Source organism: Megascapheus bottae, chromosome Y, assembly GCF_031878675.1.
Source record: "Megascapheus bottae isolate mThoBot1 chromosome Y, mThoBot2.hap1, whole genome shotgun sequence".
Taxonomy (NCBI): domain Eukaryota; kingdom Metazoa; phylum Chordata; class Mammalia; order Rodentia; family Geomyidae; genus Megascapheus; species Megascapheus bottae.
Window position 1 is genome coordinate 1,207,756 of NC_143548.1, and position 72,089 is coordinate 1,279,844.

At 38.0% G+C, this 72,089-nt stretch overlaps 2 pseudogenes; one reads left to right on the forward strand and one right to left on the reverse strand.

Annotated features, from left to right (window-relative positions):
- Positions 1–5,636: 5,636 nt before the first annotated feature.
- Positions 5,637–31,708, reverse strand: LOC150040196 (R-spondin-3-like; annotated as a pseudogene).
- Positions 31,709–35,902: 4,194 nt separating this feature from the next.
- Positions 35,903–59,476, forward strand: LOC150040197 (nucleophosmin-like; annotated as a pseudogene).
- Positions 59,477–72,089: the final 12,613 nt, after the last annotated feature.

Below are 72,089 nucleotides of genomic sequence, written 5' to 3' on the forward strand. Positions count from 1 at the left end.
TCTCAGAAACAAATGAAGTAGATTTCTGACATGGCCTTTTCAATTTAAAAATTAGATACTTGTCTTTGGGAGACTTGCAAGAGTGAAGAATAGCACCACTTGTTAGCAAGCTTGGCCTCGCTGAAAGAGTGCTGGTCCACCAGAAAACACCTTGCCTGTGCTCTGCAATATGGAGCTCTATTTCTACACAAGGTGCACTGTAATTCTGTAGGACTCCAGGGCACATGTGGGCTTAAAGTGGTCCTGAAATCACAAAACTGTCTTTCTTTACTCCTTCCACCTGGACATTGACACCATTATTTCCTTCCCAGTGGCTACATGGGATCCTTAAAAGTAGGATTTCACGTGGTGACACCTCTCCATTTTCAAGTGACATTTAACTTTTTGCATTTTACAAGGTGGTATGGGAATCTGCAAGACCTGATCATGTGAGTTTGATCATAGGGGCACTGCAATAACCTTTCAGGATCCACAGATTCACCTGAAAAAGAAAAGGGTTCCAAAACCTGGCTTTGGGAAAAGACAATCCTTTCAATTTGATTACACTTTCAAGGTCTGCATTTTTTTGGGAACCATTATTATGAGATGTATTAAACTGGACCAAGGTTTAACAGTAGAGAAACTCATTTCTGAGATAACTTGTGTACAATCACAAAGTTCATCATTGACTGGTTTAGAAATTTCTGCATTCACACTTACGAAAGGCATCAATCACACAGTTCACTTCCATTCTTCCCTTTCCAAAACCACCTATGAAACTCAAATTCATTACCAAAAGTCTCGATGAGCCCCATTTGAACTAACAGAAGGTGAATCAATGTTCAGCTAACATTCCACAAAAGCATATTTTTCTTGATGAGGTCATGACATTATGCACTGTAAGTTTCAACAGACAGAAATAAGGAAAGAACGAAGGAAAGAAAGAAAGAAAGAAAGAAAGAGAAAGAAAGAAAGAAAGAAAGAAAGAGAAGGCAAGCAAGCAAGCAAGAGTAAAAAGTAAGAAGGGAAACATCTACTGTACAAACCCAGAGTCTATCCAGGAATGAACTAAGGAAGATGTGTACCTTCATCCATTCTGACTGGCAGAGTATTCTCCGCAATCCTGTGGGGAGAAAAAGCATCTCAGCAAAATCAGGACTAATTCCATCAAATTCAAATTTTAAACTTTGTCATTTTAGAAATCCGAAACTCATAGGCAAAGATCTATACGCGTTCTGAAGCTTTATTGACCCTCCTGAGTCAATTCTTTCCGGAGCTGGGCATTGATTTCATTTCTGGGGAATGTTCCTCTAACCCTCTTAGGGTCAATATTGTCCACTTTGAACCAAAACATCGTTTCTGGCTTAGTCTCGGGATATGTTTCCAAACAAAAGCACCCAGAGCTTTGTGCATCCATTGTTACCACTGTGTCTAAAAGAGGCACAGCTGACCCAGCTACACATATCCACCAAGTAATTCCCTTTTCCACTGCATATATTTCACTTTCAAAGTGAATATTACAAGGATAGTAAATCGTATTTCACCAAGCGTATGCAGCTTCAAGAAGGTACAACACTTGCCGGGGCAAATAGCCAAGGCAAGTAGCATAACGTTCAGATGAATTAAAATCTAAGATGTTTAGAAGTAAGAGAGAAACACTCACAAAACGTTCCCATCAAATCTGATATTTATCTCAACACATGCATCTGTGAAAGATGTGCTGAAATACTTGTCATTAGTGGCTTAGGCATAGTTTTTATTTTCAAGCTGCAATCAGTCCAGTTTGTCAAACTCAGTCGGTAGTCCACTAAAGCATAATTTATGTGCCTTTGGAATATGAACTAGAGCCAGAGCCAAGAAGTCCTGTGTTTGCTCTCACCCACTAAATCATGACAGGAAAAGGAAAAGAGGTCCCGTGACAGGGACAGGAAATGGGTTCCAATAACTTTGTGCATGAATCATGGTGCCTATTTAAGGAAACTCTGGGGACTACCTGGTGACACATAGGGAAGAAGGGAGAAAGCTAGTATTTAGAGAGCGATATTCAAGATAATACCCACGTGGCAAGCAGCTAACATACACATGGTGGAGGTGAAAGAAGGACGAAAAGCGAAGAGTCTCATGGGTCTTTGAAAGTTTCCTGGACTCACCAGTGAACTCAGCAGTGTGGGATCCCTTCTTCACTGGGAAGGCAGTAGACCCAGCAGGCAGTTTTCCCTTGGCAACCTTTCTTTCTGTGTGGGGCCGCCGCTGGGAGGGGTGCCAGCTTTGTGACGCAGGTCAGCCTCCTCACTTCCGGGGCGCCCATCCAGGAAGTCCCGCCCACTTCCGCCTACGTCCACGGACACACCCCTTCCCATGCAAAAGAGGACAACTGGCCCTTCTTACACTTCCCATCCATTTCTTGTCTGACATTGGTAGACACAGGCAAGAATTCAGCTGATAAAGGAGAGCTGTGACTCATTTTCACACAAGGTTCTACGAGGGTGCCATACCTCAACTACCCATTATGTCTAATTACTTCTGCCAAGATCTCACTGGTATCTCTGCAGCATAGGTGGTTGGCTCATTCACTGCGTATTCATTTATTACTCACTTGAGCCTTCAAAGAAACATAGCTAGGAAAATTGGAAAATTCAAAACGTAAAGATGTTGGTGTGTGATTTAATTATGCATTAGGAAATTTCTCTGGACCTTGAAAGTGCCTGCTGAACCATAATCTTAATACAAGTCCAAACATCTGTTACCATGACAGATACATTGGATAAGAATGGACTGGGTTTCCAGATGAAGATTGAATATGAAACCTTCAGCAAAACGTTGTTTGGGCTTCCCTGCATATTTCCCGGTTATTTGTTCATATCTTCCTATAAGCTACCTTGAATTCTCCTCATGTAACCTAACAGTAAAGTAGAGGAGGATATCCAAACGAGTCTCACCATGAGGTTTTTATTACAAGAGAAGTTCACACCATGGTGAATCCCGGCCCACATGTATATGTCATAAATCTGTCTGTCTTTCTGTCTATCTCCCTTTTATCCTTTTTTCTATGTTGTAGTTATGTGTGTTTCCTAGGGGTGTATTATGGTTCTCGGGGCTGTGAATGATCTGTGGCTCCATGGTTCCCTCCTATACTGATTCTGGCCTGGGTATAGTTCTTGATTTCTTCAGCTGGGGGAAACACCTTGCCTTTTAGAGAAACAACCATACTTTCTGTTTCTCTACTGATGAAGGAAAATAAGAGTTTCTCTTCTTTCAAAGACTGGGCTGCCTTTGAACTGCTTTACTCAGATCTCATCCCCTTCAGTTGCTTGGATTACAGGCATAAACTCAGTACCAAATACACTGAAAAAGTCAGGAGTGCTGTTGTGTCAGCACTGGTAGGGATCGAGACTTGAGAAACCCGAAGGAGAGTGATCAGGAACTGGACTGAAAGCATCTTTCTAGGATAAGAAGGAAGTATGTACTTTTCCTCCCACATGTATAATTTGAGCATGGAAGAGAGGAATGAGGTGAATACAGTCAAACAAATTAGAGAAACAGAGACACCCATCACACACACACACACACACACACACAACCGCATTGACGAGAGAGACCTCAATGTATGTTAATGATTGGATCCTGCTGAGAAAGAATAAAACAAGTTTCTGACTCCGTGGAGTTTGTTTGAAGTGTCAGGGGTTATAGGAGGGAAACTGGCACAAAGAGGCAATCAAGCTATGGATTCTTTGTGCAAGCAGTGAATTTTTCATTTGACAACCATCACCTAAATTTATGGAAGTGTCATAGGAACATGATGTACTTGAATGGCAATTTGGATTTCCACAAGGGTTTCACAGAGGTTATCCTTTTTTGAACTGATACACAGGAATGCAGACAGGTACAATCTGAAACCCAACACATCTCAATACCCAAGTTAGGTCCAGGTCAGGAATTAGGGAGGGATCTTAGGCCATTAACGACACTGAATTTCACAAGACCAGTGAATTTTTCATTATGCCCAGTGCATACATGTGGGACCAATAAGGGGATTTAACCTACCCTGCAGAAATAGAATTACCAGCAGGCTCTGAGCCTTCGGTACAGCATCAAAGCAACAACAGACTGCCTTCATTCATAGGTTGACAATGGGGTCAGATGTCTGAAACATAACCTGTGTCGAGACATTTCCTGGAACTCATACCTGCTGACAACTGGACTTCCTGAAAAGCAAAGTTATTTGCTCATGAAGAGTGGCCTATGTTCATACAAACATGCCATAATACTATGAACAAGATCTCAAATGTGTAGAATCATGCACAAAATACCGATGCAATTGGAAATGTCTGTGGGAAATTTTAATGGTTTACAGGAAGTGGCAAAGAATAAAAATGTTTTCAAACATCTCTGATTATGTGATTTCTCTTCATTTCTTTTCTCGATGTCTTTGATGTGATAGATATTTACACATAGAGGTCCATATTTATCCTACTCATTAACAATGCTTCTCTTTAGGTCCGCGTTTTCTATTTTCCTTAAATAGTTTTCATAAGTAATTCAAAATCATGAAATAGGGAATGTGCAAAAAGAAATTCCTAGCAATACTTTTTCTCTAGTCTTTATTGAATGCATATATTGACTCAGTGGAAATATTAAGCCTCCAAGAAGATTCTCGGGGAGCATGTACACTAACAAGCAGACAGGAATCTCTCTTGCAGAAGGAACAATTCTCTTCCTACTGTCATAACTCTAGAATCAATTTGGGAATTGAGAAGTACCAGAGGCTCTCAAGGGCAACGTTGTTGAAAGGTACTTGTTGGCATTTCCAGAGTCACTTTAAAAATGTGTTCAATACTTCTCTCCTGAAATCCTAGCAGGACAGCTAAGAGGAAAACCAGGAAGCTCTTCTCTACATTTAAGCTCTATGGAATTGGCAGGGGTCTGTGGTTCGAATGAAACAGCCCTTGACTTCTGCTGAAAAGGGGAGGTACAGGGACCATCTCCAGGCTTGCAGCCACTCAAGACCATCACCACCACCACCACCACCAAGAGTAATTGTATACAATAAATGGATAATGAAAAGATGGAAACTGAGTCGCCAATAACATAGTTGAAGGAATGGATACTGGCCAACCCTTTCCTCAACTCCAACTCAGCAACTGACAACACAAAGGACCTTGGTTTGGCCCAGGATATTCTACTTTGCATTTCTTTCCATAATGCTGTTTCTTCCTAGACATTGTGACTCCACGAACCAATCAGTCTCTGCATGACACTGGGAAAGCCTGAGAATACCAGGGATTTTGAACTGAACTTTTAGGATTAGAGAGGATAGAAAGCTGGATACCCATGAGTCTTGCCAGGTGATTTTACACAGGACAGTGTAATGTGTGTGAGGTGAAGACAGTGAGTCCTTACCTGCTTTTGCTTGAGGAATTCCCTGTGCCCCAAATGAAACTTGGGCTAGGATGTTCCAAGCATTCTACCAAATGAAACCAAGATATTTAGGGGGGGGTTGCATAATAGACTGACTTCCTTTCATAGAAACACACAAGTAATATTCACCACAGGAAGGCACTGACACAACAGTGACACCTAAATGAACACCAAAGGAAAAACCTGAAGTATTCATTGGCATAGTAGATGTGGGTTTGAGACAGGCAGTTTAGTTTGGTTCACACTGCATATCTCCCCATGGCAAGATGAAAATACTTTTCTTGCAATTGTGACACAGCAAAAGGTTTGCCATCAAAGCCGTTTACAGAGTACTTGTGAGTGGAAAGCACAGCATTTACACTCCTGGTATAGTTCACATTTGACGTGGCAGACACAGAACTACAGAAGCAGCTACTTACCTTTATCCCAATCTTCAGCACAAAAGAAATAGCCTTGTGGTTCCCGACCACTCATCATGACTGTCGGTGGGAATGATGTTCACTACATAAAAGAAGACATACCACATCACAACCTTGTGACATTCTTAACTGGCCCACTCGCATTTGAGTCATGAAGTAGAGGTCAGACTCACCCCGGTTGTCTTCAACAGATGGTTTGTCCATACAAGTTGCCATATGGTAACTGTGTTGATCACGGGGAATATGGTGGCGAGCATTAAAGGGACAAGTCGCTAGTTTGGCAGCTATATCAGGATGATTCTGTGGAACCAGGTTGCAAATACAAAATATGACTCCCAGCATCCGTTTTGGGTTGTGGCCATGTTTGCCCCTCCTGTGACTCAAATGTCCACTGATTGTGTACCAGAGCAAAATGGACATTGCACCAAGAGGGAAAAGGTTCCTTAGAAAATGCTCACCAGTCTTTGAGAGACTAGGCAAGAGTGAAGAAGAATAGCACCGCTTGTTAGCAAGCTTGGCCTTGCTGAAGAAGTGCTGGTCCACCAGAAAACACCTTGCCTGTGCTCTGCGATGTGGAGCTCCATTTCCACACAAGGTGCGTTGTAATTCTGTAGGACTCCAGTGCACATGTGGGCTTAACGTGGTCCTGAAATCACAAAACAGTCTTTCTTTGCTCCTTCCACCTGGACATTGACACCATTATTTCCTTCCCAGTGGCTACATGGGATCCTTAAAAGTAGGATTTCATGTGGTGACACCTCTCCATTTTCAGGTGACATTTACCTTTTTGCATTTTACAAGGTGGTATGGGAATCTGTAAGACCTGATCATGTGAGTTTGATCATAGGGGCACTGCAATAACCTTTCAGGATCCACAGATTCACCTGAAAAAGAAAAGGGTTCCAATACCTGGCTTTGGGAAAAGACAATGCTTTCACTTTGATTACCCTTTCAAGGTCTGCATCAATCGCACAGTTCACTTCCATTCTTCCCTTTCCAAAACCACCTATGAAACTCAAATTCATTACCAAAAGATTCGATGTTCAGCTAACATCCCACAAAAGCATATTTTTCTTGATGAGTTCATGACATTATGCACTGTAGTTTTCAACAGATAGAAATAAGAAAAGAATGAATGAGAGAAAGAAAGAAGGAAAGAGAGAGAAAAAAGTAAGAAGGGAAACATCTACTGTACAAACCCAGAGTCTATCCAGGAATGAACTAAGGAATATGTACCTTCTTCCATTCTGACAGGCAGAGTATTCTCCGCAATTCTGTGAGGATAAAAAGCATCTCAGCAAAATTACGACTAATTCCGTCAAAAACAAATTTTGAAACTTTGTAATTTTAGAAATCCCCGAAACTCATATGCAAATGTCTACACGCGCTCTGAAGCTTTATTTACCCTCCTGAGTTACTTATGGTATGGTCTGGGGATTGATTTCCTTTCTGGGGAACGGTGTCCGAGCCCTCTTAGGGTCCCTTTTGTCTTCAGCAAAACGTTGTTTGGGCTATCCTGCATATTTCCTGGTTATTTGTTCATATCTTCCTATAACCTACCGTCAATTCCCCTATTGTAACCCGTAGTAATAAAATAGAGGAGGATATCCAAACGAGTCTCACCATGAGTTTTTTATTACAAGAGAAGTTCACACCATAGTGAATCCGGACCAACATTTATATGTCAAAACTCCTTCTGTCTGTCTATCTCCCTTTTTATCCTTTTTTCTATGTTATAGTAATTTGTATTTCCTAGGGATGTATTATGGTGCTCGGGGCTGTCACTGATCTGTGGGTCCAGTGTTCTCTCTTATACTGATTCTGGCCTGGGTATGGTTCTTGATTTCTTCAACTGGGGGGAACCCCCTTGCCTTTAGAGAAACAACCTCACTTTCTGTTTCTCTAGTGATGAAGGAAAATAAGAGTCTCTCTTCTTTCAATGACTGGGCTGCCTTTGAACTGCTACTCAGATCTCATATCCCTTCAATCGCTTGGATTACAGGCATGAACTCAGTACCAAATACACCGAAAAAGTCAGGAGTGGTGTTGTGTCAGCACTGGTAGGGATCGAGCCTTGAGAAACCCGAAGGAGAGTGATCATGAACTGGTTGAAAGCATCTACCTACGATAAGAAAGTATCTATGGAGTATAAGAAGGAATTATGTTCTTTTGCTCTTCCATTTATAATTTGAGCGTGGAAGAAAGAATGAGGTGAACACTGTCAAACAAATTAGACAAACAGAGAGACACCCAATCACACACACACACACAACAAACAAACACACACACACACACACACACACACACACACACACACACGACCGCATTGACGAGAGAGACCTCAATGTATGTTAATGATTGGATCCTGCTGAGAAAGAAAAAAACAAGTTTCTGACTCCATGGAGTCTGTTTGAAGTGTCAGGGGTTATAAGAGGGAAAGTGGCACATACCTGCAATCAAGCTGTGGATTATTTGTGCAAGCAGTGAATTTTTTATTTGACAATCATCACCTAAATTTATGGAAGTATCATAGGAACATGATGTATTTGAATAGCAATTTGCATTTCCACAAGGGTTTCTCAGAGGATATCCTTTTTTGAACTGATATACAGCAACGCAGACAGGTACAATCTGAAACCCAACACATCTCAATACCCAAGTGAGGTCCAGGTCAGGAATTAGGGAGGGATCTTAGGCCATTAACGACACTGAATTTCACAAGACCAGTGAACTTTTTCACTATGTCCAGTGCATACATGTGGGACCCATAAGGGGATTTGACCTACCCTGCAGAAATAGAATTATCAGCAGGCTCTAAGCTTTCGGTAGAGCATCGAAGCAACTACAGACTGCCTTCATTCATAGGTTGACAATGGGGTCAGATGTCTGAAACATAACCTGTGTCGAGACATTTCCTGGGACTCATACCTGCTGACAACTGGACTTCCTGAAAAGCCAAGATGGAACGTCTCTTCAGGCTCTTGCTCAAAATGTCTTGTATGATGTCCTCTATGTGTTCTAGTACACATACACACATTGCCCAAAGAGATTGTTTCCATCTTCATAATGAACGGGGCATCTGTGCAGATGGTGTTAGTGGTACCACTAATGAAGCTATCTTGCACTTTGAATATTCTTTTCATAGTCCTGCTTATGGTGGTACCAATGAGGTTCTTAGAAATCATACATATCCATGTTTTAATGACAGAAAAGCAGAGTATTTCAAAGATTAATGTACATTTGTACTGACAAGTACCATGTAGCAACTCAGCCCAGACACACTCAGCAAAGGTGGACTGTTCTAAAGTACATCTGTTGGCAGGCTAAAAGCACAGTGGGAAAGAAACTGACCTGCACTAAGTAGAGCCACTATGTATTCAGCAAAATTTACCATGTCCATTGTGCTGAACCAATACTTTCATGAAGGATCTGAAAGTCCATTCCTTCTCAGTTTTGATGAGGAATCCACTTTGATTACACAAAAAAAATTAATGAGAATCTTTCCACTCATATTCATAGCTGTTCTTCATAAAGGAGAGTGCTACAATTCCGCTGAGGATAAGAGTTTCATGAATTCCATGGTGACTTCCTGTTCTCTCAAACTAACACCATGGGTGAATGAGACCTCTAGGTGGCTTCTTTGAATAGGATTCTGGCCACGTGTTCAAAGATATTTGGGAATGAGGAGCTAATTTGTCCCAAATGTTCAAGTTCATTCTCTGGCAGAGGATTGGCTGTTGTTCTCTTGTCTAGGCTGCTGCCAGTATAGAATATGTAGATATTTCCCTGTAGACTACTGGTTCCACACTATTCCATGCCATGGTTGTATCATTATAGAGTTCACACATCGAGCTGCACTTGCTGATCAGACTATCGGGAGGAATCCCAAAAGTACTGCTCATAGTCAAACCCAAGGAATCTTGGTGGCAAAAAAGGGTCATTCCCCGAAGGAATCACATTTTAACCATGAAAATCAGAGACCCAACGAGATCAAATTTTCCTTGGTGAACACTAAACTTCTCAAATGCACTTGTGATGAGTATTTTCCCATCTCTGAACTTCCAAAACCTTATTGTAACTGTGAAGAGTAATCCATGGCACAAAGGAAAGCAAAGGAATACCAGTAGAAGAAGAATGTGGTGCAATTTACACATATGCTACAATGGAAACTAGACTAGTCATGTAAGGCATGATGAGAGAGTCTTGGGTTACCCTGAGTGCACTCTACCTTAAGCCCTTTGTAAAAATACCTGGACATGGTCAAACACAAAAACTTTCCTTTCCCCTTGAGAGCCCTCTACTGGTCAGATTCTCACCACTTAGCTGTAACCTTTCATGGCAGTGCAACTTTTCACTACACTCCATCAATTTTGGATGCCATTTTCTGTCAGGTGTTTCCTTGCAGTTAAGTGTCACAAGCAGTCATACACACAGTGGGGATTATCAATCTCTCATGCAAACTTCAACAGAGTTATGCATGACAAATATTAGGCAAGAAATGTTTCTCAGACTGTTGACAACTTTCCAAAGAAAAATTGAGAGGAAATGAGTTGCAACAATGTTCTCATTTAGAAGAATAGGGTTGAAAGTGTCTGTGGATACTCAAATACAAACCTGACTGCACTGGAAAGAATAGAGTGGTTGTCTTCCCTAAGAGAAACCTAGGCACTTCCTTAAGTTCACCATCAGGTTTTCCTTACCTGTATTTTCCTAGTCAAACTAAAAGAGGTAATGTAAAGGCCCCTGGGTTCTGTGATGATTCAGGGCGAGCCAGGTATTTACCAAAGAATTGGTGAGAGTTGACCACGTAAATGAAAATCCATTCATGTCCTGAGAGTCATAATACATAATACAATACATAATACATAATACAATATTTATTGTAACTCACTAAAACTGAAGTAAAACCTGGAACCAATGTGTTTTGCCTGATGAATCATTTCTGAAAGGGAATGAATGAGAATTAGTATTATCTCACATTCTTATGGAAAAGAAGCTTGAATATATCTCTCTGGACAGCCTAAAAGCAACAAGCAACTGCCGGGGATATGGCAGTGATAAATTAGCACATTGGGAACTACTGTGAGACTAGCTGGCTTTCTCAAACTTACTATCCATAGAACATGATAAACATATGGACATCTTCTGAGAATTAGACTGGGTGTCTTCTGATTATATATTCTAAAGTGAGTGATCATGTGAAAATTGACCCTAGGAAAATCCATTCTGCAATTTTTTTAACTTTATTTTGCTTTTGGCCAGTCTTGGCCCTTGATCTCAGGGCCTTGGCATGACTCGTAGGGTTTATCCAACTAGAGCTTTGCCACTTGGTCCAAAGCACGAGTTCTGTGTACCTGTAGAATCAAACCCAAGGCTTAATGCATGCTAAGCAAGCATCTTCTTCTGTGAAAATCTCCCAGTTGGCTTGATATCTTCCTATAAGCTACCTTGAATTCTCCTCATGTAACGTAATACTAAAGTAGATAAGGATATCCAAACGAGTCTCACCATGAGGGTTTTATTACAAGAGAAGTTTACACCATGGTGAATCCCGACCCACATGTCAAAACTCTGTCTGTCTGTCTGTCTCCCTTTTTATCGCTTTTCTATGTTGTAGTTATGTGAGTTTCCTACGGGTGTATTATGGTTCTCGGGGGGCTGTCACTGATCTGTGGCTCCAGAGTTCTCTCCTATACTGTTTCTGGCCTGTGTATTGTTCTTGATTTCTTCAGCTGGGTGAACCACCTTGCCTTTATAGAAACAATCCCACCTTCTGTTTCTCTACTGATTAAGGAAAGTAAGAGTGTCTCTGCTTTCCATGACAGGGCTGCCTTTGAACTGCTTTACTGAGATCTCAGCCCCTTCAGTCGCTTGGATTACAGGCATGAACTCAGTACCAAATACACCGAAAAAGTCAGGAGTGGTGTTGTGTCAGCACTGGTAGGGATCGCCCCTTGAGAAATCCAAAGGAGAGTGATAACAAACTGGGATGAAAGCCATGGCTGGCTAATAAATTAACATAAAGGAATATGAAAATATGAATCAAAGGTATTTCCAGTGCCAAGCAGCGCTAATGTGAGACTTTTCCCTCTGTGAAAACTATTCAGGGAATCTGCATTTTTCCCAAAGCATTTCATTCTTTTTGTGTTTGTTCTGGTGGATGAGGGTCTAACTGCAATTTCCAACGGGTGGATAACCTATAGACCCACAGTCACATGTTTATAGGCTCTTTTTCTTTCTTTCTTTCAGTGTGTGTCTATCCTTCCCAAGGGTTACTTTTTCCTAGGTCTGAGGGTTCTTGTCTGGATTTTCACTGTGGTTTCATTTGTCTGCTATTCTAAACCAATGGTCTGCACCCATTGGTCCAATGTCTAGAAGAGAAGGAATATAAATTCTGGTGAGCTACATACAGTGCCTTGTCTCTTTGGAATACTGTATCTTGACATCAGTAACTTCAGGAGGTTATATGATGGTGTCCCTCATGACCTTTCTTGCCAGGACTATCAAAACAAAACACAAATATTCACACGCACAGCTCTCATGCACACACAGACCACTTTCATGGAATAAAGATATTCATAGAAGTTCTGAAGGTTATATTAGTGGCAATGATGAAATCCTTTCCATGTTCCCACTTAACACATTATAACATGGGGACGTCTTCTAGCAATCTCTGTGCTAAGGATTTGGCTTATCATAGAGTGCTTGTCTAGGACACACCAAGGCATCGGTACAATGGTGCATTCCCATATACATACAAAAACTGACATGTGTTGCTGTTTCTCATGTGGAAGAATAGTATGCTAACATATCTCATGTTGCCTGCTTCATCAAATTTCCAGTATTGTTATCTCTTTCCAGTTATTTCCCATAGATGTAAGGACTTCACAGCATTACAGAAGACATCACTCACACATACTGGTGAACACTGTACATGCTATCCTCAATGTAGATCCCCAAACTGTTCACACCAAGTTGAACCCACATGTAGATATCAAAGTCTGTCTGTTTGTCTGTCTGTCTTTCTCTTTGTTGGTGTGTGTGTGTATGTGTCTCTCTCTCTCTTTATTCTTTTTTATGATGTAGTTATGTGTGTTTCCTAGGGCTGGACTCTGGTCTCAGGGCTGTCACTGATCTGTGGCTCCAGAGTTCTGTCCTATACTTTCTGACCTGTGTATTGTTGTTGATTTTTCCAACTAGGGATACCACCTAGCCTTTAGAGAAACAACCCTACTTTCTGTTTCTCTACAGATGAAGGAAAATAAGAGTCTCTCTGCTTTCAATGACTGGGCTGCCTTTGAACTGCTTTACTTAGGTCTCATCCCCTATAGTCGCTTGGATTACAGGCATGAACTAACAGTCCTAAATTGATAAGAGGTCTCATATTGTTCTGTGGCTGAGTATTTTATGGATGAATGGGATTGTGGTGGGGCCTAGGAGAAAAGCTATTTAGAAATTACAGAGCATTTGTTGAACTGGGTAAGAAAGAAGTGAACAATACCAAATACTTGTTCAGAATAATTTACAACCATGAAACAATTGCGTAGAAATATATAAGAGAATTGCCATGTAAATTCATTTTTCTAGTTCTAATTATGTTTTCTAACTCAATAATTTATCAAATCATATCAACTGCTGAATATCTTCACAATCATTCCTTCACACAAGGATATTTGTGGACTACCAATATACACATATTTTCCTTGTTTCTCGGGTTCTCCTGCTTTCAAATTTCTACATTGAAACATTTCCTGTATGCACAACAACTTGAAAAAAATGACAAGAACATACAAAAGTAAGCTTAGCTTTGTTTCTAATAGTCCAAAAATAGGTTTTGCATCAGAATGAAAATGAAAGCAAATCCAATTCAATGACTGAAAAGGTACATGAACACATGGGTACAAAACACCAGCATTGCTATACCCTTCTCTATAATCTAAATGAGAGTATAGAAAGAGTACAAAGCACATGAAGATCTATTCCATTTAATGGTACAGAAATGGAAAGACAGAGCCAGGATTTGGTCCATTTGTAGAGTGTTTGCTCAGCATACACGACGCCCAGGTTCGATTATTCCTTACTACATCTGTAGAGAAAAGCCAGAAGTGTTGCTGAGGCTCAGGTGGTAGAGCTCTAGTGTGGAGAAAGTCCAAGGACATATCTCAAGCCTTGGACTCTTGCCCAGGCCTGGAATACAGAAAGAAATGGAAAGAAAGATAAACTCACTGGTTCCTTGACAGCTAGAAATGAAAATATACTGACATCGATGAATGAATAGATAGATAGATAGATCAATAGAGTTGCTCATAAGAATGAAAGTGAATTTAACACTAAATCACCTTGGCACTTAATGCAGTTTACAAGGAAGAAACCACAGCAAAATGGCAGTGTAAGGAACACTTCTCCTCACTTGGTTTGCTCAGAATAAACATTATGAATTCCATAGGAGGGAAAATGCTATGGAAGTGAAGTCTGAGATCCTATAAACTCGAAGATATCCATGGACACATACCTCTGGAAAGGAGGCAAATCATGGAGCTAATGTTCCTTTTGGACTGGCTTGAATGACCTCAATAGGATTCTTTCCCCATCTTTACATTTCCTTAGAAATGGCACAATGCCTTCCTTTGGACTGACAGTACAGAACACTATTGTGTATTTATTCCTCATTTTCTGCATCCAAACAGACCTTGCACTTAAACTGGGTCCATAGCTTAGCTATGATAAATAAGTCTACAATGATCATGGTTGTGCCAGTATATTGAGTGTGACTTTTTGGGCAAAAACTGGGGTATATGTCCAGCGGTTGTTTTCCTGGGTTTAGTCTTGGGAGGAAACTCTGTTCTGCTTTCCATGTGCGTTCCTTCCCGCCAACATTGCAATACAGTGAATTTTTCTGGTGATATCCCCACCAGCATCTGTTCATATTGGATTTGTTGACAATGGCCGTTCAAATTGCAGGGTGCTGGAAATTCATAGTTGTTTCCATGTGCATTTCTTTGATGGCCAATGAAATGGAGAATTCCTTCAGGTGTCTGTTGGCTGTAGGTTGTTCCACTTCAGAGTGTTTCCTCTAAGTTCCCAGTGTAGCTGTACATGGGATGGTTGTGTCTTGGGGATTTGTTTCTGAAAGATTAAATTGTTGAGCTGTGATATTTATGAGATACGAGGCCCTCTCTTTCTGGTACATCTACAGAAAATGTGCTCATCCTCTGTGGGTTTTCTGTTTCTCTAGTGAATGAGAATATATTCTGGGTAAAATTTAATGTGCACATAATAGGCTCATGAAGGTGATCAGCCTCTTTCATGTGGTACAGTAAATAAAATGCTCCTACAATTAGGGTAGAGATACAAAGGCAAACTTTTCAATTTCCACTGTTTAGAACCTTTTACATGTGAAGAAATCTTGTGTTTCTATGATATCCATCCATCCATTATAAGAATTATTATGTACTTTTCATGTTACATGTGTAATTTGAGAATACAAGAGAAGAATAAGATGAACACAGTCAAAGAACACATAATGGAAATATAGAGATCCCCAATCACACACTCACACGTCAATATATTTTAAAGATTGGATCCTACTGAGAGAAAATCAAGTTTCTGAGACCATGGGGTTTGTTTGGAGTTTGAGGGCTTATATGTGGGAAATCGTCACAAAGAGAAAATCAAGCTATGGATTATTTTTTCAAGGAGTGAATTTTTTATTTGACACCCCTCACATAACTTTATGGAAGTGTCATAGGAACATGATGTATTTGAATGGAAATTTGACTTTCAATAAGGGTTTCCCAGAAGTGGCTCTTTATTCGATATTTATATTGTAATTAATAGAAGGGTAATATTATTTTTGCCAGATAGAAGCTGCATTAATTCCAATCCATTGATACCCTTTCTCATGTCTTGGTCCCCATTTTCTTCCCCCCTACCCCCCCATCATCTTGTTCCCCCCTCTATCCTATTTCAAATAAGCAAATACAAATATGTCTGATATAGCAGATAACAAAGTGAGATACTGTAACAACACGAGATAACCAATGGAAAGCAAAAGAGATGAGAGATAACTTGAACTAATATGTAGGAATCTGATATTTAAAATCCAATACGCTACATATCGTAAATCCTTGTCCTCATAAGGAATTAGGGAGTGGTCTTAGGCCATTAACCAAAACGAATTTCCTAATGCCTATGAATTTTTCATTATGCACAATGAATACTTCCCTGACTTGTAAGTGGATTTAATCTACCATGAAGAAATAGAATTAATAGTATGTTCTAACTAAGCCTTCAGTAGAGCAACTAGGCAACAACAGAGAGCCTTCATTGATATGTTGACAATGGGGTTAGATATCTGAAACATAAACTGTGTCGAGACATTGAATGGAACTCATATCTGTTGAAAATTGGACTTCCTCAAAAGTCAAGATTGAACTTCTCTCAGACTCTTTCTCTAAATGTCTTGTAATGTATCCTGATTGTATTCTGGTACAGATACACAAATTATCCAAAGTTATTGTTTCCATCTTCATAATGAATGTGGCATCTTTACAGATGAAGTTGTGATACCACTAATGAACATATGGTTGCACATTGTATATTCTTTTCATTGTTTTGCTTATGGTGGAACCAATAAGTGTCTTAGAAATTACACATGATCATGTTTCTAATGACACCCAAAATAGAGAAATTCAAAGATCAATATACATTTGTACTGACAATTATTGTGTTTCATGTCAGGCCAGACACACAAAGCAAGTGCAGATTGTTCTAAAGCACATCTGTTGTCAGGCTAAAAGCACAAAGGGAAAGAAAGTGACCTTCACTAAGTAGAGCCTCTATGTATTTGGCAAAATTTACCATCTCCATTGTGCTGAACAAACACTTTCATGAAGCCTCTGAGAGTCTATTCCTTCTTGATTGTGGGGAGGATTCAACTTTAATTACACAAAAAATTAATGGGAATCTTTCCACTCATATTCATAGCAGTTCCACATAAAAGAGGGTCCCACATTCTGCTGAGGATAACCATTTCATTAATAACATGGTGACTTCCAATTCCCTCCCAAACTAACATCTTAGGGAACAACATGGGTGAATGAAATATATACAAGTCTTATTTGAATATAATTCTGCCAAACTTGGCAAAAAAAAATTGTGAGTGAGGAAGTCAATTGTCCCAAATGTCCCACTTCATTCTATGGCTATTGTTCTGTGGCATAGGTTGGTACTAATACAGAACATGTAGATATTTCCTTTATAGAATACTGGTTGCATGCCATTCCAAGAGAGGGTTGCTTCATGATACAGTTCAACATTTGATCCGCTCTTGCTGATCAGACATTCAGAGGAATCCCACAACACTGCTCATAGTCAATCTGAAGAAATCTTGTAGGCAAAAAATGGTCATATACAGAAGGAATCACATTTGCCGGGAGTTTGGGCTAGTGGTTAAAGTGCTTGCCTAGCATGCATGAAGACCCGGGTTTGATTCCTCGGTACCATATACGTAGAAAAAAGCTGGAAGTGGTGCTGAGGCTCAAGTGGTAGAGCTCTAGCATTGAGAAAAGTCCAAGCACAGTGCTCAGGCCCTGAGCTCAAGCCCAGGACTGGCAAAAAAGAGAAGGAATCACATTTTAACAATGATAATCAGACAATGAACAAAGAACAATTTTTGGTAAACATTAAGAACTTTGCAAATTCAGTTGTGATGAGTATTTTTATATCTCTGAACTTCCTAAACTTTATTCAATGTCTGTTGACTATAATGACTAAACCGTTTCACCAAAGGAATGCAAAAGGGATAGGTGTAGAGGATGTGGTGCAATTTACACATATGTTACAATGGAAAATAGAGTGAGCATGTAAGGCATGCCACTGGATACTTAAAGAAACACGTGACTGAACTGAAAAGAACACAGTGGTTGTCTTCCCTCGGAGAAACCTAGGCAGTCCTTTAAGTTCACCATAAGGTCGTCCTTACTGGTATTTTCCCAGTCAAACGAATAGGGGTAATCTAAAGGTTCTGTGATAAGGATTCAGGGCAAACAAGGTATTTTTCCAATGAATGAGGTAAGAGTTGACAAAGTAAATGAAAATCTATTCAACTCCTAAGAGTCATAAAATATTTAACATTTTAACTCATAAAAACTGAATTAAAACCTGGAACCCATGTGTTTTGCCTGATGAATCATTTCTGAAAGGGAATGAATGAGAATTATCATTAGCACACACCCCTGGGGAAAGGAAGCTTGTATATATCTCCCTGGACAGCCGAAGAGCAACAAGCAACTGCCGGGAATGTGACAGTGATAAATTATCATATTGGCAATTACTGTGAAAATAGCTTGTGTTACTAAACTTAATATCCATAGAAACATGATAAACATATGGATAGCTTCTAAGGAATTAGACTTGGTCACTTCTGGGTATATATTGAAAATTGCATGAACATGTGAAAATTGACACTACTCATAATCCTTTCTGTTATTTTTTAATTTTTAATTTTCATTTTCATTTTTTTCCAATTCTGGGTCCTTGAACTCAGGGCTTTGGCACTTCTCTTTGTCTTTATCCAGGCTAGAGCTCTACCAGTTGACCCACAGCACAAGTTCTGTGGTCCTGTGATATAAAAAAACAAGCCTTAGTGCATACTAAGCAACACACGACACCTATTAGAATCTCCCAACTGAGAATCCTTTCTTTTAATAGGTGGTGCTAAATTCTTCTTGGAGCCTTTGGCTCTGCCTTACTTTACCTAACATGATTTGTTTCAATACCCTTCCAATTGTTTTCAGATGTGGGTGACGTCATCAGTTTTGATGGTATCGGGGAGTACCACTGTGTATCAATACTATATTGCCTAAATATCTACTTAGGGTTTTTTTCAGTTGGTTCCATACATTAGGAACATTAAATAATGCTGCTTTGAACATCATTGTGCTAGTAGCGTCGGCATGGCCTCCTTTCTGGACATTTTGGGAAATGCCCATTAGTTGGATTGCAGAGTCAAATGGAACCTCCATATTTACATTTTCATCATGTGTAACAAGTAGTACACACTTTGGATTTGCCACAGTGGATCATAGAAACTCAACAGATATTCACATGAGACCATATGGAGGAGACTAAGCATATTCAACAATCGGACATGGAAACAAGAAGTCTTTCTGAGAATTTTTGTTCTTAATGAACTATGCAAATTAATTTGTTTTTTCTTCTTTCCCCTTTTAGTTTCTCTCAACAGGTTACTGTATTTGACATTGTTACCTGACACATTTTATACAAATTTATTCATTTATTTAACATAGGGAAGGAAAGATAAATACAAGAAGTACTGAGTCGATGCATGAGAGGAGAATTACTTGTGGTGGCATACTCTAGATATAATGAAACCACTAGCTGACAAATGGGTTAGCCTTCTATACCTTACCAAAAAAGGAAACAGGTTTTCCAAAAAGTACAAGAAATTATTCAAAGTGTACTCAAATGAATTTGGTCATTCTCAAGTTCATAATGGACCATTTTCTAATGAATCTGTATTACTTAATTAGTAGTGATGTACAATTCATCACCCAGAAAGTGAAAAAAATAATCTGATACTTCAGAATCAATATAGAAAATGCAATCAGCAGGACTGCAGAAAGGAGGGGGAGAATTCTTCTCTAATTCTAATGAATAAAAATATACATAAAAAGATGGATGATCAAACAAGATGTTTCCTACACATGCTTATAAAGCAAAATGTAAAAGGCATATGAAATTGAAAGGGACAGAATACAATGCCTTCTGGTAGAAACCAGGAATTTGTTACAATTCTGAGGCACAACATATCAAAATCAAAATAACACAAAAGAAGATCATGAAAATAACCTAAGAAAATAAATTGCAACACCTAGAGGAGCAAGTAAAAGTTAAGTCTAATACAAATAGATGGACAGAATAACAAAAATAACATTAGTAATATCAGATATTAAAGTAAGATCCAGTATATACAAAATTAATAAATCAAAAAATTGGATCTTTGAAAGAGTCAACAAAATAGTCTCCTGGCTTGCCAAAGAAAGGAGTGGAGACTCAAATAAACAAGATTAATGACCCCATGGGAACAATCTCAATTGATATCGAAGAAAATCAGCCCATTATGAATAAGTACTACCAGAGCCTATATTCAAAGAAATATGAAAATCTTGTAGAAATGGATGATTTCTTAAATAAATAAAGGTTGCCCACCTTAACAATGAAGAGGTAAACAAATTGAACAGTACAATTTTATGCAATCAAAACGAGGAAGCAATCAAGGAAATGCAAACAATAAGAGCCCAGGTCCAGATGGTTTCACTGCGGAATTCTACAAGACATTTAAAGATGAAGTAACACATACACTCTTGAAAATCTTGTAAGAAATAGAAGCAGCAGGAGTAATACCAAACTCCTTTTATGAAGCTAATATTACTCTCCTGCCAAATCAAGCAACGACCCAACAAAAAAAGAATACTACAAGGGCTGGGAGTTTGGCCTAGTGGTAAGAGTGCTTGCCTAGCATGCACGAAGACCAGGGTTCAATTCCTCAGCACTCCACATACATAGAAAAAGCCAGAAGTGGTGCTGTGGCTCAAGTGGTAGACTGCTAGCCTTAAGAAAGCCCAAGGACAGCGCTCAGGCCCTGAGCTCAAGCCACAGGACTGGCAAAAAAAAGAATACTACAGACCTACCTCTCTAATGAACACAGATGAAAACTCCTCAATAAAATACTAGACAAGAGTATCAGAAACAAATTTAAAAATTTTACACTATGACCAAGTAGGCTTCATTCCACAGATGCAAGGCTGGTTTAACATTAGCAATCAATCAATGTAATAGATTACATCAACAGAGCTAAGGATAAGAATCATATGACAACTTCTCTGGATACGGAGAAGGCATTTGACAAAATACAACATCCACTCCTTTTGAAAGCACTACAAAAAGTAGGAATAAGAGATACATTTCATAAAATAACTAAAGCCATATATGACAAACCTACAGCCAGTATTATACTAAGTGGTGAAAGACTGGAACCATTTACCTTAAAATAAGGAAATAAACAATTCTCTTCAATGTAGTTTTGGAACCCTAAGCCAAAGAAATAAGGCAAGAAAAGGACATTAAAGGGATCCATTTAGGGAAAGAAAAAATTAAACTACCTCTATTCACAGATGACATGATCTTTTACTTGAGTGACCCATTAAGCTCCACTCCCAAACTCCTTGAATAAAAAAACCACTTTAGCAAAGTGGCAGGATACAAAATTAACCTTCAGAGGTCAGTAGCCTTCTTGTACACCAACAATACACAAACAGAACCCAAATCAAGAAAATAATTCAATTTGCCATAGCCCCCAAAGGAATAAAATACTTAGGAATTAACTTAACCAAAGATGTAAAGGAATTTTTTAATGAAAACTATAAAAGCCTAATAATACAAATTAAAGAGGATATGAGGAAATGGAAAGACATCCCATGCTCGTGGTTATGGAAAACCAACATAGTGAAAATGGCTATACTACCAAAATTGATACACAAATTCAATGCAATCCCGGTCAAAATCCCCCCAAAACATTCTTTACTGAAATGGAAGATACAATGCAAAGGATCATATGGAACAAGAAAAGACCTAGAATAGCTAAAAGAATTATATCCAAAAAGAGCAATGCAAGTGGTATTACAATACTGACTTCACACACTACTACAGATCCGTAATAACCAAACAGACCAAAGACAGACCAAAAACACACCAGAAGATCAATGGAAATGAATAGAAAATCCAGACAAAGAACCACATACCTATAGTCACCTTGTAATCAGAAAGGAGCCAAATATATGAATTGGAACAAACAAGGTCTATTCAATTATTGGTGCTGGCAAAACTGGGCAGCCCTATGCAGAAGAGTTAAAATTTACCCTAGCTTTTCGCCATGAACAAGCATTAAGTCAAAGTGGATGAAAGACTTCAATGTCAGACCAGAAACCATGAAATTGCTACATGATAGAATAGGAGAGACACTGGAACTTATAGGCACAGGCAAAATATTCCTGAACAGAATCTCAGGGTCACAACAGATTGGAGAGAGTCTTGATAAAAAGGACTATCTAAAAATAAATGTTTCTGCACAGATAACAACATAGCCACTAAAGTAGAGAGACAGCACCCAACTGGGAAATCTGACAAATGCTTAATATCCATTTTCTACAGGGAAGTCAAGAAACAAATCCACCTCCCCAAACCGAACAAACCACATACTAAATGCGCAAAGGAACTAAAGCGAGACTTATCAAAAGAAGAGAATAAAATGGCAGAAAAGCATATGAGAAAATGTTCATCATTCATGGTCATAAAAATGCAAATAAGAGCAACTGTAAGAGACCACCTTACCCCAACAAGAATGGCCAAGATTTTGAACTCAGACAATGACAGATGCTGGCAGGTTTATGAAAAAAAGGAACACCACTACACTGCTTGTGGGATTGTAAACTAGTTTAACCACTCTGGAAAGCAGTGGGGAGGTTTGAACTTGAAATTTACCTTCCCATAATCCCACCATACCATTTCTGGGCATCTACCCTGAACATCATAACCCAAGATATGACAAGGATACCTGCTCAGCTATGTTTATCTCTGAACTGTTCACAATAGCCAGGCAAGAGAAACAATTCAGATGCCCTACTGAAGATGAATGGATACAGAAAATGTGATACCTGTGTATCTATGTATCTATGTATCTAACTATCTATATACATACAATGGAATTCTACATAGCCAACAGACAAGATAAAATAATGGCATTTGCAGGGTAGTGGATGAATCTGGAGTGAATCATATTCAGTGAGACAAGTTTAGACCAAAGAACAAAAAGTTCATGGTATCCTTAATATGTGCTTCTTAGATCCTAACAGTGCAAGAGTGAGGACTCAATATTTGCATACCCTATTATATGGACATAGTACGGGAAATATAAACACAACAACATAGACAAAAACATTTATGATACTATAGACATAATGTTTTATTACATTGATTAATACATATCTGTGATATACAACCCTTAACCTAATTTTGATTATGTTCTAAAAATTAAGAGTCTGTGATTTTATATAGACATTCTCTTCTTGAATACTTCTTTGTTAAACATGTTAATTGAAATATGATGTAAAAATCAATGTTAATAAATCTTTAATAAATAAATGTCCTTCCAAATTTAAGAGCATTTTCTATGTTAATGCTTATTATAATAAAGGATCTTTAGGTTTGGAATATTCATTGAATGAAGACCATCATCATAGGTATTCATTGTACAATATAGTAAGTATATAGTGTATTTGAAAGTACATTTTTGGTTAAGCACAAAAAATGTATTACTAAATAATTGAATTCTTAATGTTTCACAATGAGTAATATCACCATACATTATGAATGAGCACAACTTTTATTTGAACATAAAAATGAAGTATTCATGTTCTCCTTTGAAAGCCAATTTCATACAATGAGAAAGCAGAAGCAATCTGAAACATGCAAACTAAGAAAGCCCAGGCCCAGATGGTTTCTTTGCATTATCTATAAAACTTATAAAGATGAGTTAATACTTATACTGTTGAAAGTCTTTTTATGAGGCCAATGCTCATCCCCAAGCCAGGGAATGAACCATCTTTCTGATGAACACAGATACCAATTTTCTCAGTAAATACTAACCAAATCAATAAATACTAGACAGAGTCAAATGAAGAATACTACCCAGTATCAAAGACTAGCCAGAGTCAAATGAAGAAGATGAGATACTATGATCAAGTAGGCTTCATCCCACAGATACAAGGCTGATTTAACATTCACAAACAATTAATGTAATAATCATATTATTAGAGCTAGGGTTAAGAATCATAAGATAATTTCTCTGGATTTTGAGAATGTATTTGAGAAACTGAACATCCATTCATATTGAGATCACTAGAGAAAACAGGAATAGGATGTACCTTCTTTATAATATTTAATGCCAATAGATCAGTGGAAGATGGCGGCAGTTCAGTGTGTTTTTCTGAGCTCTCACCAAGATACCAGTTCTATCATCGTAGGGGTAAATTCATACCCAACTATCTATGGTAAGTAAGCTTTAGCACCACAATCAGAGAGGAAAAAGGCAGAAAACTGTCACAAGAAGACATCGTGGAACAGTGCCAGCTGCTCAGAGTAACTGTGGAGACAAAACTTCCCTCCCGAACTGAGCACACGGTACTTTTTAGCAACCACACACTAGCCTGCTACAGACAGAGCATAATAGATCCTGTGCAAACTCAGAGCCATCAGCCGGCCGTGGCGTGGACCTGCCAGATTCTGGGAACCAGAAAACCTAGCAATTTCTGAGTACTTCTGTAGATAAGTTTCCATTTCTGCTCCCGGAATGGCATTGGGAAGTAATCCCTCTCCCATCAGCCTAGAGAAGCACCATCTTGACTGCTGGCAAAGACACAGCCAAACCACCTGGACCTGAGAACTGGTGCTGGCAGCGCCATCATTCAAAAGAGCAAAGGATTTCGCAGAGGCAGCACAGCCAGACATCTGCCCTGCCCTCGGTGCTAGTGGAAGTTCCTCCCCCTGCACGTGGCCACAGTCCTGGTAATCAAAGCCACTTCTGACCCTACTGGTTATTTTTTCTGCCAATCAAGAAAACTGATCCAAAAGACCACAAAGCCAAATTGCAAGAGAAAAAGATTTTTAAAGGATTTGAATCCCAAATTAGTGGAGATACAAGTTTCGTATCCTGTCCCCCACCCCCCCAAAAAACTGAAGAATACCTTTTTCTTTTCCCTTTTTTCTACCCTTTTCCATTTGCACTTTTAAAATGTTCTTCATTTTTGTTTTTGTTATTTTACCTCCATTGTTTTAAAAATGTTAGGATTTTCCCCTTTTCTCCCTCCAGCTTTCCTTCTGTCATGTGGTTGTTCCTACAAACATAGTGACAGCACTGGGTACAAACTCAATACAAATGATATTTATATTAATACAGTCACCTGCTTTTAGATCTGTTGGTTCTTAATCCTAGTATTTCTTGTCTAAGACCTCACAATTGTATGGAATCTCACCCCATCTTTTTCCTTGTTTTTCTTTTTTTGTTGCTCATTTTTACTTTTTAAAATATTTATCATTGAACTCTCCTATATATATCTTCCGCTTTTCTCTATATATTCTTATTACTCTTTGTATTTTCATAAGATTTATCCTATCTTTTCTAAATTTTGTAATCAACTATTTTACCTTTCTGTCACCTTAGGTCAGGTATCCATATGTTATCCCTTTTCTTTATTACTATATTAATCTTACACTACTACATTACTCTTTTCTTACCTCCCCTCTTATCTTTCAAACTATTCTTCTACCTCTGGTTCACTGTTCATCCTTCAACTTTTATAACAAATGTTTCTACTCTTGATGGTTGTTGAGCAATATTGTATATCAATATTAAGGTAGGTCCAGAGGACTTCAATACAAGGGAGTTTGGATTGAGGGTTTTATATTTTTGGTCAGAAAATGGTGATTGGTGGTTGTATTAGATTTATCTGTAAGTGCACAAAGAGAGAGAGTGATAACAATATAAAATTGTGAACATATGTTGTCTGGCCAGCTAAAAAATCTCTAGCTTAGTTATACCTTGAAAATTGTAATCTTGGCAGTATCAATCTTGCTCCCATTTTCAAATGGACAGAACAAGAAACTCAAGAAAAATAGCAAATCAAGGAATAGCATCTTCCACCCAATATAAGCAGGCAATGGATCAGTCAATAGCAAAACATGATTAAGGAAAAGTTTGAAAAATACTGAAAGAGGTACTTGAGGAAGCCATATCTAAATGAGATGAAACCATAAACAAGGTGATATGTGAACAAGAGGAAGCCACAAGGAGGCCATAATAAATGATCTATAAAGAAAAATGGATGGTCTCATAAAATCCACAAAAAAAGCTAACCGAATTCCATCAAATGTCCAATGAGAGTAAAGCTGCTGAGCTAACCAGTCAAATGGAAATAAAGGAGTTAAAGAAGTCCATACATGATGTAAAACAAGAGATGCAGGGCAACAAAAAGGACCAATTAGAAGCAAGGCGGTTGAAGAATAAAGTAGAAAGTTTTGATAGTACTTTAGACAATGAAGAAGAGAGAATTTCTGTGGTTGAAGACAATCTAGTTGTTATAGAGAAAGTAAAGAAAATGATTCCAAACAAATATATAAAATATAAGAGAACACTTCAGGAAGTCCAAGATAAAATTAGGAAGACTAATTTAAGGCTAATTGGTATTTAGGAGTGCCTGGAGAAAGAGGTCAATGGTATTGGAAATATACTTTGGGGAATCATCTCAGAGAACTTCCCAAATATCCAAAAGGGCAGGCCCATCCATATACAAGAAGCTTTTAGAACTCCAAACAGACTGACCAGAAAAGCATATTCCACTCCCATAATATAATCCATACAGGATCACAGAGACCAAAGTAAGGATACTAAAAGCAGCCAGGGAGAATACAACAATTCACTACGAATAAAATTCAATAAGAATAACCCCAGATTTCTCAGCAGAGACCATGCAAGCAAGAAGAGATTGGAGGGATATATTTCATGCCCTGAAGTCAAATAACTACCAACCAAGATTACTGTACCCAGCTATGCTCACAATCATAACTGAGGAAACAATAAAAATATTCCATTCCAAGGAAAAGTTGAAGCATTTTGTACCAACCAAACCAGAATTACAAAAATTTCTCAAAGATGTTCTACACATTGAAAACCAACACAAAAGTGATACTGACAAAGAAATGGCATCTAAAAATTATACCAGCTAAATACCGCAAAAAATGTCAAGCCACAGGCCCTAATGAACGTTTATAAAAATGGAAGAACTAGTAAATATTTTTCAATCCTAACACAATATCAATGGACATAACTCTCAAATTAAATGGCATGGACTCTCTAGTTGGATCAAAAACAAGATCCATCATTTAGCTGTCTTCAAGAGACACATCTTGCCCCCCAAAAAATATTTTTTGAAAGTGAGAGGTTGGAATAAAGTTTATCAAGCTAATGACTCTAATAAAAAGGCTGGAGTTGCCAGCCTCATGTCAGATAAAATAGACTTCAAACTAAAATTAGTAAGAAAAGACAAAGAAGGTTATTACATACTAATGAAGGGATTTCTCATCTAGGAGGACATAACCATCCTAAATATCTACACACCTAATCCCAGAGCACCGAACTTCATCAAGCAAACTTTTCTTTCACTAAAACCACACATAGATCAAAACACAGTGATTGTTAGTGAGTTTAACACACTACTTTCATCTATGCATAGGCAAAAACTCAAAAGTGAAAACTCAGAATTGAACAACTGTCTGCACATTATTTCTCCTAGCAACATCACAACATACATTTATTTCATCAGCACATAGAACATTTCTAAAATAGACCACGCTGTAGGGCATAAAACACACGTGTGCAAGTTTAGAAACACAAAATATTCCACGCATTCTTTCAGACTATAAGGGCATCAAATTGGAACTGAACACCAATCTCCACCAACGAAAACCCTGTAACAACATATTGAATTGCAAATGGGTCATTGAGGAGATCAGACAAGGAAATTCAACAGTTTATTAAATTTAACAAAAAGGAGCACACAGAATACCAGCTTTTGTGGGACACAGCAAAGGCACCAATTAGGGGAAAATTTATAGCTCTGAGTGCTTACATTAACAAATTGGAAAAATTGCAAACCAACAATTTAATGTCGCACCTTAAGCTCTTGGAAAAAAAACAACAAACCAATGCAAATCCCAGTAGAAGGAAGCAAATTATTAAAATCAAAGCAGAATTAAATGAATGGAGCCAAAAAAACTGTAGGAAGAATCAACAAAACAAGGAGTTGGTTCTTTGAAATAATTAACTAAATTGACAGACCCTTAGCAAATCTTACCCAAAAAAAGATGGGACTTCACCCCCAAAAAAATTACACATGAGAATGGTAATATCAGACAGAAATTACCAAGATCCAGAGCATCATGTGGAAATACTTTTCAAAACTTTATGCCCAAAAATCTGAGACTCTAGAAGAAATGGATGAATTTCTACCCAATATTAACATACACACACTGAACCAAGAAGAACTAATCCAACTAATCAGACCTATTTCAAGCACTGAAAAAAAATGGAAATAAGAGACCTAAAAAAATCCCAGGGCCAGATGGATTCACAGCTGAATTTTATAAGGTCTTCAAAGCAGAGCTCACACCAATACTCCTCAAGCTCTTCAATGAAATTGAAAGCAAAGGCTCTTTGCCAAACTTACTCTGTGAAACCACTACAACCCTCATCACAAAACCAGAGATTCATCAAAGAAAGAGGACTATAGACCAAAATATTTGATGAACATTGATGCAAAACTTGTCAACAAAATACTAAGCAACCACCTTCGGTAACTCATCATAAAATTATGCATGATGATCAAATGGTATTCATCACAGTGATGCAAAGGTGGTTCAACATATGCAAATTAATAATCCAACACATCAACAGGAGCAAGGACAAAAATCACATGATTGTCTCTATACATGCAAGAAAGGCATTTGACAAGATCCAACACCCCTTTATGCTAAAAGTTCTGGAGGAACTAGGAATCCATGGAACATTTCTGAGTATAATAAAGGTTGTGTATGACAAACCCACAGCTAGCATTATACATAATGGCAAAAAGCTAAAGCTATTCCCTCTAAAATCAGGAACGATTAACGTAGTATTAGAATTCCTAACCAGAGCAATAAGAAAGAAGCAAGCATAAAGTGGATCTAAATAGGGAAAGAGGAAGTGAAATACTTTCCCGCTTTGCAGATGACATGATTCTGTATATAAAGAATCCTATAGACTGCAATCCCAAGCTGCTTGAGCTGAATCAATCTTTGGCAAGGTAGCAGGATATAAAACTAACCTTAAAAATCAACTGCCTTACTGTATGCCAACAATGAGAGAAATAAAGCAATAAACAGGAAAGCATCTCCTTTTCCAATAGCCTCTTAGAAAATAAAGTCCCTAGGAATTAATTTAATTATGAATGTAAAGGATCTTTTTGATGCAAATTTTAAAACCCTTAAAATTGAAATTAGAGCAGAACTGAGGAAATGGAAAAACCTCTTCTGGTCCTGCCTTGCAAGAAATAACATTGTGAAAAAGGCAATCTTGCCAAGCTATTTACAAATTCAACCCATCAATATTCCATGTCCTTCCTTAGTGAAATAGAAGAGGTAATCCAAAATTTCAAGTGGAATAATGAAAGACCCAGTATAACGAAAATAAATTCTTAGCAGAAAGAGCAGTGCAAGAGGAATTTCAATACCAAATTTTAACTGTTATTACAGAACTATAGTAACCAAAACAGCTTTGTAGTGGCAAAAGAACAAGCCTGAAGACCAATGGAATAGAACTGAGGACCCCAATATTAACCCACAGATGCATGGCCACCTAATCTTAGATAAGGGAGCCAAAAAATTAGAACGGAAGAAAGACAGCCTCTTCAACAAATGGTGCTGGCAGAACTGGTTAAGCACATGCAGACATCTAAAGTTGGATCCTTCTTTGTCAACCTGCAGCAGGATTAACATTAAATGAATCAAAGACCTCAAGGGAAGAGCTGATACTCTGAAACTTTACAAGAAAGAATAGAAGATATATTAGGTCTACTTAACACAGGTCAAAATTTTCTTAATGAGGACCAAGAAAAACAACATATCAGAGAAAGTCTGGGTAAGTGGGACTGCATTAATCTGCAGAGCTTCTGTGTGGCAAAGGACATAGCTAGCAAATTAAATAGAAAGACTACAGAGTGGTAGAAGATCTTCACTAACCCTACAATGGACAAAGGAGTCATATCTAAAATATATCAACAGCTAAAAAAATTGAATCACTGCCCCTATATAACATTTCTTTGGAATGAATTATACTTGATTCTCCCTCAAATGTAAATTCTAGTTTTGCTCGATATATAAATCTGAGGTGGCAGTTGTTGGTCTTTAGGCAACAAATACCAGAAAGATTTTATTACATTTAGATGTTGTGTGTAGAGGTCTGCAGTATATGCGGGCTTGTGTTTGAATGAGCTAGTTTGCCTCCCTACTGCTGGGAGCCTATGGCAAACCAGCACTACAGGGCCCACCCCACTGAGACAGAAAAAGATGCACAGCCAAAAATGGCCCTGTGTTTTTAGTAGAAATCAGGGGTACACCCTGCTCTAGTAGAAAAAAATAGAAAGAGCAGTGATAGCAAGCCTGAAACAGCAGGGAGCTGTATGAATGTGTATTTGGTTATTTGAAGTTGGACAAGCAAGAAAGTACAGGATGAGGGGTCAGGTTGGGGGGAGAGAAATACCAAGACATCAGAAAATGTATCAATGTATATGAATTAATGCACCTTCTATCTGGTGAATATAATGTAACCCTTCTATTAAGTTAAATGAAAAATATATGAAAACAATTTAAAAAGAAAAGAAAAGAGATGGATCCAATAGGTTTTACAATCTAGTATCAAAAGGTAGTATAAGTTTGGAGATAGAATGTCATTATTTGCTGTGTCATATTCATAAAATATGGACTTATTAATTAACACAAGTATGATCAAAACTAAAAGTAAATGTTTAGCTCCAAAACTTTAAACTAATTGTATGATGCTGATTTGTAGGCATTGTGGAAGGTGTAAGTGGATGGTGATGTTTTGTTGTCATAGTTTTATACCAGATAATATTAGACCTTATGTTTATGAGATCTCCCACACATTTTCTTGGCACTAGAAATGTGGATGGATCATAGCTAAGATAACAACTGAAAGCTTATAGCGCAGTTTTGTGCAGCATCATTCAAATGTCATATTTCTATCACTATGGTATTGAGTACAGAAAGGAAATTCCATTTAAAAAGTTATCACATCTATAAAACTGTAATTTAGGGATAATATAATGATAATGCCAAATGTTCCCTAGGAAACAAAGTGAAATATAGATCTGATTATAAGTATAAAGCAAGCACATATTGGTAGTATCATACCTCACTCTCCATTTTTACACTTCTTTCTTTGCATTGTAAACTTTGTGTCTCTCTTGAAGGATGACACAGGTTACTCTTTGCTGAAGGATGCTATATTATTTCTCAAACCCAGGTTTCAGTCCCTCTATTTTTTGCCAGTCCTGAACTTGAGCTCATGGCCTAAGCACTGTCTTGGATTTCCTCAAGGCTAGAGCGCTAGCATTTGAGCTTCTACTTCTGCCTTTTTTTTCTATGTATGTGGTATTGAGGAATTGAACCTAGGTGTTTGTGCATGCCAGGCAAGCACTCTACCGCTAGGCCAAACTCCCGGCCTTCAGTCTCTCTTTTGATGGCACGAGTTTTCCCTTTTTATGTGCACTGGCTCAAAGGACTCCATTCACTGGTCTCACAGTGCACCATCTTGACACACTCCATGGTGTGGTTGTTAGCTTCCAGTCTTTCTGGGAAATTGTCAAGGCACTTTCTAAGGTGGAAGTAAAATCTACTTTTACACACTGTGCAAAAATTTTTTGTTTAAACTACTATCAGTCAGCTTTGTATTTTTTATACTTATTTATTTATATCTGGATATTGAATTCCACAATATCAACTTGGACATGAAGAAAGACACTCTCCTATCTACTTGATGCCAATTCTTTCCAGAAGAAAATATATTCTGGGCTTACACGACAAATATTTATTTAATCTGAACATGCTGCACAGCCACCTTGGCAGGCTTGGCTGACACTGGGATGCATTCTTCACTGGTGCCTTCCTCATGAGGCATTTTGGCTGCCAATGTAGTCCATAAAGTTCAAAAAGATTAAAAAAAGAAATCAGTCATCAGTGCACAATAACCCAGTTCATTTTCCCTTCTTTTGTCTTTCCACCCGCCGACTCGGTGAATGCAATGGACCTTGTAGGGGTTCAGCATGTGGCCCGCATCAAGGCAGCTCCATTCATTTTCGCGAGGCGCCCACCATTGGCCAGTGACTTGGGGTGGTGCACAGGGGAACCAAAAATGACAACATTCAAGTGGGCTGAACCTGGACTGGTCGCGGGAGTGGCTGTCATACCGGCAATCATGGCTTGGACGAGAGGCAGCAGGAAGCACCTTCGGAAGGTTGGGAGGTTCCAGTTGAATGGCCATGATGGCCTTGACAGAGGTTTCCCTCCCATACCACCATTTCCTTGGAGCTCAGAGGCTGCAGCGGCTGAGGCCTTGGCAGACACCCAGGAATGCCAGAGAGCAGGTGAGGCCGGCACCTCGGCCATGGCCAAGGGATCATAGAGAGACCCTGATCTGCTTCTTAGATTGCAATTCTTGACATTTCTTCTTTTCTCATTGAGTACAATCATTTTACCACCTATTTTCTTACTAATTACTATGCAATTTATTTTTTGATTTTCCTTGAAGAGCAGCACATTCAATAATAATGACTGGGATGGAATCATCTAAACAAGAAATAGTGAGTAGTGTTTCAGATTAGATATTTGCTTCTGAATTGTAATGGAGTTCTTTGTACAACGAATGGCACACAGATGAAATTTGAATGTGTTTTATTGAGATTCCATAATAATGAGAATCCCATGCTCATTAAACTTATTACATCCAGGTTATTGTAACTATCACAATACAGGACACTATGGCCTTATAGTTCAGATTCTGTACCCTGCTGTATACACTAATACCAGTCGTAAACGTAAGGCATTATATCATTAAATCATAAAGGAAATTAAGAGAATTAGAACACTCGGCTCTAGTGCAACCAAAAGCCACTTGTTATATTACCATGACATTTTTGCATTAACTTTTTATTTTTGAGTACTAAAGAGGAATTTTGTCAGCAATGTATATGGGTAGAAAAGTTCACTAACCCCCTAAAATGTAATGAATATAAGCCATGTATAACATGAAAAATTGAAAAGAATGGTTTATTGCTTTTTTAATTTGAAAACTGATTACTAGTGTTACATTTCAGGAAAAGTCAAAGGACCAAGTTGTAAATTATTCTCCACATGTAAGACTGCTTTATCTAAACTGGCTGCTTATTGAAATAATTAGAAGAAATAGGTGTTTGGAATGTTATTGAGCAAAAAGCAACTGCATAAGCATTCCCCATAAACCTTATTGTGAACCACAGAGTACACTTAAGAGAAATTATAGTAAGAAAACTTGCAGGATCAGCAGAAGATGGCAGCACTCTGAAGTTACTTGAGCTGATTTGAAACTTGGGAAGGTAGCATTACATGATATATGGATATATTTGTATTTGGTTATTTGAAATTGGATAGAGAAAGGGGGAAAACAAGATGATGGGTGGGAGTGGGGGGAGAGAAATGGGGATCAAGAATGTGAAAGGGTATCAATGTATGTGAATTAATGCACCTCCCATCTGGCAAATATCATGTAACTACCTTCTATTGATTACAATAAAAATATGAAAAGAGTATTCAAGAAATATTTGTTGATAATAAAAAAGTAACTCAAAAAAATCAACTGCCTTCTTTTATGCCAAAAATGAGAGGATTGTGGCATCAATCAGGAAAGCAACCCCTTTAGCAATAGTTCAAAAAATAAAGAACCTAGGAATTAAAGAAGAATATAGAATTCTTTATGATGAAAACTTTAAAATACTGAAAAAGAAAATTAAAGCAGACCTGAGGAAATGGAAAATCCTCCCATGCTTCTGCATTGCAATAATTGACATTGTGAAAATGGCAATCTTGCCTTGGCTATCCATAAATTCAATGCAATACCCATCAATATTCCAATGTCTGTCCTTAAGGAAAAAGAAGCAGCAATTCAAAATTTCATATGGAGTAGTGAAAGACTCCATATAGCAAAAAAATTCTTAGCAGAAAGAACAAGGCAAGAGGAATTTCAATACCAAACTTTAGACACTATGACAGAGCTATAGTAAACAAAATAGCTTGGTTGTGGCACAAGAACAGGCCTGAAGACAAATGGAATAGTACTGAAGATCGAGAAATCAACTCATAGACCTATGGCCACCTAATCTTTGCCGAGGGAGCAAAAAATAGAATGGAAGAAAGACAGCCTCTTCAACAAATATTGTTGGCAGAACTGGTTAAGCAATTGCAGAAAAGTAAAGTTAGATCCTTCTTTGTCACCCTGCACCAGTATTAATTACAAATGGATCAAAAGACCTCAAGGTAAAAGAAGATACACTGAAACTTTGACAAGAAGGAATAGGAGACACACTAGGTCTCCTTGGAACAGGTCAAAATTTTCTTAATAAAGACTCAGAAACACAACATATCAAACACAATTTGCGTAAGTGGGAGTGCATTAAACTGCAGAGCTTCTGAATGGCATAGGACATAGCTAGCAAGCTAAATAGACTGCCCACAAAGTGGGAGAAGATCTTCATTAACCATACAACAGACAAAAGCCTCATATTAAAATATACCAACTGCTAAAAAATTGAATCACTCCAAAACTAATCTCCAAATAACAACCTTCCCATTACAAGATGGGGAAAAGACTTAGGGTCTTCTCTAAAGAAGAAATAAGAACGGCCTACAGACACAAAAAGAAATGCTCAACATCTCTGGCCATAATAGAAAGGCAAATCAAAACAACTCTGAGATTCCACCGCATTCTAGTTAGAATGGCCATGATCAAGAAATCTAATAACAACAGATGTGGAGGGGATATGGACAGGAGGGATCACTGCTATACTGCTGGTGGAAGTGTAAACTCATTCAAACACTATGGAAAGCAGTATGGTGTTTCCTCAAGAGAGTAAACATAGTGCTTCCCTTTTGACCTAGCAATTCCACTACTTGGCATTTACCCACTCATCCAGAAACAAGAACATACTGTAGCCAGTAGCACAATGATATTCACTGAAGCATTATTTACCATAGCAAAGATATGGAACCAACCCAGATATTCCTCAGTTGATGAGTAGATCAACAAGATGTTGTATTTATACACAATGGAATTCTATCTGCTGTCAGAAATAATGACATTGCCCCATTTGTTAGGAAATGGAAAGACTTAGAAAAAAATCATATTAAGTGAAGTAAGCCAGACTCAAAGGAATATAGCCTCAATGGTGTCCCTCATATGTCATAATCAGTAGAAACTTTTAACTCTCCAAGCAGAGGTTTACAATAGGGCAATCAAAACCTACATACATAAGGCCATACAGTATGACACTAAATGAAAGGACTTCCAGGATATGGAAACAAGGTCATATAATGTGTGATTGTTGTTCTTAATGTACTATATTATTATTCATCTCTTTTGTTGTGCCTAGGTTATCTCATAATGTTACAATATCTTACCTCATTATTTGATATATTGCATATATGTTTACTTGTTTATTTGAAATAGGATAGGGAAAGAGGAAAACAAGATGTGAGGAGGGTTTGGAGGAGGGAATTGGGGTCAAAAACATGTGAAAGCATAGCAGTATTTGTGAAGTAATGCACCTTCTATCTGGTGAATATAATGTAACCCTTCTATTCATTACAATAAAATATATTTAGAAAACATTGGCAATTAAAGAAATGTAGGATAATTCAAAAGGTATATTTGCCTACACCCAATAGCTTGTGCAGATAGAGCAGACCTAGAGTGTATCAACTTGGTAAAACGTCTACTTCAAGAGCATGGCATGGTGGCTCACATTTGTAATCCTAGCTACTCAGGAGGCTGATATCCAAGGATGAAGTTTCAAAGCCAGCCCCAGGCAGAAAAGGACTTGAGACATTTATCTCGAATTCACTTCTAGGACATGGGAAGTGGGGCTTGACTCAAGAGTAGGGCTGTAGCCTTGATCTAAAATGCTGAAGAGCTCACCGACAGCACCACTCCAAGTTCAAGCACCATGATCCCTACTCCCCTCCAAACAAATCCACCCCCAAAATACCTGAAGTACTTGGTATGATGCTGTCTGTGTCTCTGCTTGTCCAGGGAGCTATACTCCAATATCCGCCCTCACTGTGCACTGCCCAGGGAGGACTTGATGGACATGAGCATGAGCCTACAGTGGCTCCAGAACTATCTTTTTGTTTGTGACTGAAGGCTGACAAAGATTATCATTCTGAGGTGGATAATGATGAAATGAGAACCAGTTATCACTAAGAATGGTTAGTTTAATGGCTGGTGCAAAAATAAGTTACATATCGTGGAAGCAGAAGTAATGAATTATAAGGGAAGTCCTATTAAATTTAAACTGGTAATGTTAAAAATGTCTTAAAGTCAACGGTTTCCCTGGGTCTTTGAAATAACACCACCTGTGGTGCTGAGGCTGAAGTGTGGCTCAGGAGCTGTGCACATCAGTGCACAGCACTTAGTTGCTGTGGAGGAGGAAGCAAATGTAGAAGAGGAAGAGGAAGAGGATGTGAAACTCCTGAGTGTGTCTGGAAAGCGGTCTGCCCCTGGAGGTAGCAGCAAGGTTCCACAGAACCAAGTAAAACTTGCCGAGGAAGATGAGGAGGAGGATGAAGAAGGTGAGGATGATGATGATGGGTTTGATTATGTGGAAGAAGAAAAATTTCCAGTGAAAAAATCCATTTGAGATTCTCTAGCTAAAAATACATGAAAATCAAACCAGAATGGAAAAGAATCAAAACCAGCAACACCAGGATCAGAAGGTCAAAAATCCTACAAAAAACAGGAAAAAACTCGTAAAACACCAAAAGGACCTAGTTCACTAGAAGAAATTAAAACAAAAATACAAGCAACTATAGGAAAAGGTGGTTCTCTCACCAAACTGGAAGCCAAGTTCATCAACTACATGAAGAATTGTTTCCATATGACTGACCAGGAGGCTACTCAAGGTCTCAGGTGATGGAGAAAGGCTCTTTTAAGAAAGCATTTTGAAAAAGTTGTTGAAAATTTCATCTTATTTCCCTTCTATAAGTCTTGATATGTGGCTGTCACTTTTTTCATATTTTTAGTAATTAATAGAAGGGTTACATTATATTTGCCAGATAAAAGGCGCATTAATTCACATACATTGATACCTTTTCTCATGTCTTGTTCCCCATTTCCCATCCCCCCACCCGCATCCCTCATCTTGTTTTCCCCCCTTCACTATCCAATTTCAATTAACCAACTACAAATATATCGAATATATCAGATAACAAAATGAGATAAGATAAAAATATGAGATAACCAGGGGATGAGAGATAACATACTACATTAAGGACAACAATCATTCATTATATGGATTTGTTTCTATATCCTAGAGGTCCTTCCATTTAGCGTGATACTGCATGGCCTTATATATCTAGATTTTGCTCTCTTACAACCTCTGCTAGGAGAGCCTAAGGTTTCTATTGATTATGACAAATGAGGGAGACCATTGAGCCTGTGTACTTTGAGCATGGCTTACTTATTATGATTTTTTTCTAAGTCTTTCCATTTCCTAACAAATGGGGTGATATCATTCTTTCTGACAAAAGCATAGAATTCTTTTTGTACAAATACCACTTCTTGTTCATCCACTCATCAACTGAGGAATATCTGGGTTGGTTCCATATCTTTGCTATGGTAAATCGTGCTGCAATGAACATCATTGGGCAAGTGGATTTAGAATGTTCTTGTTTCTGGAAAATAGGGTAAATGCCAAGTAGTAGAATTGCTGGGTCATAGAGGAGCTCTATGTTTGGTCTTTTGAGGAACTACCACACTGCTTTCCATAGTGGTTGTATGAGTTTGCATTCCCATCAGCAGTGTAGTAGTGATCCCTCCTGTCCACGTCAACTCCAGCATCAGTTGTTATTAGTTTTCTTGATCCTGGCCATTCTAACTGGGGTGAGGTGGAATCTTAGAATTGTTTCGATTTGCATTTCTTTTATGACCAGTGATGTTGAGCATTTCTTCATGTGTCTATAGGCCATTTTTACTTCTTCAGAGAAGACTCTCTAAGTCTTTGTCCCATCTTTTAATGGGATAGTTGTTTGTTTGGAGATTACTTTTGGAGTAATTTTTTGAGCTGCTGATATATTTTAGATATTTTGTCTGTTGTATGTTTAGTGACGATCTTCTCCTATTCTGTAGGCTTCCTAATTAATTTATTAGCTACATCCTTTGCCACACAGAAGCTCTGCAGTTTAATGTAGTCCCACTTATCCAGCCTTTCTCTGAATTGTGATTCTTGGTCCTTATTAACAAAGTTTTGACCTGTGCCAAGGAGGCCTAGTGTATCTCCTTTTCCTTCTTGTAAAGTTTTCAGTTTGTTGGCTTTTATCTCGAGGTCATTGATCCATTTGGAGTTAATTCTATTGTAGGGTGATAAAGAAGGATCCAACTTTAGTCTTCCGCAGTTGCTTAACCAGTTCTGCAAACACTACTTGTTGAAGAGGCTATCTTTCTTCTTTTTTGGCTCCCTTGTCAAAGATTAGGTGGCCATAGGTCTGTGGTTTAATATCTGGGTCCTCAGTTCTATTCCATTGGTCTTCAGGCCTGTTCTTGTGCCAGTACAGGCTGTATTGCTTATTACAGTTCAGTTATGTCATCGAGTTTAAAGTTTGGTATTGAAATTCCTCCTGTGCTGTTCTTCCTGCTAAGAAGAGTTTTTGATCTATGGCATGTTTTATTATTCCATATGAAATTTTCGATTGCCTCTTCCATTTCTTTAAAGAATGATACTGGGATATTGATGGGTATTGTGTTGAAGTTGTAGATAGCCCTTGGCAAGATTGACATTTTCAAGATATTGATTCTTAAAATCCAGAAACATGGGAGGTTTTTCCATTTCCTCAGTTCTGCTTTAATTTCCTTTCTCAGGGTTTTAAAGATTTCATCAAAAATGTCTTTTACATTCTTAGTTAAGCTAATTCTTAAGTACTCTATTTTCTTTGAGGCTATTGCAAAAGGAGTTGTTTTCCTCATTGTTGCCTCATTCTTCTCACTGTTGGCATAGAAGAAGGCAGTTGATTTTTGAGGGTTAATTTTATACCCTGCTATGTTTCCAAAGTTTTGAATCAGCTCAAGGTGCTTGGGAGTAGAGTCTATAGGATTCTTTAAATATGGAGTCATGTCATCTGCAAAGAGGGAAAGTTTTAATTTCTCTTTTCCTGTTTGTATCCCCTTTAGGCTTGCTTCTTGCCTTACTGCTTTTGCTAGAAATTCTAATACTATGTTATGATGCAAGTACAATATCATGTTTTTATTCCAGTGTTTCTATGCCTCCATAAAATATTAATTTTTAAGTTCTGATATGTAAAGTGGACCAATAGCATGGAGAGAGACCTTACAGAATTTCTGGAGTAACAGTCTATAACATGTGAATTTCAGAAAGATGTGTATGCCATTGTTTACATATGAAAGCTTGTAGAAAAATACAAGCATAGCGAAATGATTGTACTCTGTGTAAAACTGAATGTTCAAATCAGTCTCACAATCCTTTTCATATAACACACCAATTTTGATCAAATCCAGATTTCATACAGAAATTACTGTTCATAATATTCACATAATTGGAAATTCTAGTTTCCAAATTAAATCAAATAAGAACAAATGAATCCAAAAAACTGTACTAAAATTGTGCCTTGGTGCTTATGGTCAGACCTAAGTTCTTCAACAATCACAATTGTAATTATGTTGAGTACTGATTCTTGATGTCATAATTTCAAAAATAGACATATATTTTATTTCTTGACCTATCTCCTTTTCTCAATGAGAGCAATTCTTTTGTACTGCATATCTGTTTCTCACTAGGTACTATGCAATTTTCTTGTTTTGTGCCTAGAAAGTAGAGCCTGATATTTTAAATTATTACACTACTATACATACCAGTATCATCAATAAGCCTAAATCATTATATCATATCATAAATGTAATTAGGAGTATAATAGTAGTAGGCTTTCCTGTTTCCAAATACCACTATATACTTTATCTTGTCATTTTTTCAGTAACTTTTCATTTTCAAGAACTGCAGAGGAAGTTTCATAGGAAATTAGATGGATAGAATACAATTTCTTGACACAAAGTAATTTCAGAAAAATAATTGGTTTACAACCAGTGCAATGGAAACTGATGTTTTATGTATCTGAACCTGTTTCTCATTTGATATTTAACAATTAAAATAAAAGTTCAGGAAAGGGCAAATAATCAAGTTGTAAGTTATTCTCCACATGTAATACTACTTTATCTACATTGTATCCTTTTTGTAAGAATTAGAGAACATGGATTTTAGGAATGTGTGTTAAAGACCACCTTCGTAAGAACTCAAAATAAGCCCTAATATGAAATACACAGTGCATAAAACCAAAGAAAAAAATTATTACTAAAGAATTGATAATCTCGAAGTATCCTCAATGATTCATATTACCTTACATTATAAAGGAAGAAAACAAATTTTATTTGAATGTCAAAGTACACTATTCATATACTTGCTTTGATTAGAAATCTTGCCAGTTATATTGCTGTTAAATTCAATAACATACTACATAAAACAAGGAAGCAAATATTGTGCACCATTAGGAAATTAGCGTTTTTAAATTCAATTTTGTTTTGGGAATATTACAGATAGGTACTACAATTTCAGTCATGCTATATATTTTTTCAAAGGGTTTGGTGAGGGAAAAAAGAACATGAAATGATGTAGTAGAGGGATCTTCTGCAAATTTATACCAACTTACTTGCCTGTTCTGAACAATGTGAATAAATATTAACAGCTTTGTGCTGTAAAGAATTGATCAGAAAAGGGGCCAGGATTTTGGCCTAGTGGTTAAAGTGCTTGCCTAGCATGCACGAAGACCTGGGTTCGATTCCTTGGTACCACATACATAGACAGAAGCCGGAAATGGTGCTGAGGCTCAAGTGGTAGAGTGCTAGCCTTGAGAAAGTCCAAGGACAGGGCTCAGGCCCTGATCTCAAGCCCAGGACTGGCAAAAAAAAAGTCTCACAGGGGGGAATGAAGATGGCACCAAGACAGTAGGGACGCTGCCTAGCTCTCTCTGACAAAAAGAGAGAACCAGGGAGTCCGACAAGCCAACTACCTAAAGAAATCCACAACAACAAACTCAAAAAGCAATGGAGAAGGACTCAAAATGGAAAAGAAATCCAGATAAAGCTCACATCCAACTTTCTTAAAGAATTCGGAATGCGAAGACCGCTCACCCACCTCTCGACCGGATCCAAGCCGCGAAAGCAGCCGAAAGCCGCGAAAAGTGGCAGCTGGCACCGGATCAAGCTGGCTTGAGGGGGTGCCTGCTCCACGCTGGGAAAGCAGCAGCAGGTGCCAGCTCTATTCCACGAAAAGCGGCGGCAGTGGAGGGCACCAGGCTGGGAGCCCAATGGCTGCAGAAACCAGTACAGAACCAGGCCAGCGAACGGCAGAAGCAGCGGAACCCAGACGCAGAACCAGAAAAGCAAGCAGCGGAACCCAGACGCACAACACAGATGGCGGCGGAGATCCGAGGGGAGTGAAAGGCTCCCCACCCCCGTGCAGCACCCGCAGATGTACGCAGAGGCGTGAGTAATACAGCGTGTCCCCAAACACATCGGGAAAGCAGAGCGGCTGCCAAGCAATAGAACTTAATTCAGACCACAACACCCAGCCCGAGAAAGACTGGCAGGAGCAGGGGGGCAAGGAATTTAGAATCCTGTCCCTCCCCTCAACAGCCCCCTCCCTCAGGCCATTGACTGGAGATTGACAGGCGGGCTACCCATAAGACCCAGCACCCCACCAAGGGAAGCAGGGCTGTCCCAACTCCCACCCACCCAAAGGGCTCAACCCCCAGCCCTCTGACTGGAGACTGACAAGCGGGCGGACCCTAAGACTCAGCACTCCACCAGGGGAGGCGGAGCTGTCCCAGCTCACACCTGCCCACCAGGCTCCTCTCCCAGGCCAGTGGATCTGGAGAGTGGAGGGCGTTGGGAACCTGCCTTACAACAATGGGTCGGGGGTGTGGGAAAATAGGAGCCAGCATCTGCCCCCTCTCAATTCTTGAGCGGGGCATCCTCCAGCTGGGAATCCTGAGCAAGACACCACCAAGGGGCTCCCCACAGTCACAGACTCTGACAAAGCATTGGAAACAGCAGGGATCTGAAGGGCCACCAGCAGCCAAGCTCCCCTTCTGAGAACCAGAAAGGCATGGCTCCGCCCTCGGAACCCACGTCCCCAGCTAGGCCCCGCCCCTGGGAACAGAGGGGACTCCTGCTGGTCCTGCTGAGAGCACCTGAAACTCTCAATCCCCAGACGCTTGGCTTGGGGCCTCCCCTGGAAGCAGCACAGGAAAACCACGCTCAGATGGAAGCTCACAGATCCATCCCATGGTCCACTGTGAGGCCACTGGTTGGGCTAAGAGCTACTCGTGCAGCAACACATAAGTTTTATTCTAATACTTTCCAAACTTTGTACTCAAATACGCTACCCTACTTACCCCCTGACCTCTCTCATCCTATTTTTCTATCTCTGGACCTCTGCTCCTCTTTCAACCCTTATACTGCATGGATCTACACTTGATGGCTGTTGAGCAACACTATATATCTAGGTGTTTAATTATTCTCTAGGCTCAGAGGGACTTAAAGACAATAGAGATTGGATTGAGAGGCTTATTGTTTTGGGTATAAATCGCTTATCAGTGGATTATTAGACTGGTCGGTAACTGCACAAAAAGAAAGAGTGATAACACCAATCAAAACTTGTGAACATCTAGAGTCTGGCAGCTACAGAGGTCTAGGTTGGTTATATCTGAAAAACTATAATCGTGTTTAGTATTAATATTGCTCCCATTTTTAAATGGGCAGAACAAGAAACTCAAGAAAAATGTCAAATCAAGAAACAACACCCCCCACCTCCCTCACCCAATGTAAACAGCCAATGGAACAGTCACTGTCAAACCTAGAGGAGAGTCTTCCAAGTGCTGTACAAATGCAATTGATAAACATCATTAATGAAAAATGTGAAAATATAAAGAAAGAGATAAGGGAAGAAGCCATAGCTGAACAAGAGGAAACCATTAACAAGGTGATAAGTGAAAAAGAAGAAGCCATAAAGGAGGCCATAATAAAGGCTGCTCAAAGAAAGATGGATGAATTCATAGAATCCACAAATAAAAAGGTGACCGAACTCCAGCAAATGTTCAAAGAAAATAAAGCTACTGAGCTAACCACTCAAATGGAAATCAAGGAGCTAAAGAAATCCATACATGATCTAAAAGAAGAGATGCAAGGCATCAAAAATGAGCAATTAGAAGCAAGGGAGATGAAAAATAAAGTAGATAGCTTTGATAGCAGGTTAGACATTGCAGAGGAGAGAATTTCCGGGGCTGAAGATAATTTAGTTATTATAGAGAAAGAACAGAAAATGAGTCAATCCAAATCTAGGAAAAATGAGAGAGCGCTTCAGGAGGTCCAAGATACAATTAGGAAGCCCAATTTAAGGCTAATTGGTATTGAGGAGGGTGTGGAGAAAGAGGTCAATGGTATTGGAAATATACTTCAGGGAATCATCTCAGAGAATTTTCCAAATATCCAGAAGGGAAGGCCCATCCAGATACAAGAAGCTTTTAGAACCCCAAACAGACCTGGCCAGAAATGAACATTCCACCACCACATCGTAATCTGAACTGGATCAATAGAAACCAAAAAAAGGATTCTAAGGCAGCCAGGGAAAAGGGTTCAGTAACCTATAAAGGAAAACCAGTCAGAATAACCCCAGACTTCTCACCAGAGACCATGCAAGCAAGAAGTGACTGGAAGCATATATGTCATGCCCTTAAGTCAAATAACTACCAACCAAGAATCCTGTACCCAGGTAAGCTCTCATTCATAACTGAGGGAACAATAAAAACATTCCATTCCAGGGAAAAGCTGCAACAATATGTCGCAACAAAACCAACACTACAGAGAATTCTGAAAGATGTTCTATACATAGAAAACCAAAATAAATGCAATGTAGGGAAATAAATGGCATCTAAACAGCATACCACCTAAGTACCACAAGAACTGTCAAGACACAGGCCCAAATAAAAGCTTTTAAAAATGGTAGGACCTAATAAATATCTCTCAATCCCAATTCTCAATATCAATGTACTTAACTCTCCAATTAAATGGCATAGGCTGTCTAGTTTGATCAAAAATCAAGAGCCATCGTTCTGCTGTCTTCAAGAGACATATCTTACCCAAAAAAACAATCATCTTATGAATGTGAGAGGTTGGAATACAATCTATCAAGCTACCACCCCCATAAACAGGCTGGAGTTGCCATCCTCATATCAGATAAAATAGACTTGAAACTAAAATTAGTAAGAAAAGACGAAGAAGGTTTCTACATACTACTAAAGGGATCTTTCCTCCAGGAAGACATAACGATCCTCAATATTTACACACCCAATCCCAGAGCTCTGAACTTCATCAAGGAAACTTTACTTACACTGAAACCATACATAGATCGAAATACAGTGATTGTCGGTGACTTTAACACACCACTCTCACCTATGGAGAGATCAACAAGGCAAAAACTCAACACAGAAACCTTAGAACTGAACAACTATATAGACCAACTAGATCTAACAGACATCTGCAGAATATTCCACCCAGCAACAACACAATATACGTTTTTCTCAGCAGCACATGGAACATTTTCCAAAATAGATCACATCTTAGGCCATAAAACAAACCTGGACAGAGTCAGAAACACTGAAATTATTCCATGCACACTCTCAGACCACAAAGGTATCAAACTGGAACTGAACACACGTCTCCACCAACGAAAACCTTGTAACTCATGGAGACTGAACAACACATTGTTGAATCAACAATGGGTCATCAAAGAGATCAGAACAGAAATCCAACAGTTTATGAAATTTAACAGTAAGGAGCACACAAACTACCAACTCCTTTGGGACACAGCAAAGGCAGTACTCAGAGGAAAATTTATAGTGCTGAGTGCCTACAACAACAAGTTGGAAAAATGGCAAACCAACAAGTTTATGTCTCATCTTGAGATCCTGGAAAAAGAGCAACAAACCAATCCTAAACCCAGTAGAAGAAAGCAAATTATTAAAACAAAGCAGAATTAAATGATTTGGAATAAAAAAAACTATAGAAAGAATCAACAAAACAAGGAGTTGGTTCTTTGAAAGATTTAACAAAATTGACCAGCCCTTAGCAAATCTTACCAAAAAAAGAAGAGAGCCTATCGAAATAAACAAAATCACAGATGAAAATGGTAATATCACGACAGAAATTACCAAGATCCAGAATATCATGAGGGAATACTTCTCAAACCTTTATGCCAACAAATTTGAGAATCTAGATGGAATGGATGAATTCCTAGCCAATATTAACATACCCACACTGAACCAAGAAGAACTAAGCCAACTCAACAGTCCTATTTCAAGCTCTGAAATAGAAATGGCAATTAGAGAACTTCCACCTAAGAAAAGCCCAGGGCTAGACGGATTCACAGCTGAATTCTATAAGGTCTTCAAAGCAGAACTCACACCAATACTCCTCAAGCTCTTCAACAAAATTGAAAATGAAGGTTCCTTACCAAACTCATACTATGAAGCCAGTATAACCCTCATCCCCAAACCAGACAGAGATTCATCAAAGAAAGAGAACTATAGACCTATATCTTTGATGAACATCGATGCAAAACTTCTCAACAAAATACTGGCCAACTGTCTACAACAACTCATCAAAAAAGTTATACACTATGATCAAACTGGATTCATCACAGGGAGGCAAAGCTGGTTCAACATACGCAAATCAATTAATATAATTCAACACATCAACAGGAGCAAGGACAAAAATCACATGATTGTCTCAATAGACGCGGAAAAGGCATTTGACAAGATCCAACACCCCTTTATGTTAAAAGCTCTGGAGAAACTAGGAATCCATGGAACATTCCTCAATGTAATAAAAGGTGTGTATGAGAAACCCACTGCGAGTATTACACTTAATGGTGAAAATCTAAAGCCATTCCCTCCAAAATCAGGAACGAGACAAGGATGTCCACTCTCTCCACTACTCTTTAACATAGTACTGGAATTCCTAGCCAGTGCAATAAGGCAAGAAGCAAGCATAAAGGGGATCCAAGTAGGGAAAGAGGAAATAAAACTATCCCTCTTTGCAGATGACATGATTCTGTATTTAAAGAATCCTATAGACTCTACTCCCAAGCTCCTTGAGCTGATTCGAAGCTTTGGAAGGGTAGCAGGTTATAAAATCAACCCTCAAAAATCGACTGCCTTCCTTTATGCCAACAGTGAGAGGAACGAGGCAATAATCAGGAAAGAAACTCCTTTCACAATAGCCTCAAAGAATATAAAGTACTTAGGAATTAGCTTAACTAAGAATGTAAAGGACCTTTTTGATGAAAACTTTAAAACCCTAAAAAAGGAAATTAAAGCAGAACTAAGGAAATGGAAAAACCTCCCATGCTCCTGGATTGGAAGAATCAACATTGTGAAAATGACAATCTTGCCGAGAGCTATCTACAAATTCAACATAATACCCATCAATATCCTAATGTCATTCCTTAAAGAAATAGAAGAGGCAATCCAAAATTTCATATGGAATAATAAAAGACCCCGTAGAGCAAAAACACTTCTTAGCAGAAAGAACAGCGCTGGAGGGATTTCAATTCAAAACTTTAGACTCTATTACAGAGCTATAATTCTCAAAACAGCTTGGTACTGGTACAGGAACAGGCCTGAAGACCAATGGAATAGAACTGAGGGCCCAGATATTAAACCACAGACCTATGGCCACCTAATCTTTGACAAGGGAGCCAAAAAAATAGAATGGAAGAAAGACAGCCTCTTCAACAAGTTGTGCTGGCAGAACTGGTTGAGCACCTGCAGAAAACTAAAGTTGGATCCTTCTTTGTCACCTTGCACTAGAATTAACTCCAAATGGATCAAAGACCTGGAGGTAAAAGCTGACACACTTAAAACTTTACAGGAAGGAATAGGAGATACACTAGGCCTCCTTGGCACAGGTCGAAACTTTCTTAATAAAGACCAAGAATCACAACAAATCAGAGAAAGGCTGGATAAGTGGGACTGCATTAAACTGCAGAGCTTTTGTATGGCAAAGGACATAGCTAGTAAATTAATTAGGAAGCCTACAGAGTGGGAGAAGATCTTCACCAACCAAACAACGGAGAAAGGCCTCATATCTAAAATATATCAACAACTCAAAAAATTGAATCACTCCAAAACTAACCTCCAAAGTAACAACCATCCCATTAAAAATGGGCCAAAGACTTAAAGAGAGTCTTTTCTGAAGAAGAAACAAAAATAGCCTATAGACACATGAAGAAATGCTCAACATCTCTGGTCATAAAAGAAATGCAAATCAAAACAACTCTAAGATTCCACCTCACTCCAGTTAGAATGGCCAGGATCAGGAAAACGAATAACAACAGATGCTGGAGGGGATATGGCCAGGAGGGATCACTACTACACTGTTGGTGGGAGTGCAAACTCATTCAACCACTATGGAAAGCAGTGTGGCAGTGCCTCAAAAGGCTAAACATAGAACTCCCCTATGACCCAGCAATTCCACTACTTGGCATTTTCCCAACCATCCAGAAACAAGGATATACTAAATCCACTAGTACAACAATGTTCATTGCAGTACTATTCACCATAGCAAAGATATGGAACCAACCTAGATGTCCCTCAGTTGATGAGTGGATCAACAAGTTTTGGTATTTGTACACAATGGAATTCTACGCTGCTGTCAGAAAGAATGGCATCACCCCATTTGTTAGGAAATTGAAAGACTTGGAAAAAATCATATTAAGTGAAGTAAGCCAGACTCAAAGGAACTTAGGCTCAATGGTTTCCCTCATTCGTCATAATCAGTAGAAACCTTGGGCTCTACTAGCAGAGATCTGCAATAGAGCAAAATCTTGATACATAAGGCCATATAATGGTAAGCTAATTGAAAGGACCTCCAGGATATTGAAACAAAAGCCATCTAATGAATTATTGTTGTCCTTAATGTACTATGTTGTCTCTCATCTCCTTTGCTGTCCCTTGCTTGTCTCATATTGGTATAGTATCTCACTTTGTTTTCTGATATATTGAATTTATTTGTATTTGGATATTTGAAATTTGACATGTGAAAGTTTATCAATGTATGTGAATTAATGCAATTAAAAAAGAATTGATCAGAAAAGCTTTATAGATACTTACAAACAAAATGCCAGGTATGTGATGCAAAGAAAATAAAGTCACAGAATGGCAAGCAAAGTCACCTTCTCACTAGCAGAATGAATGAGGAAAGCATTTTGAGATAACTGTCAAAAATATAGGCAGAATTATTTCAAGCAGATAATCAACAATATGTATGAAGTTGATCTCAAGTCACAGAGGTTTCTTCACAAATGATTTTTGCACAGGTGAATTACTTTATAGTGTAGGTTTAAAGGTAAAACATACCCAATTTGTACAATATTGTCAAAGAGAATCCTGTACTTCTAATGACAATGATTTATCATGATCTAAATTTGCTTTAGTAATAAAGTTTTCTTTGCCACTTACCGTAACAGAGATGCACAGCCACAGTTGTCATCCAGAAGCTGAAAGTATTGCAAATGGGACAAGTTCCCATGCTATGCAATACTGTCCTGGGAGTTTAGAAATTCAGAAAACTGAGAAACTGTATAGCTGTAGCAACTGTGGTAGTTTTGAATCACTTGTAAGTTCAAGATGATATGTGTATTTCAATGCTGATCATCAGTACAGGGAATGGCAGTCCTTCCCTGTTATTGGAAAATTTCCTTTGTTCATAATAGTGAAACCAGAAATGATGTCTAAGAAAGACTATTCAAAGAATTTCACTGCTGAATATCCCAAGCTCACAAATTGTCTCTTTCTCTGAAATGATGTTTCTAAACTTAACATCAAAATTTTAAGTGAAATGGACATGTTTGTTGATCATGTATTGGTCCTACTAGTTTTAATTTCCTATAATCTGCAAAGGCTACACATTGGATGTAGTTTGTGAATGAAGGGGGAGAGAGAAAGTATATTTGGACATACTGATCATTGCCAAATTCAATACATATTCTTGGAAAATATATTCTGAATTGAAGTGAATTTTCATATAGTAGAGTAATGAAGTAAGCAACATTTTTCCGGTCATACTAAAAATAGAGAAAATCTAACATTCGGGGTAGGGTAAGGTAAAGGCTTTTTTTAAAAACTTTGGATCCTTTTTTTCCCCTTTCAAATCCTGGGGCATGAACCCAGGGCCTGAGCACTGTCCTTGGGAAGTCTAATGCTTTTCCACTTGAGCCACAGCACTACTCCTTGATTTTCCTATGGATGTGGTACTGAGGAATCAAAGCCAAGTCTGCACGCATGCCAGGCAAGCACTCTACCACTAGGCAAAACTCCTGATCCCATAAACTTTGGATTCTTTAACATGGAAATAAATCTTGTATGTTTCTGTACAAGCCATCGAAAAATTGAAGTTACTATACACATTTCCTATTAGATTTGTAAGACAGAGGCTGCCTTCTAGACACATAGAGATTGATAGAGATCCCTCTATGTGGGTCTTCTGCATAAATGCTACACAGAGAAAATTAAATCACTAAACTTGAGGTGTTTTATTGTATGACTTGAGGACTAATTGTTTCTCATCATAAAATAAGACTATATTTACATTCAAATATATGAATGCTTTCATTATTAATGTGAACATGGAAGTGTCATTAAGAAATTGTGTATTTTGAATGGAAATGCTAATTTCAGAAAGTGTTATCTAGCTATTTTTAATTTATTGATTTTCAGGAATGCTAATAGTTACAATCTACATTTGAATAATCAATTATAAAGTGAACTTTGGTACTTAACGTTCCTAATTTCTGAACAAAAGGTTAAATTTTAGGTACAATTAGTTAAGTCTTCTCTATCATGAGGAGAGGTAGTCTTTCCATGAAAAAATATTTAACACCAAACTTCTCTGGGACTTCAGAACCACAGAAGAGCAAGAACAGAAAACCTTTATTTACATGTCGAAATTGGGGTTAGATATCTGGAGATAAACTCATTTGCCACCAGATTTATTAAAGGCAGTTCTTCTCTTGTGGATATTCTAGTTCCTAAAAAATGAAAAAAATAATATGTATCTGTAGTTTCTCAGAACGTTTCCTAGTATAGGCTTAATTCATTCTGCTTAAAGTATCATGCACAATACACAAAAGACATTGGTTCCATCTTCATAATGAAAGAGGTTTCTCATCAGATGTTTTAGAAAATCACTAATCAATGCTGGGTTGCATCTTGAATATGTATGTTTTTAATATTCTTGATTAAGAATGAAGCCATTACTAAAGGCAGTCTTAGTTTTTATTGCCACCTGAATCAAAAATTTCAAAGTAAAATGAACTTTGCACTGCCAAGTTTAGGGGAACACATGAGTCCAGACACACTAAGCAAGTACATATTCTTCTAGAGAAAATTAATATCAGGGTGACAGCTCAATGTGAAGGAAACTGAGCTGCATTAAGTAAATTCCAAAATAATTAAAATTGCCTGACAATTTTGTTCTGAAGAAATATTTTCATGAAGGAGTAGAAAGTATATTGCTACTCTACTGTGGAAGGGACTGAACTTCTGTTTCAGAAAAGTGAATTCCACTTCCTCCACTCAAATTTATGTCATTCCACTTTTCTTTTCTTTTACTTTTAACCCATCATGGGGCTTGTACTACACACTGTTATTGGGCTTTTTCAAGACTAGACCTCTACCAATTGATCCACAGCACCACATCTGTTTTATTCTACATATATGGTACCAAGGAATCTAACCCACTTCTTTGTGAATGCTAAGGAAGCACTGTGCCACTAGGCCAAACTCTCAACACAGAATTCAATTTTTAATAATGACTTAATTAATCACATGGAGCATTCCATAGATGTTGGGTAAAATGATTCATATGTGACACATTTGATTGGATATTGATCTATTGGGCAACGAGAGATGTTAAATATAAAGTTTTTAATTTCCCAAAATTTCCACATTGACTGAATATCCAAGGAGTGGTGATGGTATTCCTATAATGAAAGTAAAAGCAGATAATTCCTTTTTCAGGGTACTGTTTCCAAGCCATCATTCAAACATTGGGTTCAAACCCTTAATCTAAAACAGATTTTCAGAGGGATGCTGAGGTGACCAGATAAGATCATACACAGAAACGATGGCATTTTTAACTACAATAATGAATGTAAGCAGGATTCTTGGATATTTGTCTCCCTTATCTGAAACCTGATAATCCACCCATGGAGATTATAGGTGGATTTATCAAATTTATAATTTATCAATATTTGACATCTTTTAACACGTAAACAAATTGAAAAGTTATGCATTTTAGGAGTAAGGATGGAAAAGCCTCCCTCCAGCACTGAAACAGACAGCACTTCTCAGCAGCTCAGATCTGTCGGCTCCAGACAGAGCCAGACAGAGCTTGCCTGAGCCCAGAGTTGTCACCTACATGGTGCAAAGCTGCCACCTTCATGGAACCAGAAAAATCCAGCAATTTGTGAGTAACGCTGTGGAGAAGTTTCCACTTCTGTTTGCAGAATTGCATTGGGAAGGAATCCCCTCCCACACCAGCTGTAAGCAGTGCCATCTTAATTGCTTGCAAAGACCCTGCCAAACCAAGTGGAACCTGAGAAGTGGTGCTGTCAGCGCCATCATTCAAAAGGGCAAAGGTTTTCTCAGAGGCAGCTTAGCCTGAAGTCTACTTATGGTGCTGGTGTAAGTTCCTCCTCCTGGGCAAGGCCAACTTCCTGGTAAACGCAGCTGCGTGCTGCCTCTAGTTATGGGGTTTTTTTTTTCTGCCCAATATGTTAGGATAGCTAATGTGTGTTTTTCCCTGTTGTCGCAGTATGCATGCACGTATGGTTTATAATACACTGACATTTGATTAAATATTCTGTCAAACAGTCCCCAAACTCTAAAATGATGTTGCTGGTAATGTGTACTTCACTTAGATAGAATCATCCAGACACTGTGGCCATACAAGCTATTTGTCCCTTCAATGCTTGCCAGAACCTATATCACAAGTTGTATGGACAATACATCTGTTGAAGGCCATTCAGGTAAGCCTGAATCTAAAACACATTTCATATCACTGTTGTCCAGTTAAGCCCATAACCTGGTTTTAATCTATGTTTTGTTTTCTTTAGTGAATATTACTTGGACCAAAAAACAAGCCAAGTGGTCTGAAGATACAGGAAAAATTTTCTTCTCTGAGGAATACTGGGATAAAGTTAAATGTTTGTTGCTGTTGTTCTTTTTTTTGCCCCACCATATTTCTAATTTTACAAGGATCAAAGCACTATGTTTCTCATGGAAAGTAACTTAACAATTAGTTTGTTTTTTCTTGTTGTTTTTTATTTTATTTTTTTATTCTCAGTAGACTCTATAGAAACTTTAGTTACATTCGCCAGGAGTATGTAAATTACTTCTCGTACATTGATACCAATTCTCATGTTTTTGTTCCTGATTCCCTCATCATGCTTTTCTTCCTCTCCTTCTCTATTTTAAATACATGTATATACAATATACCGGGTAACAAAGTCAGATACAGCAACAGCATGAGATTAATCATAAGGGCATAAAAGAGAAGATAATTAACATAGTACATTATGAACAACAATCATACAAGATACTCCGCCTGTTTCCATATTCTAGAGTTCATTTCATGTCATACTTTATGACATTATATACATGAGTTTTGTCCTATTTTTTGATGAATATGATTTTTCAAGTGTTGTAATATGGATAAAATTATATTCATCCCTACATATGGAAGGAATGACTTTTTTTTTCATTTTTTATTGTAATTAGTAAAAGGGTTACATGATATTTGCCAGATAGAAGGTGCATTAATTCACATACATTGATACCCTTTCACATGTCTTGGTACCCATTTCCCTCCCCCCCACATACCCCCCACCCGTCTTGGTTTTCCCCCCTTCCCTATCAAATTTCAAATATCCAAATACAAATAAATTCAATATTTCAGATAACAAAGTGAGATACTATACCAATATGAGATAACCAAGGGATAGCAAAGGAGATGCGAGACAACATAGTACATTAAGGACAACAATCATTCATTATATGGCTTTTGTTTCAATATCCTGGAGGTGAAGGAATGACTCTTAAATAAACTAAAATACATGTCAAAGATCCAAAATTTTTATCTCAATGCTTGAAAGCATTTCATCTTTTATGTTCAATTTCCCATCAAAGTTTCTTTTAATGTCAGTGCCTTAAGTTAGTGAATATTACATGTCTGTGTTTTTCTTAAATAAACAGATAAAGTTAAAGTCAATGTCTTCTACAAACTCAAGTAATATATATTCCTTTCTTTGGTAGAATGCTTGAAATATCTTATCCCAAATTTCATTTTACTACAACAAAATACTCAAAGAACAACAGGTAAATATCACTGGCTTCTAACACTATTTTCTCCATTAAAAATAAGAGTTAACCCACAGGGCAAATGAACATCAAAACTTCTTTCCTAAACAAGTGTCAAATTTGCACTTGAAATGCTGGGATTTTCTTACTCTCACACTGTGGTTCACTTATGGATTCAAAATATCTACTAAGCAACAACATCATCAAAAGAAGTGAAAAGTAGATTGTACAGGACCCAAAGTCTTTTACTTTCTAACGATCTATTGGATTTGAACAAATTGTTAGATAATGTCCATTCTTCCAGATATACTGATTGTTTTTTTTGTTTTCATCCTTTCATAATCCACTCTTTTCATAGAAATACTTTTTTGTTCATTGTGGTCCATCTTCTTGGGCTAAAAATCTGGGGATGGACAACGTACTTGAGCTCCTCAGCACAAGACTACGGCTGCACTGTTTGAGCCTTCCAGTTGTGTGGGGTGTAAATGGAGATGAGATATTCATGTGCTGGCTTTGATCCTTGAACTTCATATTTCAGTGTCCTGAATAACTAATATATTAGTAGTGAGACAATATGGCCCAGCTCATTGCAGAAGTTTTTAAGTGAAAATGGGAATGCCAAGAATCATGATTAAACAACATGGCCCATTGTAACCCATGGAACCACTCAATTCAGGAAATGACTATTGAAAATATGACAATGTGAACTGAATTGTAAGTTCTTCACTAGTGGATCCTGTCCGTATTTTTATGTAAATTCCTTATGAGAATCCTTGAGATGATTTAGTATTTCCACTGGAAGATCCTTATAAATCAAGTATATACTAGAAAATATTTTACCAGCAATTTTTTACATGCATTTCCTACTTGGTGATATTGAAATAAATATTACATTATATTTAACCTCTTGAACAAATATCTATTTCTTGTTTAGAAAGTTAACAAGTATTGGAAACATCACATAGTTCTGGCACTCTCACTCGACAAAATTCTTAACAGTCCCTAGAATTTGCATATTTAATCGATTCTCATCAAGAACTCTGGAACTGCTTCTGAACATTAGTTGAAGAAAAACAGCAGACATTTTATGTACACTAAATTAGCATCCAAAATTTATACAGTGTGTGGATACTTGAATTCTTGAGAAGGTTTACAGTTATGTACTGAGAATCTGACAGGTGTACAGTACTGATGAGAGAAGGAAAAGTGTGTTTTTTGATAATTTGCAGATATAGTCCTAACTATTTAAGATAGTTTGGATTAACTGTAACTCAGGAATCTTTCATGAATATTATATGTTTACCCTATTTTCCTTGTCTACTTCTTTGTAATTTGCTTCACACACATATAAATATGACTCATCAAAGAAAGACAAGTGTAGATTCATTACTTTAATGAACATGGATGCAAAACTTCTCACCAAAATACAGGGCAATTAACATCTACAAAACATCAAAAATTCACTTTATTATCCAATGTGACTTATTGCTGAAATGCATTGCTGGTTCAATTTGGTTATGTCAATTAATATGATAAATACTTTCACCAGAAGGTAGGACAAGAACCACATGTACTTCTCATTTGATGTGACAGGATTTGATGAAATCCAATCAGCCTTTATGGTATTAGCTCCAGAGAAACCAGGAATCTATGGAACACCACTCAGTACAATAATGACCATATATTTCAAACCTAGAGCTACCATTGGATGTAATGATGAATGTTCAAAGCGTTTTTTCAAAAATCAGGAGTGAAACAAAGATGTCCATTCTCTCCATCCATCTTCAACATAGTATTACAATTCCTAGATAGAGCAATAAAGCTAGAAGCAAATATAAATTGATTGTAAATTTGGAAATGTTCCCTCTTTGTGGAGGACTGGATTTTGTAGTAAAGGAGCCTTACCAGTTCCACTCCCTCATTACTTGAGATGATATAAAATGTTAGTAAAATAATGGGACATAAATTTTTTTCTCAAAAATCAGTATCTTTGGGGCTGGGAGTTTGGCTTAGAGGTAGAGTTCTTGCCTAGTATGCACAGTACCAAATACATAGGAAAAAGCTGGAAGTAGTGCTGAGGCTCAAGTGGTAGAGCTCTAGCCTTGAGAAAGCCTAAGGACAGTGCTCAGGCCCTGACCCAAGCCCAGGTCTGGAAAAAAAATTCAGTATCTTTTACATATGCCAACAAGGAGAAGAGAGAAGGAGAAACCAGGAAAGTAACTACATTTCCAATCCTTAAAAAAATTACAGATGAAGACATGTGAAAGGATATCAATGTATATGAATTAATGCACCTTCTATCTGGCAAATATCATGTAACCCTTTTATTAATTACAATTTAAAAAATAAACTTAAAAATGGTAAAAAAAAAATTACAGATGAAGTAATTTACCCTAGGAAGGGAAGGTCTTCTTTGATGAAAACTAGGAAAATGGAAAAGATTAACAAAGGAAGTGGAAAAACTTCAATGCTCCTTGTTTGGAGGATTAGCAGTATGAAAATAGAAATGTATAAAATCAATGCAATGCCCATACAGAATGCAATGACATTCTTTAATGAAAGAGAGTAATTCATCAAATAGTTCATATGCAGTAATTAAAACAAAACCCCAAACATGTAAAAGAATCCTTAGAAGAAATAGCGCTAGACGAAAATCACTATCAAACTTAAAATGCTACAACAAATCTATACTAATAAATGCCACTTTATATGGGCTCAAGAACAAACCTGAAGAAAATAGAATAAAACAGAAGATTCAGATTCACAGTCTTATGAGGAACTAAACTTTGATAAGAAACCCAACAGTTGCATGTAGAAAGGAGAGATTCTTCAACAAATGTCTCTGGTAGAATTGGTGAACTGCCTGTAGGAAAATAGAGTTGGAAACTTATATGTCACCCTGGTCTCCATTTTGGAGAAAACAAAAGCAAACATCCTGAAAATTTTACTGGAAGGAAGAGTCTCTACCCTAAGGCTCCTTTACCTAGTTATAACTTTCTTTAAAAGGGGACAGAAACAAAACAAATCAAACAAATATTGGACAAATGATACTACATTGAAGAGCTTCTGTATAGCAAGGACATAACATGCAAGATAACGATGAAAGCCCACAGATTATAAGAACATTTTTACTTGTTCCTTTTTTCCCATTTTTTCCTCGATCTTCCTCCTTCCTTTTTTCCCCTGTCATTGTGGTCATTCCTGAAAGCACAGCAACAGAAATTAGTACTTCTTCATTCTGCAAAGACTTGTTTAAAATTGCATTTTTATTGAATCTATCCCTTGCTTTTAAATCTTTCAGTTTTTAACCTTAATATTTTTTCTTTAAGAACTCATAATTTTCAGGTGCCTTTTTTTGCTGGTCATGGAGCTTGAACTCAGGGCCTGAACATTGTCCTGGGGCTTTCCTAAAGGCCTGTTCTGTACCATTTGAGCCTCAGCACTGCTTCTGACTGTTTTTTGGTGTATACAGTATCAAGGAATTCAACCAGACCAACATGCATAATAGGCAAGACTCTACCACTAGGCAAAACTCGCAGCCCTTGAGATGTCTTTTAATTATTGATCTTTTATATATTTTTATCTCTTTTTATATATTCATTTTCTTATACTTTCCTTTTTTAAGTTATTTTTTAATTATTTATTTTTTTCTATCACTTTCAGTCACAGTTATCATCATTCCATTCCTTTCCTTCATTATTGTATTACTATAACTTTCCTATATTACTACTTTCTTTTTCCCCCTTCTTGTCTTACATAAGATCTTCCTATCTCTGGTATGTTTTTCCATCTTAAATTTCAAAATGCATGAAACTACAGTTGTTTGTGATTATATCAAGATGGTACATGTATTGTTTGAGTATACTGTAGGAACAGAATGATTTAAATATCATAGAGATTGGATTGTGAGTTGGTTTTTTTTTGGTCATAAAACTGTTCAGTGGTGGTGTTGGATGTGTAAGCGCACAAAAGTAAAGGAAAAAAGTGAAAATGACAGTCTAAAATTGTGAACTAGTATAGTCTGGACAGACCTATAGCAGTCGCTTCAATATTTTTATAAAACTGTATATTGTGTGTTATTATTCTTGTTCCCATTTTCAAATTGGCAAAAGAAGAAACAAGAAAAATGACAAATCAAAGAAATGCATATGCTACTCAAATTAAACAGGCAACAAAGAAATCAATGAGAAATCTACAGGAGAGTCCTCTAAATGCTCCACAAATGCAACTGGTAAACAACTAGGAGAAAGGGAGAAAAAGTCACACTAGATAGTATTAATAGCAGATTAAACAATGCAAAGGAGAGAATCTCTGAAGTTGAAGATACCTAGAAGTTATAAATGAGTCAAACCAATTCTAAGAAATATGATTGATCCCTTCAAGGGCTCCAAGATAAAATTTAGGAGGACCTGGAGTAGGAGGTCACTGGAATTGAAATATATTTCAAGGAATCATCTCGAAGAACTTCACAAATATTCATAAGGGCAGGCCCATTCATCTGAACCCCACACAGACCTGACAAGAACAAGTCATCATACTGCCACATTAGATTCTGTTTAGGATCAATGGAGACCAAGGAAATGATCCTTAATGGGGCCAGAGAGAAAGGAAAAATCACATACAAGGAAAACCAGTCAGAGTAACCACACATTTCTCAGCACAGACCATACAAGAAAGAAGAGCTTGGAATGATGTATGTCATGCCCTAAAGACAAATAACTACCAACTAAGATTACTGTTTCCACCAAAGCTCTCATTCAGAACTGAGGGAACAACAAATACACTCCACTCCAAAAAAAATGTTGCAACAATATGTAGCGACCAAACCAGCATTACAGAAAATTCTCAAACATGTTCTACACATTGAAAATCAACAGGAACATGTTATCAACAGAGAAATGGCACCTAAAAATTATACCAGCTAATTACCACAGAACTGACAAGCTACAGGCCCTAACAAAATTAAAAAAAAACATTGGCAGAAACTGTAAATATTATCCAATCCTAACTCTCAGGTTCACTGGACTTAACTATTTTAATATCATAGACAAAAAGCAAGAAGCATCTTTCTGCTTCTTTCAAGAAATACATCTTGTACCCCAAACAAACTTATGTTGAGAGTGAGAGGCTGGAATAAAATCTATCAAGCTAACTGCAATAAACAGGCTAATATTACCATCCTGATCAGATAAAATAGACTTCAAACTGAAATTAATGACAAGAGTCAAAGAAGGTTACTACACACTACTAAAGAGATTTCTCCTTCAGGAGGATATAACCATTCTAAATATCTACACACATGATGCTGGAACATCCAACTTCATCAAACAAAGTTTATTTTCACAAAACCACACATAGATCCAAACACAGTGATTGTTGGTGGTTTAAACTCACCACTGTTACCTCTGTATAGATCAACCAGGCAAAAACAAACAAAGAAAGCTCAGAATTGAACAATTGCATAGATCAACTAAACCTAAGAGATATCCACAGATTATCACCAAGCAACACCAGTTATTAGTTTTTTTCAGCAGCACATGGAACATTTTTTTCATATATTTTTATTGTAATTAATAGAAGGGTTACATTATATTCACCAGATAGAAGGTGCATTTCTTACATACATTGATATACCCTTTCTCATGTTTTCATCCCCATTTCCATCCTCCCACTCCCACCCCTATCCGTATTTTCCCCCATTCCCTATCCAATTTCAAATAACCAAATACATATGTATCCCAGTATATCCGATAACAAAGTGAAATTCTGTAACAAGATAACCAAGGTACAGCAAAAGAGATGAGAGATAACATAATACATTAAGGGCACTCATTATATGGCTTTTGTTTCTATATCCTAGAGGTCCTTTCATTTAGCATCATACTGTATCTAGGTTTTGCTCTATTGCAAATCTTCGCTGGAGAGCCCAGGGTTTCTACTGATTATGACAAATGAGGGAAAATATTGAGCCTATGTTCACATGGACCATTTTTTAAAATAGAAAACATTTTAGAGCATAAAGCAAACATGTGCAGATCCTGAAACACTGAATATATTCCCTGTATTTTCTCAGACCACAAGAACATAAAATTGGAACCGAAAGTCAGTGTCCACCATGCAGATTCAACAAAACATTGTTGAATCATCAGTGGGACACTGAGATCAGAATAGAAACTCAAAGTTAATGGATTTTATCAAAAAGGAGCAAACAAAATGACAGCTTCTATAGGACACAGCAAAGGCAAAACACTGAGAAAAATTTATAAATCTGTGTACCTGTGGTAAGAAATTGGAAAAACCTAAACCAAGAGTTCAATGGTGCACCTAACGCTCTTGAATAAAGAGCAACCAGCCAACTCCAATCCCAGTAGAATGAAGAAAATTACTAAAATTAAAACAGAATTAAATAAATTAGAGTCCAACAAACCCATAGAAAGAATCAAGAAAAAACAATTATTTCTTTGAAAACATTAATAAAATAACAAAATTATCAAATTTTATTCCCTCCCAGAAAATGGAGCACACCCATAAACAAAATCACAGATGCAAATGGCAATATCACGACAGAAATTACCAAGATTCCGAGCATCATAAGGGAATATTTTCAAACATTTCTGCCAAAGAATTTGAGAATCTAGAAGACATGGCTTCTAACCAATATTAACATTCCCCAACTTAACCAAGAAAACCTAATCCAAATGTACAGACCTGTTTCTAATATTCAAATAAAAATGGAAATAAGAGATGTCCCAGCCAAGAAAAGCCAAGGGCCTGATGGATTGACAGAGGAATTCTCAAAGGCCTTCAAAGCAACGCTAACAACCAATACTTCTAAGCTTTTCAATGAAACTGACAATGAAGGCTCTTTGCCAAACTCATCCTATGAAGCCAGCATAACACTCATCCCCAAACCAGACAGGGACTAATCAGAGAAAGGGAATTATAGACCCATTTATTTGATGAAGATTGATGCAAATTTCTCAACACAAACTGGAAAATCATCTTACAACTCATCCAAAAAAAATCACTATTGTGGGGACCCATAGCTAGTGGTACAGGAGCCCCGCTGCTTGCCACCTGAGCTTCATCACATACCCACTCAGTGACATAAGCAGCCCAGATCCAAAGGGTGCCTGACCCCTCCCACCTAGAGTAGGAGTTTCGGTATACTACAGATGAGCAGGACGTGTCTCAGGACACCACTGGCTGATGGTCACAATCAAGGACGTCCCTATTTGATGATGTGGTGGCCATCACTCAATCTGTATTTAGCAAGCATTTTTTCTAAAATAAAGTTAGGTCTTCTCCGAGAGTCTGGTCTCTGTGTTCCCAGGATTATTAGTGGGCTCGGTCACCACCGTATCTCCCTCCTAGATGTCTGAGAAGTACCCCAACAACTGTCACCCAGCATGGGGCCTGACCAGTGGGTAAGTGGACTTCTACTTGCAATTATGTGGAAAGGGATCTTGGACAACCAGCACCTTCACTTTTCTGATAGAAAACGTGAGCAATTTTATGAAACTGTTCTGTCTCTTTTCCTGCGGGACATTGAAGGCAGGATAAGGGATGAATGAATCCACAAAGAAAAGGGTAGCCCAGCAGGATCAGAATTTCTTCCCTATCATGGCCGCTATTCTGAGTTGCCTCCAGAGTTCAGCCACCTTGGCTCCTGCACTGGTTGCTGAGACCAGGGCCCCCTGGAAGAATGCTCCTCTGCTCCTGTAAATAAAGGTGTGGGCTCATCTATGATGGCTCTGGCACCCGTAGATAAGGGACCAACCACCGACACTTGCCAACCTGCCCCTGTAGATAAAGGCATGGGCCAGCAAATTTATCCATCTCTGATTGATCTCAAGCTGAAAAATTAAAGCAGAAGTCCCCCACATCCTGGCGGGTCCTTCATGCCCATCGGCCTCCTAAGTTATCCCCTGGATGGGGAACACTTCGCTCAGTAATCCTTTCCCATGCTTCCTTTACTTGAGGCCAAGTTGAACCCTCAATATGGCCTTCTGCAAGCATTCCTGGTAATTCTTATTCCTAGGCCTCCTTTACTCTCAGTCAGACAGCAATCCAACCTGGAGGATCTGGGAACCACACAGCGTAGAACTGCTTCTATATTGGATGTCTTCACAATCTTCCCACAGTAAATTTGCCCATGTTGGCCACCCAACCAGGGTTCCCAAGTCTTTCATCAATTCCCAATAATTTGTATATTTGTGCTATTGAGATAAAGGGTTGCTTTTTTCTGAAAGTAGGTCTTCCTTTACTGCCCAGAAAAGTCACCCAGGTTAAAAGCAAAGGCCTCTGGAGGTTAAGTAGAAGTCAGTCAACCCCCCATATGTCTGTATTTTTCTAGAAAGTGCACTGTGTCCCAAAACAGAAGAAAAGCTTGAACCAGCAAGCTCTCTAAGACCTGGCTGGTCCAGGGACACCTTGACCCACTTCTAGGGTTCCTGTTCATAACAGAGCATGTCTGAGTGGACATGTGGCTTCGAGTCTCACTGGCAAGACATGTCTAAATCTAAATAAGCTGTATGGTGAAAATAGTCATCTACATTCATGTTTTTGTGTTAAGTGTATCTGACCCAGCCCTAATTTCTTGTTGTTTTGTTTTCCCTCTTGCTTGAGAATGGCTTCTGCCAGTCAGCTACCAGGGAATGGAGATCTCCAGAGGTGATATGCCCCGTGAGTTCACGGTTCATGGTCTTTCTCTCACTCTGATAGTTTAAGGCCAGGCATGCCATCAGAAGTTTGGGGGTTATTTAAATGTCTCTGCTTCTTTGTCTTATCCACGTTACATGTTTTTTTTCCTTGGGTATTTTCTCTTGTACAGTTTTGTCTTTGAAATTGGTACCAGCTGTAAATATGCATCCTTGTCGTGTGTGTGTGTGTGTGTGTGTGTGTGTGTGTATGTGTGTGTGTGTGTGCATGCACATCTTTATTTGAATCTTTTGAAAACTTTGGGAAATGTACAGCCAATATTAATCTTGCACACTTTAAAATGTTTCAGTGTTAATGTGTGAGTGATCCTGTTCACAATTATACTTGCATACTAGTATACAACGGATTATTGTATTGTTTTAAAGAGGAACTACTTTAAAATCTAGTTTGTAATGCATGGAGCTGTTTGTATGGTAAATATTGTATTCTGCTTAGCAAAGAGGCATCAGGGAATTTAGAATTTATTTCCTTGAGTTTAAATTTGGAGATAAGTATCAGAAATTTAAATGTGAATTTATCAGTTTCAAAAACCTTTTCTATCTATTTTTTAGAAAGGACAGGGCTTTATCCTGCCTCTCTTTTGCAGACTGACATTGGAAAATAGATGGTAAATGGGATGATGTGATTAGTATTTCTAAACTTGCCCCCTAAAATGTATTAAATTGAGAAAAAAGGGTTTTAAAAGAGTAAAAAAGAAAATAAGAGCTAACAAAATGATTGTTTAATTGCTATTTCAGTTCACCCTTATAAGTTTGTTTGTTACAGTCTCCAGCAATTTGCCCTTGTAAAGTTGTTTGTAACAATTTCCAGGGGGCTCACAGAAAAAAACAGCAGATCCTTATTCATATGTAAATTTGGCCCTTACCAAGTTCCGGGTAAGATCATGCTTAGATAATCATTTGTAAGCATGCCTTGCTAATGCCTGTGTTACTGGGCAGGAACTTGTCAGTATAATAGTGGGTAGTAGTTGAAACCTAAGGTTGTCAAAATTATGGGTAGTTTACAATCCTAATATTGCTGTACACCCTAACTGAGCAGATTTTGGGCTGTCACCAACCACGAATTCAGAAACAAAGCTTGTGAACCTGAGGCTATGTGCCTATCAATCTGTAAAATAGGCTAAGCCTTCTGGGTCCTTGACCAAGTTTAGAGACAATGCCCCTGAGTCAGACTGAAGAAGTTACAGAAGATGGATCTTCACCCAGATTCCACTACTGGCACTTCAGTTAGCCTACCTTGGCCATAGACTCCCCCTTTAAAAACAATTATAAATGGGGGAGATACAGGTACCTAATGCATTAGGCCACAAGATAAGCTTGTTGATGCTTTATTTACATTGAACTTTAAAATTTCAAATCTAAAGATTTTTTCCCTCCTATAAGCATTGGTGCACCATGCTACCTCCCCGCTTGTCCAAACACCTGGTATGAACTGACCCTATTAAATATGGGGTGACGGTTTGACTCATGTGTACTATTATGAGACGTGGACTGTGAACCCTCTGAGGTTGGCCCTGGCCCTCCCTCATCAGGATGTACAGATGTAGACCAGAGAATAGAAGGGTTTCCTTTGTGGACATTAACCATCTCCTCTACTTAAAATCTCCATTTGTGTCTGCCAACCGTACAGACAAATTACCTGAAGAGTTAGGGTGCTAGTCAGTGATGGGAAAGATCCCCAGAGGTGGACATCCTAAGACAGGCACACTCTCCAGTAATGCAAGCACCTACTAATGAAATAAATAAGGGGAGATGCAGAGCACATCACATCAGGGAAACGGAAACCTATGCTGTAAAAGTAGGCCTAACTCATGCCCAGTGCTCACCTCCTGGATTTGGGACTGCCCCTGGCCAAGATGGCACCTGCTGCCCCTGGCAGCAGGGCATGGCTATAGTTTGTGATGTAAAGTAAGGCCACCTCTGGGATAGGCTCCAAATGCTTCAGCCCTCTCTCGGTCAGCACATGATCTCCCTTCTTTGCATAACTGCCAGTTCTTAAGTTTCAGGAGCAGGCAATCTACAAGTTCCTGCTACCCAAGATATGGCCTCTTAGCAACACCACCACCAGCCACAGCCAGCTTACCTGAGTCCTGCCTCCACCTTTGCGACCCCACCAGTATGGCCCAGGACAACAACCTATCCAGAAAAATCACCCTGGATGACTGATCTGCTGGATATGTATGCCACAGACACTTCTTCCACACGCTCTTCAAAAGTACCTCATCATATGTCTACCCCAGCATGGAACCAGAAGAAACATGGAACTGTGGAGGCCTGGAAGAAATAAACTTGACTCCCAAGCAGGGGACTGTTATGTGATTATGAACAATAAAATCAGAGGAACTGCAACATTATTGTCTTCCCTCAAAGCATGCTGGGGAGGATATGGGAGCTATGATTCCCGTTTACCCCAGGCCCATCTGAAACCCACCTAGACCTAGTCTTCTTTGGCCCACCGAGCTCATTTCCACAGCAGCATGACCCATGTTTGCTTTAGCTAAGGTGGTTGAGTTTATTTAGGATTGCCTGAATGCCATCTAACTAATGTCTTTGCACACCATTTTAGCCCCATCCTATGTTTAATTGTAAGTGTCCATAAATAAAGAAAAAGGGTGAAATGTGGAGACTTCTAGCTAGTAGTGCAGGAGCCCCGATGCTTCACCTGTGCTTCAGCACAAACACACTTGGTGATGCAAGCAGTTGAGAGCCAGAGGGCACCTGGTCCCTCCCACCCAGAGTAGGAGTTCCTGAATACTCAAGTCAAGCAGAGCGTGTCTCAGGACACCATTGGCTGACTGTCACATTCAGGGACAACCGTATTTGACGACATGGTGGCCACCTCTTGATTTTTATTTAATGAGCATGTTTTCTAAAATAAAGTGAGATCTACACCGAGAGTATGTTCTCTGCAATCCATGATTATTCGTGGGTTCTGTTGCCACTATATCCCCCTCCTAGATGTCTGACAAGGACCCCAAAACACTTTAATCAAAGAGAATTTATCACAGGATGAAAATGGTTCACAATATGCAAGTCAAAATAATTCATCCTATCAACAAAAGGACAAGAGTCACATGATTATCTAAATAGACAGAGAAAGTATTTGACAAGATATAACACCCTTTTAAGCTAAAAGCTCTGGAGAAACTAGGAATTCATGGAACATTCCACAACATAAAAGGCTAAAGCCATTTCTACAAAAATCATGAGCAAGACAAGGATGTCTACCCTCTCCACTCCTCTTTGTGTATTATAATTCCTAGAGAGAGCAATAAATGTAGATGCAAATGTAAAGGGGATCCAAATAGAGAAAGAGGAAATGAAACTCTCCAACTTTGCAGAAGACAAGATCCTGAATTAAAAAAAAAACAACCCTAAAGACTCCAAATTGCTTTAGCTGTTTGGACTTTGGAAAGGAAGCAAGGTACATTAAATTAATACACAAAAAATTAGTTGCTTACCTGTATAACAACAAAGAAAGGATTGAGGCAAAAATTAGGAAGGCAATTACTTTTGCAATAGCTTCAAAAAATAATTAGGAATTAACTAACAATGTGAAGAACCTCTATGATGTAAACTTGAAAAAACTGAAAAAGATAAAGTAGAACTTAGGAAGTGGAAAAACATCCCATGCTCCTGGATTAGAAGGATTAACAGTGGGAAAAATGGAAATCCTGACAAGTGCTATCTACAAATTCAATGTAATACCCATTTATATTCCAATGTTTTTCAAAAAAAATTGAAAAAGCAATCCAACTTTTCATATGGAATAATAAAAGACTTTGTATAGCAAAAACAATCCTTAGCCACAAGAATAATGCAGGAGGAATATTAATATCAAAGTTAAGACTATTTCACAAAGCTCTAATACAGCTTGGTACTGGCATAAGCACAGGCCTAAGCAACAAAGAAATAGAACTGAAGACCCAGAAATCAATCCACAGTCATCTGGCCACATAATCTTTGGTAAGGATGCCCAGAAAATAGGATGGAAGAAAGACAGGCTATTCAACTATTGGTGCTCACAGCAGAAAAAGTGGGATCCCTCTACGACACCATTCACCGGAATTAATTCTGAATGAATCAAAGACCTTGAGGTAAAATCAGATACCCTGAAAACATTACAAAGAAGGACAGGTGATCCATTAGGTCTCTTTGGTACAGGTTAAAACTTTCTTATTAAAGACCCAGAAACACAACAAATTAAAACAAGTTGGGACTACTGGGACTGCATTAAACTGCACAGCCTCAGCATGTCAAAGGAAATAGCTAGGAATTTAAGTAGCATGCCCAAAGAGTTGGGTCATATGTTCTGTATCCATACAACAGATCAACTCCTCATATCTAAAATATATCCAGAGCTCAAAAATTGATTTTCTATAAAAGAAATCTTCAGAGTAACAACCTACCCAATAAAGTGGGATAGAGACTTAGACCTCTCTGAAGAGGAAAAAGAAGAAATGCTTTACATCTCTAGCCATAAAAGAAATGCAACACAAAAAATATTGATATTCCACCTCACTCGATTAAGAATTAGAATCACCATGATCATGAAATCTAAAACAACAGATGCTGGTAGGATGTGAAGAGGGATTGCTACATTGTTGGTGGGAATCTAACAATTGAACCATTTTGAAAAGCATTATGGTAATTTCTGAGAAGATTAAAGATAGAGCTCCCCAATGACACAGCAATTCCACAGCTTGCATTTACTGAAATCTACAGAAGCAAGGATATATTAAAGCTAGCATAAAAATGTTCATTACAGCACTATATGCCATAGCAAAGATAGGGAACCAATCCAGATGGCCCTCATTAGATGATTGGATCAAGAAGATATGGTTCTTATACAAATGCTGCCATAGAATTGCATAGAAAAATGACATTGCCACGTTTGTAAGGAAATGGAAAGTCTTGGAAAAATCATATTAAGTGAAGTAAGCCAGACCCAAAGGAACATAGGCTCAATGGTTTCCCTCATTTGTAATAATTATTCCACAACTAGGACTCTCCTACCATAGGATTTCAATAGTGCAAATCCTAGGTACATAGGTTATATCGGATGAGACTAAATGAAAGATCTCCGGGTTATGGAAACAAGACCTTTATATTCTGTGATTTTTGTTCATAAGGTACTCCATCATTTCTCTTGTCTCTTTTTGCCCGTTGGATAATCTCCTATTGTTACTATCTGATTTTGTTACCTGGTATATTATATATATATATTCACATGTTTATTTAAAATAGGATATTGAATGTACCAAGGTAAGATTACTGGGAGGGGATGGGGAAAGAGAAATATGGAAAAAAACATGAAAAGGGGTATCAATATTTGAGAAGTGACGCACCACTCCCTGGTAAATGTAACTTTACTCCTATATAATTACTCAGACAATAAAAACAGAGAATAGAGCCAAAAAATGCAAGATGTATTCTAAGGATATGATTTGCTCATAATATCTCCTAATATATGTTTAATGAAGATTGCTTAAGAAATTCTGCACATTACACAAAATACATTCTTGCATCTTAATTATGAAAGCAGCTTCTTATGTGAAGGTCTTAAGAAAGCAATAATCAATACTTTGTTTCTATTCCTATATTGAGGAATAGAAACAGGGTCTTTGTGCAGGCTAGGCAGGCAGTCTACTTCTAGGCCATATTCCCAGCCCTCAACTTTGATTTTATATCATATGGATGGTGATTGCACTCGCCTAAAACAAAAAAGGCAGAAAATTCTTTATTCAGGCTTCTGCTTCCAAGCCACAGTTTAGTCATTTGGTTTCAATCCCTTAATCTGGAACAGGTGATCAGACATTCTGAGGCTTCCCACAATTACTTCTAAATGCAGAACACAAGAAATCTAGGTGACCACATAATATCATTTAGAGAAATAATCACATTGGAAGCAGGACTCACATGTTTGTCTTCCTTTTATGAATTTAATAATTCAACTGTGAAGTTGTTAATGGTAAATTTATCAAATTTAAAAATTATCCATTTTGACAACTTTATATATTCTTAAATCGATTGAAAGATTTTATATTTTATTTATTGGTTTGTTTGTTTGCCAGTCCTAGGCTTGAATCCAGAGCCAAACATTGCCATTGGGCGTTCTCAGTGCTAGAACTCTACCACTTGAGCCACAGCACCATTTGTGGCTTCTATGTATGTGGTACTGAGGAATTCATCCTGGGTCTTCGTTCATGCTAGGCAAGCACTCTACCAATAAACTAAACTCCCGGCCCAAGACTATACATTTTAGAAGTAAGGATGGTGTCTAAAAGGATGCTAAGTATAATATAAATATTTAAGGCAATTTACACACAAGTTGAAAATTCAATTAGACTCAGCATATACAGATTCATGATGTAGACATGAGTTTCAATGAGTCCCTTGGCTTCAACATTATAGAACTATACCTGTAAATGATCAAATAGCACATTTTTCCTTGTCACCTCAATGATGTCATTTAAAAATTTCTCAGCATATAACTGTAACATTATCAGCCAGTTTCCCCACACTGAATAAATTTTGGGTGGCATTTTGTACATATATAAAATGTCTGTTGTTTCTTTGCAACTAATATTCAGAAGCAGTCAAAGTGTTCTTTGGCAGAATCAATTACAGATATAAATCCTCATGACTGGTCAGAATCTTGTAGAGTAAGAAAATTATGTCATAACTATATAGTTTTTAAATATTTCTAATCTTTCCAAGAATTGAACAGATGTGGAATTTGTATGAGTTAATATTTTGTCATGTGCTAGAGGTTGAAAAATCAAAATGCAATTTTATATCCACAGAAAACCTAACTGAAATGAAAACAATAAGATGGTTAGTACTTCACTAATAAATCTATGAAGATTTTGTTTTCCTCACAAAAATTTCTCACTTCTGTTTTCCCATGTGTAACTGCAATGAGTGAATCATTATAAATATACACATTACTGGGTTCAAAAAAAGTGTCAGCAAGTATTTTCCAATGAAATTGATGAGAACTGATAGAGAGAGGAACAGATATCCCACTCATTTCGTTCAGAGTCACAATACACTTAATATTTTAAGTCATAGCAAGAATAGAAAACGTTTAGGTCCATGTGTTTTTCCCCATGAATATTTTCTGCAAGGACATAAGAAATAACACTAATATTCATTTCTATGAAAAGGAAACTAAATTAAGCCACTGTGTATTATGTAATGCTAACAAAAACTTCATTAGATATATAGAAGTAAATTTGAAATACAATATTATAAATTATCATGTGGAAAATTTAATGCTTTCTTAGCATTTCACTCCATGGAAATTTTTAATCGTATCAACAGTTTCTGAAGAATTGTATTTGGACACTCTTTGTCTTGACATCATAAAAATTAGGTGAATATGTGAAATTTGACCCTCGTCAGAAAACCCACTGTTTAGTTTGTGATAATTTCTTCAAAGTATACTCAATTAAAATGTGATAATGCTCACTATAATATTGTTGATATTTTCTAAAATCTGTAAGATACAGAATCATCAGATTGTAAAATACATCACAGAAAAAGTGAAGAAATGAATCTGGTACTCTTTAACAAATATAATAGATATTATCACATGACTGCAGAATGTATTTCTTTTAGTTTGAAACTTCTGTGATCAATTTCATAATCCAATTCAAATTCATGGAAAGTATAAGGAATGCAAAAAATGGGTGATTCATCAAGATTTAGCCTACGAATAGTTATAAAACAATGAAAAAAGGTAGGTGAAATTAGAAGGGATGGATTTACAAAACCTCCATGCTGTGTTGCGCCCCCTTCGGCTGGTAAGGAAGACGCAACAGCAGCAACTTCTTCTCAAGCCGCGTTTATTCAGCGAGCTTACTCTTCTCTCACCGTTCACCTGTGCTTCTCTCTCTGTTCTCCTCTCTCTCCTTTCTACTCCCCTTCCGTTCTCCTCCGTTCTCCTCCCCTTCCGTTCTCCTCCTTCCTGCCTCATAAAGCTCTCTTAACCAATCAGATTAACTTCCTTAAACAACTAAGCCAATCACAGTCTGACACGTACACAACATAGGCAGGCTCCAACATGGCAGCAGGCAGACTTCTGATCATGCAGGAAGCACGTGAACATTGTAACAGATCAACAAGCTAAAAGTAACAAACCAAGCAGCGGAGGCTGGCGCCATCTTGTAATGGCGAATTGCAACTTACTGGCTACCTACATCTCCCCCTTCTTTATTAATTATAAGCACAAGTAAATAGGGAAGGCAAGAGGCCTGCAGAACCTCTCATCATCCACTATTTAGAGGCATAAGTGATGGGAAGGGCAGGAGGCCTGCAGAACCTCCTGTCATCCCCACCATACCTCTTGTGAAGCAAGGGACCATGCCTGTCTTAGTTTGGGAAGATGCCCCTTGATCCTTACCGGTCATGGACACAAGATACTCGAACATCGTGGTCTGTCTTAGGTTGGTATCAAGACCAATCTCCTCTCTTACCCGTCTTTGACAACTGGTCCAGCATGCTCAGCCATACCTGGGGGGATTGCTCTGTAGAGAGCGCCAGTAATGCTTGTTTAATTACAAGTTGATCGCGCTTCCTTTGCCTCAGTATTTGTCTGCGTAATGCAAACACAATCCAACACAAAACTCCTAGACCCACGCTCAACAATAAAATTAAAGATGCACATCCTGCCCATTCCTTAATCCAATTAAAAGAACTGGAAACCCAATTTACAAAATCTTCCACAGTGGCAATATTCACCCGTGTGGTATTAACAATCATAATTTCATAACGTAACTGATTGGTAAGATTTTCAAATTCTAAAGACCAGGATTCCATCAACATTTTCCCTAACCTTCTAGACAAATTGGCTGCATAAGAAAGATTATCATAAGTCAAAGAAGTAATACATAATCCACTACCCGTACCCACACAAGCAAGTTGAGCATAATGATACATAAGGTCCATCTGTTCCTGTAACATGTCCACTCCCTGATTTAATAACATAAGTCCTCGAGCAAGATGATGGTTGACTTGTAATTGAGTGTCCATCGCCTGAGAGACTGCTTCAGATAAAGTATTGATGGCTGTGGCAGTCTGGACTGTGGTAATCAGAGCGGCCGCGCTGGCAGTGGCTGTGGCAATCAGTGACGAAATCAAGACGACCAACGCTGTAACGCCAAGATCACGTCTGGGTCGCTTTAGTTTCACAACTAAGTCCTTTTCTTGCACTCGGACCGGAACAGGAACAAAGGTAGGCATCCTCATAATTACAGCAGAATCATATTCACTAGCATTCCAACATTGGCTCAAATGGCAATGATCATTGGAACAATTTAACAAGGATTTCTCAACACATTGAGAAGAAAAAACCAAAAACATAAAGGGAGGCCAAACAAGCACAGGGCTGGCTGCATACTTTGCTTTAAACTTACAATTTTCTTTTAAAGTCACATTAAATATAGAAGCACCAACAATTTTGCTATTTTCTATATTGTTATATTTTTTAATTAGCATATTAATTTGAATTTTTACTGTACTATTGCAATACCAAACTTCCCCCAATTTTAAGAAAGCTAAAGCATTACTAACAGTGCAAGCATATTGACCACAAATTAGCCATACATTAAATGGATTTTCTGCATTTTCCCTAGGTCCCTGAAAATTATAATCATAATTTTTTTCAACATACGAATTATTTGCAAAAGTGGCTATCTTAGGAGAAAAGGTAAAACCATTATTTAAACTGGAAAACAAGGGGCTTTGACATCCCATCCACTCCCAGGCCAAGTCATGAGACTTGTACATCTAGGATAAAATACAGGAGGGGGGTCTTCTAAGGTGTCAAAAGAAGAGGTGGGAACAGTGGCAGAAAACCCAACAACCTGAATTTTAGAATGCTCATAACGAGGAACTATTAAACATGCCCATCTTTTGGGTATGAAAATAGATAAAGGGACTACTAAAATTGAGGGTAAAGCATAATGAAAAACTCAAATTCACAGACAAGGTAAAATTCCCTATTTCATTATCAAAAGGCACATAAGGTAATTGCCATGAAGAATTAGTAGTAAAAATATATGGAAAGACTTTA